We start from the raw sequence: 72089 nt of genomic DNA, 5'->3' as shown, positions 1-72089 counted from the left end.
TTGATAATTTCCTGGCGTCTATTCTTCCTGGGAGACTTTGCTTCTTCTTGTTCTAGAGCTTTCAGGTGTGCTGTTAAGTCACTAGTGTGGGATTTCTCCAACTTCTTTATGTGGGCATTTAGTGCTATGAATTTCCCTCTTAGCACTGCTTTCATAGTGTCCCATAAATTTGGGTATGTGGTGTCTTCATTTTCATTGATCTCTAGGAAGTCTTTAATTTCTTTCTTTATTTCTTCCTTAACCCATTGGTGATTCAGTTGAGCATTATTCAGTTTCCATGAGATTGTAGGTTTTCTGTAGTTTTTGCTGTTGTTGAAATCTAACTTTAAACCATGGTGGTCTGATAGAACACAGGAGGTTATTCTAATTGTTTTGTATCTGTTGAGATTTGCTTTGTGGCCAATTATGTGGTCGATTTTAGAGAAAGTTCCATGGGGTGCTGAGAAGAATGTATATTCTTTCTTGTTAGGATGGAATGTTCTGTAGATATCTATTAGGTCCAATTGGGTCATGACATCAGTTAAGTCCTTTATTTCTCTGTTAAGTTTCGATTTGGGAGATCTGTCCAGTGGTGAAAGTGGGGTGTTGAGATCTCCCACTATTAATGTGTGGGGTTTTATATGTGGTTTAAGCTTTAGTAATGTTTCTTTTACATATGTGGGTGCCCTTGTGTTTGGGGCATAAATGTTCAGAATTGAAACTTCATCTTGGTGGATCTTTCCTGTGATGAGTATGTAATGTCCTTCTTTATCTCTTTTGATTGATTTTAGTTTGAAGTCTATTTTGTTGGATATCAGGATGGCTACCCCTGCTTGTTTCTTAAGACCATTTGATTGGAAAGTCTTTTCCCAGCCTTTTATTCTTAGGTAGTGTCTGTCTTTGAATTTGAGATGTGTTTCTTGTATGCAGCAGAAAGTTGTGTCCTGCTTTCATATCCATTCTGTAAGTCTATGACTTTTTATAGGTGAATTAAGTCCGTTAATATTAAGGGATATTAATGACTAGTGATTGTTCATCCCTGTTATTTTTGGTGGTAGTGTGTGTGTACTTCCCTTCTTTGGGGTTTACTGTTGTGGCTTATATTGCCTGTGTTTTCGAGTGTGTATCTGACTTCCTTCGGTTGGAATTTTCCTTCTAGTGCTTTCTGTAGGGCTGGGTTTGTGGATAGGTATTGTTTAAATCTGGCTTTGTCTTCGAATGTCTTGTTCCTTCCGTCTATGATGATTGAAAGTTTTGCTGGGTATATTAGTCTGGGCTGACATCCATGGTCTCTTAGTGTCTGCATTATATCTGTCCAGGTCCTTCTGGCTTTCAAAGTCTCCATTGAGAAATCGGGTGTTATTCTGATGGGTTTACCTTTATAGGTCACTTGGCCTTTTTCCTTGGCTGCTCTTAATATTCTTTCTTTATTCTGTACATTTAGTTGTTTAATTATTATGTGTCGAGGGGACTTTTTTTGGGGGGGTCTAGTCTGTTTGGTGTTCTATAGGCTTCTTGTATCTTCATAGGCATTTCCTTCTTTAAGTTGGGAAAGTTTTCTTCTATAATTTTGTTGAATATATTTTCTGTGCCTTTGAGTTGGTATTCTTCACCTTCTTCTATCCCTATAATTTGTAGGTTTGACCTTTTCATGGTGTCCCATATTTCTTGGACATTTTGGTTCATGACTTTGGTGGCTTTAGTGTTTCCTTCGACTGATGAAACTATTTCTTCTACTGTATCTTCAATGCCAGAAATCCTCTCTTCCATCTCTTTCATTCTGTTGGTTATACTTGCATCTGAAGTTCCCGATCTTTTACTCAGGTTTTCTATTTCCAGCATTCCCTCTGTTTGTGTCTTCTTTATTTTTTCAATTTCCCTTTTCAGTTCTTGGACTGTTTCCTTTGTTTGTTTCATTGCTTTTTCATGATTTTCTTTCAGTGCTTTATTGTTTTCTTCCAGGACTTTATTGTTTTCTTAGAGGGCTTTATTGTTTTCTTCTAATTTGTTTGCCCTTTCCTCTAGTTGTTTACAGCGTTCTTCCAATTTTCTTGTCTTTTCCTCTACACAAGCCTCTACTTTCTTCATGAAGTTACTCATAAGGCTACTTTCTTCTGCTTCTTCCAATTTTTGGTGTTCAGGTCTAGATGTTGGAGGCAGGCTAGGTTCTGGTGATGCTGTATTGCTCTTCATTTTGTTGTATGTACTTCTGCCTTGATGTCTGCCCATCTCCTTGTGGTTCCTTCTTGGTCTTATCAGTGTACTTGTTTCAGAAAGAGCTGACAGATTCAGGAAGACTCTCTCTCTTGTACAAAAGGGAGTTCTCTTGTCCAACTCTCTGGTCCAGAAGGGAAGTCTGGCATTTGGGAATTCTTAAAGGGGGGAATTAGTTAAAAAAGAATTTTTTCCCACATTAAAAAATGGGAAACACTATTACAATGAAGAAGATTTAGGTGGCTGTATGATTATACAATAGATTGTTTAAAAATTGAACAATTAAATGAAAGGATAGCCAACTTAACTGGGATTGACATAATGTTAATATTCATTTTGATAATTCTTATTATTGGTTTGATAATTTTTGGTTCATCTCTAAAAAAGTGGATTGATATGAGTGCCAAGATACAGACCTTAGAAAAACTTATTAAAACAGATCATAGAGATATTCAGACCTAGACAGAGGAATTTAAAGGAGAACCAACTTCACCATTATGTTATTAAAACTAGAGAGTAACAGCCCATGGATTTCAAACAACTAACCTTAATTTATCTAGTCATGCTACAGGAACAACTACCAAATGACAGATATCCCCAAGGCTGTGTAAGAGCTGACTGGATCCTTTTGGAAATGTTAGATTTGAGGAGATTTAAGAAAGTGATAGTCACAAATGGTCTGCATTCACATTTGTAAAGCAGATGTTTAATTTATGTCAACTAGTAACAAAATTGTCCCACAAGACTGGAAACACTTAGTTATAGCTTGGTTCTCAATTACTGTGGAGGACCTGGTGGAAAGACGAGGCTAGGACCATTGAACAATGAAGTAGTGCTAGAGGTGTTAAAATCTCCCAAGAGTAACTTCTTGGAGAGGGTGATTATGCTGATATACAAAGACAGTCTATATATGATGACCAAATCCTGGATCTATGCTCCATGGCAGCTTTGAATGCTTGGGACACTATTGAAGAAATCAGAAAGAGAACTGAGTCATTTACTAAAATTATACAGGGCCCAGAAGAAACCTTCACTGATTATTCTAAAGATTGGCTTCAGCTGTAAGTAGAATGATATCAAATTCAGAAGACAAATAATAATTGAATGTTTGGCCTTTGAAAATGCTAAATCACAACACAAAAGGGTAATTTTGCCTTTAAAGGCAAGATCATCACCCATAGAGGAATGGATCTAAGATACAGTCAACATTTGAATATCATAATCATGACGACATTTGGATCAGAGAGTTGATTTCCAGAGGCTTGAGGAAAAAACCAGAATGTCAGGTGTTTTAATTGTGGCAAACAAGGTCACCTAAAAAGGTATTGTAGACAGGGCATTCCTAGAAACAATGTTTTTCCTAGGAATAATCAAAACAGAAGGCTCCTTCCTTCTGGAGTATGCAGAAGGTAATGGTCGACATTGTACCAATGAATGCAGATCAAGAAGGGAAAGACAGAGTAACCCTTTGCCATCAGCAAATGCCTTGGAGGGTCTCTCACAGGCCCCCAAATCAAATTTGGTTCAGTCATTCCCTGTCACTGTGGGGGAAACTCCTCCCCAGAGCAATTAAAGGACCTAATTTCTATTGTAAAAAAACCATACTGCTTTGTATGATAGAACAGCTTTAGAAGATAAAACAACAATTTCTGGAGAAACCATAAGGTGAATATTTTGGCAGACTTCCTTAAATGATCAAAGAACAAAGCTAAAAATATGAGTAAATGACATTGTGATTGAAGGTCTTATAGACATGGAGGCAGATGTAGCAATAATTGCACCTGAATCTTGATATCTAAATTCAGGAGGTAAATGTTTAGATTTTAGGGATTGGAAATTTATCTCAGGTAAAATAATGAGGTGGGTCAAATGAATAGGGACATAAGGACACAGAGGAAATCTAAAGCCATATGTGGCTAATATGGCAATGAATTTATGGGGATGTGATTTGTTACAGCAATGGAATATCAAGATTTAACATTCCTCCAGTCTCAGAAATAAACCACAAACTAACATGTATTTCTGGAAAAAATATTAAAAGGTATTATAAAGAACAGTCACTGACCATTCAGATTGTACAAAAATATGGCACAATAGCTGTTGATCTTTCAAAGGTACCAACAGCCCTTCCTTTAAAATGGTTGCTTGACAAACCTGTCTGGTAGAACAATGGCCTTTGACATGAAAAAATTACAGGCCTTAGGACAGTTGGTACAGAAGCAGTTAAATGCTCAATTGAACAATCCACCAGTCCTTGGAATTCTCCTGTATTTGTTTTTAAAACAAAGTCTGGAAAATGGAGAATGGTAACAGATCTAAGAACTGTTAATAATGTGATTCAGCTAATGGGCTTTTTACAGTCTGGAATTTCCCTGCCTTCTGTATTACCTAAAGGATGATCTATTATAGTTACTGATTTAAAAGCCTGTTATTTTTACAAGAAAAGGATAGAGAAATATTTGCCTTCACAGTGCCTACTTATAATAATTGTCATCCTGTTAAGAGATATCAATGGAAGATTCTTCTACAAGGGATGTTAAACAGCCCCCCACCCCCCGCCCTGTGCCAATATTTTGTACATCAGCTGTTAGAAATGATTCATATACAGTTTCATCAATCTATAAATTACCATTTTATGGTTGACATCTTATTAGCTGATTCAAATGTAGATATTTTAGAGAAAATTTTTGAAGAAGTAAAAATATTTGCCCTACTGTGGATCACAAATTGCTCTTAAAAAATACAAAAAGGAGATTCTATTAATTACTTAGGATATTAAAAAAGCCTTACAAAAATTCAACCCCAAAAGGTACAAATAAGGAGAGATCAAATTTGGACTCTAAATGACTTTCAAATTTGCTGGGAGACATTGCTCATCTATGGTCCACTATTGGAATAACAACTCAAGAAATGAGTAATTTGTTTCAAACTTTAAAAGGTGACAGAAACTTATATAGTCCCAGAAAATTATCAGGAGAAGCTGAGAGAGAATTGGTTTTAGTGGAAAGAAATTACAGAATGCACATGTGGATCATTTGGATTTGGAGCTTGATTGCATCCTGGTTATTTTCTCCTTTATGCATTTCCCTACAGGGATTTTAAGGCAGAGGGAAGATATTATCTTAGAAAATATATTTTTTACTATACAAACAGGGTAAAAAATTAAAGACATATGTAGAAAATGTTTCTGATTTGATTCTAAAAGGAAAATTAAGACTTTGTCATTTGATAGGAATGGACCCCACAGAAATTGTAGTACCCTTTAGTAATGCAGAAATTTCCTCTTTATCAGCAGAAAATGAAAATTGGCAACGTGCTTGAAATATTTTTTTTGGAGAGGTTAACAACAAATATACCAAAACCAAAATAATTCAGTTTATAAAGAGAACTAACTAGATCCTTCCTCACATTGTAAGGGGAACACCAATTTGTGGAGCCCCTCTATTCAATACTGCTGCAAATAAATCAGGAAAAGCAGGTTATAAATCAGGAAATTTAAGTAAAGTTCTTCAAAGCCCTTATGATTCTGTCCAAAAGTCAGAATTACATGCTTATTGTTATGGTATTAATATATTTTATAGAACCTCTTAATATAGTTACTGACTCTTAATATGCAGAAAGACTTGTTTTACACATTGAAATCACTGAACTTATTCCTGATGAATCACAATTAACTTTGTTAGTTATATGATTACAGGAACTAGTCAGGAATAGGAATCATTTCTCTCTCTCTCTCTCTCTCTCTCTCTCTCTCTCTCTCTCACAAACACACACACACACACACACACACACACACATCACATCACATATCAGATCCCATATGAGTCTGCCAATCCCTCTAGCACAAAGTAATAATGAAATTGATCAGTTATCAACAGGAAATGTACTGTAGGCCTCAGAATTTCATAAAAAACATCATGTCAATAGCAAAGGTCTGAAAAAGGATTTTTCCATCACTTGGCAACAAGGCAAGGAAATTGCAAAAAAATCCTACTTTTGTCTTGTATAACCAAACTCCACTACCTGCAGGAAATAACCCAAAGGGTACACAAATACATAAAATTTGGCAAATCGATGTGATTCATTTTGTAGAATTTTGGAAAATTAAAATATGTATACTATACCATAGATACATATTCAGGATTTCAATGGGAAACTCCTTTGAATTCTGAAAAGGCTGATTCTGTAATTACACATCTATTAGAAGTCAAGGCCATCATGGGGATATCCATAGAAATAAAGACTGACAATGCTCCAGCATATGTCTCTAGTAAAATGAGGCAGATTTTTTTTTTGAGACAGGGTTTCTCTGTGTAGCTTTGCGCCTTTCCTGGAACTTGCTCTGTAGCCCAGGCTGGCCTTAAACTCACAGAGATCCTCCTTCCTCTGCCTCCCAAGTGCTGGGCTTAAAGGCGTGCACCATCACTGCCTGGCTATGAAACAGTTTTTTGCTTCTTACAGCATAAATGATTTACAGGTTTACCACACAATCCTATAGGCCAAGCAGTGATAGGAAGATCTACTTGAGCTATGTTATGGAATATTATTTTATAGTGTGTTGCATTTTTCCTAGTGCTTTTGTTAACAATTCAAAAATGTGTTTAATTAAACAAAATTAGCCTGTGAGTAGGAGACTGAGTCAGCAAGTAGCTGGCAGGAAGTGATAGGGAAGAACCACGTGTAGCAAGGTTTTTTTTTTTTTTTTAAGTGGGGGCAGTGAGAAGGATGCTGGATTTTTTGAAGATGCCAGCAAAGGGAGAAGGTTAGCTACTTGCTATTCAGCATCTCTGACTGAGCAGAATTCCACCTAAAACCTTGATTGTGGGTTCTGTAGATTTAGATAAAGTTTCTCTTAGTAGCTTTGAAAGAGTTGGTGCCCCAGAGAACAGAATCCCCTCAGGCTGTGGCCCTTGTGACTCATAGCAGTGGAGTTGCCATCTCTTATTTGGAAAACCATTTCTTAAGGGGTGGCCACTGTAGATAATAAAAAACAGTTAACAACAGAACTCTAAAAGATATGCTTAATAAACAGAAAAGGGTAATAAAGACCCCTAGAGATAAATTGCATAATTTTTTATTCACTTTAAATTTTCTAAATGTTAATGAGAAAGGAACAACAGCTGCAGAGAGACATTGGATAATAGAAAAAAAAACCTACTGAATTAAATCAGTATGTATACTTTAGAGATATGTTGACTTCAGAATGGAAACCAGGATAGGTGTTACTTTGGGGAAGAGGTTTTGCTCTTGTTTCCATAGGAGAAGAAAAGCTATGGATAGCATCAAAGTTGGTAAAGATTAGATTTGAACAAGAGAGATCTCTTGATTAGAAGAGGTGGTAGTTTATCAACCAGCATGACCATTCAATCTAAACTAACTTATAAAGACTAACAAATACTTTTCATTTGATCAGATATAACTTGCCAAAAGGGACACTCCCCAAAAGTTAGGGTTGGGGCAGGGTTTTGTTTTTATCTTTCCAGGAGAATGAAGGCATCCATCTAAAGAATCTGAAGACCATTTGACAAATGAAGCATCTGAAAAAAAGGAGAATCATCCAGAGAAAATGTCCCAAGAAAAAGAGTAAATTGGCCTATTGATATATCATATTTCCAACAGGATAAAATTTCCTAAGTAATCCTAAATGTTTGCTTCTGCTGTTCTCTACAGACACATAATGCAAATGATCCTTTTGTAGTCCCAGTTCAATTAAAAATTAAAGTTTGCATTGGATTTGGAGCATGGTTCTCTCCTTCTCTAAACCCAATCATGTTGTTAAAGAAAATTCAGAGTCTTTCTTTGATATCAGAGGAGTCACCTGGTATGGGACAGAAGAAAACCAAAACTGAGAGTATTATTGTCATAAATCTCTTACCTTTCTAATTTCTTTTGACTCTTCAAAAATTTTCTTTAGGATTGGAGTTATCTTTAAATTTAAACTTTCTGTTTTGATATTAATGATGTTTAAGTCTTTTTATAGTGAACATTAAATTTTCCTAACAGTAATCTCTGAAGTCTCCAAAGATGATGGGGCACCAAAATGATGATTCCACCTGGACTATGGTAGTGTCACTAAACTGACAAATACCATCTAAAGATTGGCTATGGACAACAAACTGCTCAGGACAATTTCAAGGTGGCTGCATGAGATGATCCAGCTTTACAGACTACCCTAGCGAGGATTTGAACAAGCTCTACACTTTCCCATTACACAGAAACTGGACAAGAGATGATACAGTTAGCTCTCCCAGGACTTGACAATTATCCTAAAGGGTTCCCTAAAGATGCCCTAACCCCCAGACTGCAGAAAGAAAATTTAAGAACACAATGCCCACATTCCCAAGAGTTAGGGTAGATGTTTTTTGTTTGTTCAGTGGGTTATGAATATTTCTCATCATTTAGGGAGGTTGGTTACAAGTTGTTATTGGTAATGGCCAGGAAAAAAGCTGAACAAAGGAGATTAGGTTCAGGGTTCTTGTTCAAAAAAGAAAAAGGGGGATATAGACAGGGTAAAAAGGTAGATTATTACATCTACTTTTACACCAAAAGAGAACTACTAGTTTTAAATATTTTACACTGGCTTAGATTTTTGTATATTGATACAAATTTGAGTTTATTTTTGTTATACTATATATATGTTATAGAAGGGATAGGATAAAAAGGTAGATTATTGAATCTACTTTTAGACCAAAAAAGCCACTACTAGTATTAAATATTTTGCATTGATATGGATTTTTTATATTGATACAAATTTTAGGTTATTTTTGTTAGAACATACTGTACATACATTTATACTTTTGTTCAAGGTACTGTTCTTATACAGCTCATCAATCAATGTAATGTAAATTTATAGTCTTTCAAAGTTATTATTACAAACTATTTATGAAAATAAAGAAATGCAGAAATGTTAGTAGTGAGTCTCCAATTATAATCAAACTCGTAGTCATGTTATGTATGTTTTCAAGGTCAAATAGTGTTTTATTTTAGATAGTTGGTCTTCAAACACTTCTGAGATCTACAGAATATGGTATTTAAGATGTTTTAATAACATAAGGTTCTTTTTTTATGACAATGTGCCACATCTGCTCCTCCCAGCACCAATTACTTCAGAGAAGATAATGGGCATCAAAGAAACTCCATATAGAGTTTGTTTTCTTTGTGGCAAAAGTTAGTCACTGGGTAAGAAAGTGCCTTTGCCTTGACTGCTGACAGTATGCTGTCCAAATTGGACAAGCAGGACACAAAAGAAAGTGACTACTGAATCTTGCCAAGACAAGGCAAGACAGTCCTTCAAAAATCCTGCTTCACTGAAGAAATTGGTAGACATTCTGCAGGGCACTGAGGAAAGTGACTGACAAACTTTGCCAGTATAGGCAGACAGTCATTCAAATTTTCTGCTTCACTAAAAAGTCTGTCAGATATGCTAGGCCTGTAGGCCATAGTTGGATGCCACAATGTTACAGAGGAACTATGGGTGATTGTCCAGGTAGCCTGATATCTCTGTCATTAGGTTATATTTCACCCTTGTGGGGTCTTTGATGGAGTTGAAGACTAAATAGTTGTAATCACAGTTTTCCTTAGTTACAATAGAAAGTAAATTAGATGCAAAACTTTAGACTCACCAAACAAGATAGATAATTATTTTCTCTAATTTTACTAAATATAAATGGAATAGATAGTTTTACTGTAATTCTTACTTAATAACTTTTTTGTATATAATTTTACTTTATCAAATTAAAGCCTTCCTTTTTAATTAAAAGACAGGGAGAAATGCTGTGGAATAATCTTTTTGTACATTGTAAAAGTTTGTTGTTTTTAGTTTAATAAAACACTGATTGTTCAGGAGCTAAGCAGGAAGTATATGCAGAGTGACCAAACTAAGAATGCTGGGAAGAGGAAGGGTGGAGTCAGGAGTCACCAGCAAGATGAGCATGTTGTACTGAGAACAGATACCAAGCCATATGGCTAAACATATATAAGAATTATGGGTTAATTTAAGTGTAAGAGCTAGTTAGTAATAAGCCTGAGCTACTGGCCAAGCATTTATGATTAATATATGCCTCTGGGTGACTATTTGGAAGCAGCTACAGGACAGAATGTGACAGAGGAACTCTGTTTACAAGCTTTCTTGGGTCTGATATAGAAATATGTGACTCAACTCTGACACCATTATTTAAATGGATTTTTCTTAGGGGCCACCAGCTTACAAAATATGATGTAGAGACTTATTAATAATTATAAAAGCTTGGCCTTAACTTAGGCTTCTTCCTAACTAGTTTTTATAACTTGAAATAACACATTTCTATGAATCTATATGTTATTGTCTGGCTCATGGCTTTTCCTTCTTCTCCTTTATGTCTGCCTTCCTTTGTGTCAGGCTGGCAACTCTGCCTGTCTTCTTCCAAGAACTCTCTCTATCCAGAAGTCTCTGCTATATCTCCTGCCTAGCTATTGGACATTTAGCTTTTTTTAGGAGAGTTAAAAGCCCAAGAGGTCAGAGCAATAGCTAAAAGCTGAGACTAAAACTGCCTTCTGACTACCCGCTACCACTGCCGTCCTTCCCCTGAGAAAGAGACCTACTTCCTGTGTGTCTGTCTTTTTATTGACTTTATGTTCTGCCTTCTCATTGGTAGTAAACCCAACCACATGACATCCTTGTCACTGCCTGTCTATACAGACCTCCAGGTCTCTATGGTTGGTATTGAGACTAAAGGCGTGTGTCTCCATGCTGGCTGTATCCTTGAACACACAGGCTCTGCCTGTCATGTGATCAGATTAAGGGCGTGTGCTACCATTGCCAGACTTCTGCTATGGCTTGCTATTAGCTCTGACCCCCAGGCAACTTATTTATTATTATTATTATTATTATTATTATTATTATTATTATTTTGGTTTTTTGAGACAGGGTTTTTCTGTGTAGCTTTGCACCTTTCCTGGAACTCACTTGGTAGCCCAGGCTGGCCTCGAACTCACAGAGATCCGCCTGACTCTGCCTCCCTAGTGCTGGGATTAAAGGCGTGCGCCACTACTGCACAGCAAGACTTGTGATTTTGTTCCTTTTATTTTATTTTACAATACCATTCAGTTCTACATATCAGCCACGGGTTCCCCTGTTCTCCTCCTGCCCATCCCCTCCCCTTTCCCCAGCCCACCCCCCATTCCCACCTCCTCCAGGGCAAAGCCTCCCCTGAGGACTGCGATCAACCTGGTAGACTCAGTCCAGGCAGGTCCTGTCCCCTCCTCCAAGACTGAGCCAAGTGTCCCTGCATAAGCTCCAGGTTTCAAACAGCCAACTCATGCAATGAGCACAGGACTTGGTACCACTGCCTAGTTGCCTCCCAAACAGATCAAGCCAATCAACTGTCTCACCTATTCAGAGGGCCTGATCCAGCTGGGGGCCCCTCAGCCTTTGATTCATAGTTCATGTGTTTCCATTCGTTTGGCTATTTTTTTTTTCAATAATTGAGTAAAACCAAAATTTATTATAAGCCACAGTTGTCCTAGGGACCTCCATGCTATATATATAGTCTCCATGGTTCTATGGGTTATGGTCTGATTATTCTTTATTTTATATCTAGAATTCACTTATGAGTGAGTACTGTCTTTCTGGGTTTGGGTTACCTCACTCAGGATGATTTTTTCTAGTTCCATCCATTTGCCTGCAAATTTCATGCTTTCATTGTTTTTCTCTGCTGAGTAGTACTCCATTGTGTATATGTACCACATTTTTTTCATCCATTCTTCTGTTGATGGGCATCTAGGTTGTTTCCAGGTTCTGGCTATTAAAATAGTGCTGCTATGAACATAGCTGAGCATGTATCTTTATGGTATGAATCAGCATTCCTTGGGTATGTGCCCAAGAGTGGGATGGCTGGGTCTTGAGGTAGTTCGATTCCTAATTTTCTGAGAAACCACCATACTGATTTCCACAGTGGTTGTACAAGTTTACATTCCCACCAACAGTGGAGGAGTGTTCCCTTTGCTCCACATCCTCTCCAACATTGACTGTCATTGGTGTTTTTGATCGTAGCCATTCTGACAGGTGTAAGGTGGTATCTCAGAGTCGTTTTGATTTGCATTTCTCTGATCAGTTTGGGAGGCAACTAGGCAGTGTGACCAAGTCCTGTGCTCATTGCATGAGTTGGCTGTTTGAAACCTGGAGCTTATGCAGGGACACTTGGCTGAGTCTTGGAGGAAGGGACTGGACCTGCCTGGACTGAGTCTACCAGGTTGATCGCAGTCCTCGGGGGAGGATTTGCCCTGGAGGAGGTGGCAATGGGGTGTCGGCTGGAGGTAAGGGCAGGGGGTGGGAGGGGGAGAATAGGGGAACCCGTGGCTGATATGTAGAACTGAATGGTATTGTAAAATAAAATAAAATTAAAAAAATAAAAAAATTTAAAAAAAGAAATGGAAAAAATAAATAAAAAAAGTAGATTCACTAATCTACCCTTTTATCCAATCATATCTATACTATACATTTCTATATCATATACTCTGTTTCTTTTAGAAAGAGATTGCATTAATAATCAACCTCATTTAAATAAAAATAAACATGTATAAACCTTATTTTGGGAATTTGGGCATAGCTTCTCATACTACTTCCTGCTGGATGGAGGCACTGACAATCTTATGAGGATCCTGAGAAAATTAAGAATTATGGTCAAGTCACGACTAGAATAGTCTGTGAGGCTGCATTGTCTGAGCCAGTTGCCTTGAAGCTGTCCTGAATGTTGGATCATCTGGGACATGGCATCATTGTAGACCTTTCAGGGAGTCTTTGCTGATCAAATCTGGTGTCTCAACCTGGAACAAATCCATAGCCTTTTGGTTCCTGTGGAAACAAAAGCAGAGCCTCCTTTCAATAGCAACATATCCTTAGACCCAAATTTTGAAGTCAAGATACCTTAATATATATATATATATATATATATATATATATATATATATATATATATATATCTTAGTAGCCTTTACAATCAAATGTCTTTCTGCAGTTAAAAATCCCAAAGACAATATAATCCAGACTTTTTGTGTGATTTCCATCTTTACATGGCTTATTTTTTTATATTACTTTTACTGTCTCTTTAAAGACTTTATTTTTTAAATCACACAAAGGCTTTATATTATTTATAACTGTTTGGCCATTACCTCAGGCTTATTACTGACTAGCTTTTACACCTAAATTAACCCATAATTCTTATTTATGTTTAGCCACATGGCTTAGTACCTTTTCTCAGTTCTGCTTTGTCATCTTGCTTCCTATGTGTCTGGCTGGCAACTCCTGACTCTGCTCTTCCTCTTCTCAGCATTCTTTTAAACTGCTCACCCTGCCTATACTTCCTGCTTGGCTACTGGTCAGTCAGTGTTTTATTAAACTGGTGTACAAAAGCATTATCTCACATCAGTTGCCTGAAGTAAGTGCTGGTAACTGCACTTGGGTCCTCTGGAAAAAGCAAATCCTTGTAACTACCAAGCCATCTCTCAATTCCCCTTCCCTCCTTCTCCTCCTCCTCCTCTCCCTCCTCCTTCTTCTCCTCTTTCTCCTCCTTTTCTTTTTCCTCACCCCTTCCTTTATTCTTACAGAGTCTTATGTGTTCTAAGTTGATCTTAAACTGCTCTTACAGAAGACATAGGTTTGGTTATCAGCACCCTCATAGCTCACAACTGTCCCTGACTTCAGTTCCAGGGGATTTGATGCCCTCTTCTGGCCTCTTTGGATACTGCACACACACATGTACGTATACATGAAAGCAAAACAGTCATCCATTTAAAAAAGAATGTTGGGGCAGGGAAGAGTATTTGTCTTGTTTGAACTAGATTTCTTAGATTCCGAATGAGAAATTGCTTGTGATCTCTCTACTTTTCCTCCCTCCCATCTCCTTCTCTTTTCTTAATAACCTGGCTTTTGCTAGCTGTTTTCCCCCTGACTTTCTTCATCATTCTTCATCATTCTTCATTGTTCATCAAAGACATGAGACCAGCAAGCTGGCTTATCTGGTTGGAGTGCTTGCCAGTGAGCCCAGGGACTTGATTTTAATTCTCTTGATCCACATGGCAGAAGGAGAAAACTGAGCTGCCCAACCTCCATGGTATAATGGCTTGTATGACACACACACACACACACACACACACACACACACACACACACACAAGGGCACACACACATGCATAAATAAGTATAAAAAATTAAAAACTATGTAGATATCCTTGGTTTCTCATTATTCCCATACACCTTTCTTCCAATTAGAGAAAGCAATAGGAAACCTGAATGAAGTTTATCTGTTGGCAGCCCCCTGTGTGTGACCCAGTTCCCTTGTGCCAGGCACTGTTGATTGGGAGTGAGCAGACCAGTTGCAGAACACTTCTGTACTTCACATGTCCCCATCACTTAGTCCAGGACCTAGTTCAATAAGGACTGTGGAGCTATGAAAAAGCAGACAGATGAGCCATGTTCTAAACCTGCAGGCTTTTCAAGAGTAAAAGTGACAACTTCTAGGAAAGTGTGATTCATGGAGCTAGGGAATCACAGAGGGGAGCCTCTAATCCAGAGAAGGCTGCCAGGAGGACCTCACTGAGAAGGTGATTTGACTTAACTCCTCACCTACCCTAGAGGGTTGACTGGCATATGCCATTATTTTCATGGTGTCCTGCTTACTCCTTGACTTTCCCTGACCCTTGATAAGTTTTCATCTACCCAAGTCTCAGTTTCCTTATTTGTAAAATACTGATAACAGTTAAGTTCCCATGTGTTTTTCAAAAAAATTAAATGAAATAACATGTATACCACTAAAAAGCTACCTGGCTTAGAGTAACAACTTGTTGCATGCTTGTGAGTCAGTTTATATTGTATTCTTGAGTGTTTAATAAAATATATTTCCTTTTTCTAATTTTTTTTTCTAATTTATCCTCTGAGAGTGTAAGAGGGCACTGGATCCCCTGGAACTAGAGTTATAGATGGCGGTGAGCTGCCATGTGTATGTTGGGAATTGAACCCAGGTCCTCTGCAAGAGCAGCCTGTGCTCTTAACTGCTGAGCCATCTCTCCAGCCCCAGGAAAATATATTTTAATGTGATTTTTTTTGAGACATGTATGCCATGCTGGCCTCAAACTTCTGAACCTTCTGCCTCCACCTTCCAGGAGGTATGTACAACTATGTCCAGGTTATGTGTGCTAGGGTTAGGCCCTAGGACTTTATGTATACTAATGGAGTTACATCCATGGACCTCAATTTAACTGTACTCATTAAAGGGAAATTTGGGGCATTTTTGCTACAGAATGGCCTTGTTGTTGTAGTGTAACTCCAAGGCAGATGTAGATAAAATTAGCTCATGTTTCCAGACTCACAGGGGGCAATGTGTGAGAGCATACAACAGTCAGGCATGGCAGGGACAGACATAATGTAGACAAATTACCATTATTACAATTTTTTAATGAATTGAAAATGTGAATTTATAAAAATAATTCTATGGTTTGCACTCAAAACAAATTAATTAAATGAACCTATTCTCTAGTTTGTCTTGTTCTAGAACCAAAGAGTTAAAGACATCCTTTTTCTAGATTATATATTTTTTTGAAATTATAGAATGTATTTCACAGTACATATATAACTAGGTAATTTCTGTTACCACAGGTATGGAAATACTGTACAACCTAACCAAACTGCATATCTCTTTTTGCTATGTTCTTATCTTACCAACACTCTCCCTGCAGTTAGTGGAATGACTGGTACTGTTCAAATCAACTTATTAGCTCTGATTCACTTAATTTTTTTTTTTTTTTGGTTTTTTCAAGACAGGGTTTCTCTGTGTAGCTTTGCGCCTTTCCTGGGACTCACTTGGTAGTCCAGGCTGGCCTCGAACTCACAGAGATCCGCCTGGCTCTGCCTCCCGAGTGCTGGGATTAAAGGCGTGCGCCACCACCGCCCGGCTTTCACTTAATTTCTTTTATTTTACAATACTATTCAGTTCTACAAAACAGCCACAGACTCCCTTGTTCTCCCCCTTCCTGCCCCCTCCTCTTCCCCCCAGCCCACCTCCCATTCCCACCTTTTCCAGAGCAAGGCCTCCCCGGAGGACTGAGATCAACCTGGTAGACTCAGTCCAGGCAGGTCCAGTCCCCTCCTCCCAGATTGAGCCAAGCATCCCTGCATAAGTCCCAGATTTCAAACAGTTAACTCATGCAATGAGCCAGGACCTGGTACCACTGAGACCATGGTAAATGAAGACCACATGAGAAAAGGAAGAAACAAAGTGCTAAAGAAGGCCACAGAAATCCACAAAGATACCCCCACAAAAGAATGCTGGCAATGGCTGAGAGACGGCTGGGACTCACCTACTCTGATGATGGGATGGCCAAACACCCTAATAGTTGTGCCAGAAACCCCATCCAAGGACTGAGGAATCTGGATGCAGACATCCATGGCTAGGCCCTGGGTAGCGCACCGAGAGTCTAATTAGGGAGAAAGAGGAGGGTTTATATGAGCGAGAATTGTTGGAACCAAGGTTGGATAAAGCACAGGGACAAATAGCCAAACGAATGGAAACACATGAACTATGAACCAAAGGCTGAGGGGCCTCCAACTGGATCACGCCCTCTGAATAGGTGAGACAGTTGATTGGCTTGATCTGTTTGGGAGGCATCTAGGCAGTAGTACCAGGTTCTAGATTATATTTTATTCTTTCTTTTATCTCTCTATGATTCTTTTGTTAGATTGAAATCTTCTCCTTTCTCCTCCTCTTTCTCCTCCTCCTCTGCCTCCTCCTCCTCCTCCTCTTCTTCTTCTTCTTCATGGGAACTTACAATGAAACCCAGGGCCTCATTGTAAGGCAAGCACTCTCCCACTGAATGTATCCCAGACCTTTTTGTTAATTTATTTTTAGTAAAAAAATCATTTGTTGTAATGAACTCACAAGTAAAAACATCACTTAACCAGGTGAACCTAGCCATTCAATTGCTTGCCCAGACCCTAACTCTATACTTCTCAGTGAACTTCAGGATGGTTAGTGGCCTTTCTGGAGCTTTGCTTAGGGTTTTAAACTTTCATTGTCAATTACATTTTAGGGACTTATTCAACACACACACACTCACACACACACACACACACACACAAACCCTAAAGACTTGAAAGCAAAAAAACAATTGACTTTATATCCCTTTTCACAAGTCATGCGTTATTTACTGCATTCCATTCTTCTGTATCACCTGTTATCTTAGGGGTGCTATTGCTGTGACCAAAGACCATGACCAAAGCAAGGTGGAGAGGAAAGGATTTATCTGGCTTACACTTCCACATCGCTGTTCATATTGAAGGAAGTCAGGACAGGAACTCAAACAAGGCAGGATCCTGGAGGCAGAAGCTGATGCAGAGGCCACGGAGGGGTGCTGCTTATTGGCTTGTTTCCCATGGCTTGCTCAGGGAACCCAGGACTACCATCACAGAGATGGCACTACCTACAATGTACTCCCCCAATTGTCACTAATTGAGAAAATGCCTTACGTGTAAGCTGGATCTCAAGGAGGCATTTCCTCAACTGAGGCTTCTTCCTCTCTTATGATTCCAGCTTGTGTCAATTTGATACCCAAAACCAGCCAGTACACCTGAGATGAGCCTTTTTTGGTCTTTTTAAATTATTTTTAAATGTAATATACCCACCTTTTTTAAAAAATGTAATATATTCATACTAACAGCTACTTCCATGTAGTGGGAAGATTTCCTGTGTCCCACCTGGCCTGGGGTTGGAACAAATCTCTCTCACCTGCAGACCCACATTTACTTATAAAATAATCACTTAGAGGTTTAATTTAATATTAATCACAAACTGGCATATGGCAGTCTTCTTGCTAGCTAGTTCTTTCATCTTAAATTAACACTTTTCTATTGATCTATGTATTGCCACATGGCCATGGCATTACCAGTCTGCTGGCATGTTGCTCTTTGGTGCTGGCTCAGCATCTCCTACACCTCTGCCCTTCTCCTTCCTCTCTTCCTCTTGGATTTCCTGCTTGGCTATAACCTGACTCACCATAGGCCGGAGCAGCTTCTTTATTAATCAGTCATAGCAACACATATTCACAGAGTACAGAAAGACATCCCACAGCACTTACACATATACTTACATGTTTTATACACTAGGCTCCACATATGGGGGAGATTGGATCACCATATTTAACAGTATACATTCTAAGGCAATCTATTTTCTTGAAAATTTTGTGACTTCAATTTTTTTTTCTGATAAAAAAAATCTGGTACGCATAAAAAGTCAAATACTACTCATCTTCAAAGAAAAAAATTTATTATACCTCTTTATTCGTGTTGTACCCTCAAGTGTGCATGAGTTTATGTATTTGTGTGGTGGTACCATGGCACACGGGAAGAGGTTAGAGGATACCTCTCAGAACTAGACTCTCTCTCAACCACCTGGATTATGGGAATTGAACTCAGGCCATCAGGGTTGTTGGTAAGTACCATTACCCTGGAATAAATTCTCTGGCCCCTTAAGTAAATTGTTAAAATACTATGTTTTGTTTTTGTTTACCCAGGGCATTTGTTACATTGGGAGTTTATGACCAGCACAGAATGCACTAGACCCATCTTAAAAAACCAAATTAGCAAGGAACCCAAGTAAAATAAGGAAGTAGTGGAGTGGTGTGCCTCTTGTCTGCCCTGTATCTCTTGGGATGTTTGAGGGGCTACCTGAAAGAGTTTTGCTGTATCAGGATTTTCAGCCATGATGTCCCAAGAGAATCAAACAGGGCAGCAGAAACTCTTTTGAAATGTCCCACCCCTGTACCAAAATGATTCACGAAGACACCAAGCCTGCAATGAGCACAATTTATTTTTTCCTGTGTCATTAGCATTCTAGTTATTAGGTAAGTTTTTCTCCATGAATGTGAGTCCACAGACTGGAAGAGAAGTATGGGTCCTACACCACAAAGTTCTCAACGATAGAACAGAAGCACAGCTGCTTCAGTTATTTCCTTGCTACTGCTGGACTTCCTGTGAGTTCCATATCCATCCCAATCAAATGCAGAGAAGTCTCCACACTGCCGAGGGTTATCTTCTGGGAAGAATCCTCCTCCCCCAATGCAGTTCTGGAAAAGAAGAGAGAGGGGAAGAAGCAATGAGAGGTCAGCTGGTGATATGGTTTGGATATGAAGTGTCCTCCCCCAAGGTTTTATGCACTGAAGACCTGGTCCCCAGAGTAGGTAACTTCCAGAGGCAGGACTTTGGGGAAAGCTTGACTATAAGGACCCTGCCTTCATCAGTTGGCTAATCATGGATGTGTTCACAATTTTGAACTGACTATTGGAGCTGTGTAAGGTGGGGTCTGGTTAGAGGAAATAGATCACTCAAAGTGTGAGTGGCATGTTTTGAAGGGTATCTTGTCCTGGCCTTTTCTAGTCTTTCTTGGCTCCTTGCTGCTATGCAGTGAGGCATATTGCTCTGATATGTCTTTTCTGCATGATGTTTATCATGCTCCACTATGGATTTAAAAGCAATAGAGCCAAGTGACCATGCGTTAAAATATCAAATACAATGAAACTACAAAGCCCTTTGTCTTAGTCTGTGTTACTATTCCTGGTTTGAACCTTCCTGACTGTTGTAACCAGATTCTGCCAAAGACCACCAAAAGACCAAATCTAGTGCAAAAAGCAAAGAGTCTTTGTATTATTACAAGTTAACACAGGACTCTCAGCCTGTCTGATGGCAGCAGCAGAGCAGGAGAGACCCCGAGTAGCAATGGGGCATTTTTTCCAAGACAGGGTTTCTCTGTGTAGCTTTGTTAACTGTCCTGAATCTTGCTTTGTAGACCAGGCTAGCCTCGAACTCAGAGAGATCCATCTGGCTCTGCCTCCCTGGTGCTGGGTTTAAAGTTGTGTACCACCCACCGCCCAGCAGGGCTGGGTTTTTAAAGCAAGGGGGTTTGGGGTCTACAGACTACATAGGAACTGACTCAGGATTGATTTATGTGAGTGGCAATCATGTTAGAAACTTTTAATTGGCTAAGGGTTACAGTTATCCATTTTTGGGTAAGCCTGGACAAGTCCCAGGCTTTGTCTTTGAGCTGCTGTGGAGGCTGGCTGGTCTAGCACGTAGTGACTTTTGGGGACTGACTCAGTGGCTCAGGCTTTGTCCTTGACTTAGGCACATATCTCTAAGTTGATGAGGGGTCCCAAACAGTAAACAATTGGCTGAAACTTGAGTGGTCAGAGTACATGCAGAAAGGGAGCTACTGCAAGAATTTTTTTTTTCATGGCCCTCCCAGAAACTGCTTGCTCAAATCTTAGGAAACTGAAATTGAGGCCTGATGTCTGAGAGAAGACTGAGCAGCCTCTTATGGTATCTGCTTGGTCCTGTCAATGACCAAAGCAACTTGGGGAGAAAAGGGTTTTACTTGGCTTATACTTTCACATTACTGTTCATCATTGAAGGAAGTCAGGACAGCAATTCAACAGGGCAGGAAACTAGAGGCAGGAACTGATGCTGAGGTCATGAAGAATGCAGCTTTCTCGCTTGCTCCTCATGGCTTGTCCAGACTGTTTTCTTACAGAACTCAGGAGCCACAGCCTGGGGTGGCACCACTTACAATGGGCTGGGCCCTTCTTCATCAATCAGCAATTAAGAAAATGCTCAACAGGCTTGCCTGCAGCCTGATCTTACACAGGCATTTTCTCAATTGAGGTTTCCTCATCTCAGATGACCATAGCTTGTGTCAGGTTGTCATAAAACTAGCCAGCACATCCTTCTTTCCATATATTATTTCTCTCAGGTATTTATCACAGAGGCAAAAAACTGACTAATACAGCTGATGAATCCAGTGACACCTCAATAGCCAAGTTCAGTGGGCTCTTCATCCCTCATCAGACTCTCGTTGGCAGTATCACTCTATTCGATCCATAAAACCCCCTCCATTGGCTTTAGGGGCATCGCTGTCTCTTCCTACCTTTCCTTCAAGTGCTCTGAGTGTTTGTTCTCAGGTTCCCTGTCTAGACTTTTCCTTCATGAATTCCTTAAGTTCTACTTCCTAGAGGGGACACACTTACAATTCTCTTATATGTTGTATTACATCTTTAGCTTTAGTTATGTATAATTCACTGATGGCTTAAAAATTCCTATCTCTAATCTAGATATTTCTTAAGTTCAAGACTTAATGATTAGGTTGCCATTTAGAATCACTACTCAGGGTCTTTACACTCCACATGACAACAAACAAACAAATAATCAAACAAAATAAAACAAAACAACAACACAGTTACTTACAGCCACATATAACTTAAAAATGGGGATTTACTTGGGGAAGTTCATTGATAAGTTTGCCATTGGGAAAATCATAGGCTATCCTTATACAAGCTAGAATGTCTATGATGTTAGTAAGCAATACAAATCCCCTGAGACTGTCATCATATTCAAAGTCCATTACTGATCAAAGCATGTACATTGGGGCTAGAGAGGTAACTCTGTGGTTAAGAGTACTTGCTGCTCTTGCAGAGGACCAGGTTTGGGTCCCAGAACCTATATGGGGCTCACAACTGTTGTAACTCTAGTTCCAGGGCATAGAATGCCCTCTTCTGGCTCAAAGGCACCAGGAACTCAAGTAATATACAAACATTTGTGCAAGCAAAATACTCATATATATGAAATTAAATAAATACATCTGAAACAAGACAAAATAAAATCCCACTCAAACAAGCTAGTAGCATGGGGGCTGGAGAGATGGCCCCAAGGTTGAGACATCCTACTACTCTATCAAGAGAATCAAAGTCCCAGCATCCATATCAGATCCCAGTACCCAATCAAAAGACTTTAATGTCAATTCCCAGGGATCCAATGTCTCCTTTTTACCTCTGTGATCACTTGAATATACATGTGCACACATATAAATAAAATGAAAAATGTTTTAAAAATCCACCATCATATAACTGTATACCTCTTCTTGATCCCAAACATATTTAGCATCTAGAAATCTTGGCTTACTACTTGATATTCACCTACTCAATGAAAACCATGAAATTATTCAAAATGTTTGTTGTAGAATATTCCTTTACCCTCTGTGAAGATGTGTCACTGTGATTGGTTTAATAAAAAGCTGAATGGCCAATAGCTAGATAGAAGTTATAGGCAAGACTTGTGAACAGAGAGAGATCAGGGAAGAGGAAAGGCAGAGTTAGCTGGGCGGTGGTGGCACATGCCTTTATCCCCAGCACTCGGGAGACAGAGCCATGTAGATCTCTATGAGTTTGAGGCGAGCCTGGGCTACAAAGTGAGTTTCAGGAAAGGCACAAAGCTACACAGAGAAACCCTGTCTCAAAAAATCAAGGAAAAAAAAAGAAAAAGAAAAAGAAAAAGAAAAAGAAAAAGAAAAAGAAAAAGAAAAAGGCAGAGTTACCAGCCAAAGGCTGAAGAAGTAGGATGGGTTAGATGGAGATGAGGTAACAAGTATGTGGAAAAACATACATTAAAAAATATGAGTTAGTTTAATTTACAAGAACTAGTTAGAAACAAGGCTAAGCTAAGGCTGGGCTTTCTTAATTAATAAGTCTCTGTGTCATTATTTGAGAGCTGGTTGGTGTGACTAAAAAAAGACTCATTACAAATGTCTTCTCTTCCCATTCTCTGTATTCAACTATTAATAAATTTAAAATCTTTGGAATTCATTCGTCTCCCCCTGCATCAAATTTCGATCACACTATATCAGGCTCTCATTTGTGCCATAGAAGACATTTCAATATTTATTTCCTTATGATTAGTCTTTTCTCCATTAGAATATGTTACCTCTAGACTATCAGTGTCCTCTTTGGGAAAAAAGAATGCTCACATTTATCTTATTGCCTGTTCAAACATTGCAGGGGGTTCTCATCACTTATATAGTCCAAATATCATTGATGTGATGTAAAAGTTGTTTCCTGATTTAGTCCATGTTAAAATTTTCAAAAGGAGCACTTTCTGTATCTCACACCCATGTTGCATATCAAAATTGAAAACAGCTTTCTACTCGATCAATACCACAGGCTCTTCCCATTTCATTATTTACAACATAGTCCTCCTTGACAGCAAAGTTGCCTCATCTTGGCCAGGTGAAAGACAAGCTAACGACTGAGGAATGAATGGACACTGAGATCTTGATGATGACTTGCCAGGAAGTGATTACCCCTTTTTCAGACTGTTACTTTAGGGAGGTCTGGATCCCAAGAGAACATGTTAATTTTATTCAAGACCAGTTCTTACTATGTAGCTCTGGTTGACCTGGAACTCACTGTGTACACCAGGGTGGCCTGAAACTCACAGAGATCTGCCTGTCTTTACCATCCAAGTGCTGGGATTAAAGATGTGCATCACCATGCTCAGCCAGAATATGTTAAGTTGTTATAGCTTTCACTGTGGCAATAAAAGGACTTCATGCTCAGCCTGCTTTTGGCAAAAAATTATTAAGAAACAAAACAAACCATTATGAGTCTAATGATCTCAGGCTTAGGGGGGACATCAGGTTGCTGCAGTGGAGGTGAGTGCACCTGCCTTGTCAGTTAGTTGATATGCTAACATCCAACAAGAGAAATTCTTTGTGATAGGGAGGTGAATGTCCTGGGTGAGGTCTACCAGATATCCATGATTCTCCTAGTAACCCATTGACACAATGAAAATCTGTACAAGCCATGAAAAGGGATGGAAAGGATATGTTTCATACTAAAAGCTAAATCCCAGGTGGAGAATGTCAATACCTGGTGACTCTCTAACAATCTCAGCCCCCAAAGGCTTGCACAGGACTTCCTGAATACAAGTGTCACCCTAATTCCAGGTAACTGAGTGTTTAATTCTTAAATCTAAGCAAACAGCAACAGTATATCAGAAGTTTGTAATGTTGACTATGGTTTTCAAAGAGACAGGATTTCTGTATCTAGATGGAAGTTCTGATCCCTGAGACCAAGCAAGGTACAGGGAAAAGTCACACTCTCATCCATGTACACACACTAACACGGGATTCTCCCATACTCAATATATACAGATACACACTGGCAACCTCAGTCTTATTCATGGGCCTCTCTGGTCACTACACAGACTCACATGCTCAGTGTTACATCCAGTGACCATTATTCCAGCACACAAGGCGTTGGCTGCTCTCTCATTATTAAACACTCTGAATTGGATGTATCCTGCGGTGAATTCATCTGAAAACAAGAGACAGAAAACAGCATTCAAGAAAAATGCTAGAAATAGTTGTCAGCCCAGAGTTTGGTTCAGGATATACAGTCTAAAATAACAGACACATTGGGGAAGCCACAGCTATTCCTATCCACAGACCCCAAGAGTCAGTCCTTGGAAAAAGGTCCTCATCTGCCAGAGTTTGAATGGAGAAATTTATTATATAGGAAAGTCTCTACTGAATATCTCCAAGGCTTGTCACAGCAACAATCAAGTGCATTCATTTTGGTCCTGTTCATATTTATCTTGCTAATTTTTCTTTTAAAGCCTTCTATCTCAAGCATAAATAAGTAGAACTTTGAATTATACAGCATAGGCTCAGCATTCATGAAGAGTATGTGCCACTTCAATTTATATTAAATAATGTAATAGTCATCCCTTACAAGCAAAATAAAACTCCATTTTTTTCTGTTGTTCAGCCCTGTGCACATGGACCTGGCTTGTTCCTAAGAAACTTCTGACTGATAACAGGGTTGGAAAGAGTAGATTCCCAGACCATGAATCCCTAGAGCAAATGCTGACTCTCTTGTTTATGCTCTGTGATCTCAGGCAAGTTCCTGGACTTTCACTGCTTCAGTTTTCTAAGCTGTAAAATGTGTTAGTAATAGTTTAGAGCCCAAAGGCAAGCAATTGAATAAAGTGAAACAAAACACATTCATAGAAGAGAAGCAGACTGTCATGGATGGTAAATGACAGTTATCATAACTGAATTTATCATATGTCCTGTACAGTGTTCATAGAAGCATCAGAGACTCACCCCGGCCAAAGGGGGAGTAATAAGAGGCTGTCTTCTGAGCATCACCAAAGTCATAGACCACAGGTATTGCTGGGCCATTGTTAGTCCAACACTTCCCAGCTCCATATTTCACTGGGAACATCTACAAGGAACAAAAGAAGTCACTGGGTAAGGATGGCATCATTGGCACTCACAGGAACACTGTCCTGCATGGAGAAGCACAGCAAGTGTCCAGTGACTGAGATTGTTATTAGCCTCACTTTGCCTCCCCCCACCCCCCTCCACCCTGCCCGGCTCTGCCCCTCCTCTCTTCCACATACTGGTATCCCTTGCCTTCGTTGGCTTTTTACACTTTAGAATAAGGGAAATATGCAATACAACCTGCCTAGCCTTAAGCACCTGCCTCTCTCTCTACACCCTGGAAAAGCAGCCTCAGCCAGCAGTCTCCAGTACCTTGTACAGGCCAAACAGATTATGGCCCAGGTGATTCAGGAAGCCACTGAAGGTGCGGTACCTCAGCAGGGATCTCTCCTTCCACTTTTTCAGAGGGCTATTGTTGGGCACATGCCAGATACCCAGGTTCTCAGCCTGGATGTCGAAGTAGCCAGGGTTCTGAAAAGCAACCAACACTGAGCCTAATCAGACCAGATTTCAGTAAGTGAAAGACCCACATGCACAGTCCTCAGCACAGCTGGTATCTCAGGGCTTCACATGGACACCATCCATGCTCTCATACCCCCATATCTAAGGATAACTATCCCAACAACAACAACAAATAACTGAAAAGCCTACTTTGGAGTATGTAGAGATTCAAGATAAGTATTTTTCAGTTGTTCAGCCCTATGTTGAAGGGCAACCTTCCCACCCTCTCCCAGGCATGCTTGAGCTACACTCACATCCTCACGCTTTCCCAAGTGGCCACAGAGTGTACCAACCTTGTAGTCATCACTTGTGGCTCCCTCTACAGACCCAAAGGTGTTGTAGTTGGCCCAGTTGCCATCCCCCTCTGGGTAGTCATTTCTGTTGCCTTGCTGACTGGACCAGCGATCGCCCACTGTGCACTTCCCGCCCATGTTGTTCTCATGCACACTGGCCACCAGGGTCCAGCCACCACCTGCAGTGGTCATGTCACAGAAGGTCTGGTAGATGACACCATTCTCCGTGCGGAGGAAATAGAGGCCATCTGTAGAGAGAACCAGTCCACAGTCCTGTGTGCAGCCTCATTGTCCATCTCTGCTCCAGAGGCAGAATGACTCCAGGAAGTACAACTATGCCTAATGCCTCATATCCTGAGTGTCCTGCCACAGGTGTCCCTGGGAATCTTCCTGAGTGTAGAAAGTCATCCTTCTGTGATTGAGGCAGAACACAGAATTATCCAAACTGTCAGTGATTTATTTCTAAAGTTAAACATAGTATTATAAAGGACTTAGGAACTCTACTTGGTATGTATTCAAAGAACTGAGAATGGAGCTTCAGTTATCTACATTCTTGTTCATTCCAACTCTGGTCACAAAACCTGGATGGCAGAAACAATGCAAGTATTTCTCTTCAGAAAAAGGAATAAGCGATAATCTGTGCTGTTTGTTATGCAAAATATATATTGTGTACATTCCTTTATATCCAACAGGTGAATAAGAATGAAGTGAGCTGCAGAAATGGCTCTGTGGTTAAGACCAAGCACTGCTCTAGCAGAGGACTTGAGTTAGGTTTCCAGCACTCACACTTGTGAGTGTACAAGTGCCTGTCCCTCCAGCTCCAGAGGACTAGATGGTGTCTTCTGGACTCTGTATGTACATACATATATATGTACACATTCTCACACACAGCCATGCATATGTACACAGTAATAATAATAAATCTTTTTAAAATAAATTAACTGTCCTAAATCACATATGAGCCTTGAAGCATGCTAATGAAATAAGGCAGATTACTCATACAAGGTAACAAGAATTGACAGATTCATAGAAGTAGGAAACAGAACAGCAGCTCACAGGGAATACAGGAATTTATTACTTTGTGGTACAGAATTTCTTTTTAAGAAATGAAAACTTTCTGGAGATGGGTAGTATTGGTCCATACCATTGTGAAAGTTGTTCTTGACTGTGTAAACCCTTCAAATTGGTAAGTGGCAATTTTTATCCACTATGTACATTGTATCACATTTTCTATGTCAAAAAGCAAAGCTGTTCCAGAGGCCAAAAGCATGATTTCTTAAGTGGGTTATTTGTTTTGTATTTTTGAGACAGGGTCTTCCCTGGCTGCCTTGGAGCTTTCAATCCTCTGATTTGGGCTCCCAGTGTTAGGATTACTGTGTGCTCTTTAAATGCTTCATCACTCACCTTGTGCTCCAGTGATCTCCTGCTTGATTTCTTTGCAGCTTCTGAACAGAGAGGAAGACACAGGATTTGTCCATCTGTTGGTATCCAGTTTCTCTTTAATTAGAGAAGATGCAGAGTTTCACTCTCATGTGACACCCAGCTTCCCCTTGTTATTCATCCTAAACTCATCCCATGACTTCTCAAAGCCTCACTTGAGAATCAACAAGATTTGTAATTAGAAAGAAAGACAAGAGATTTAAAGGCTTGGAGAACTTTTTGTCCAAGTCCTGAAAAAGGAGAATAAAGTGAAGTCCACCTCTGCAGTAGAAGAAATGCAGGGAGCCTAATGTGCCTGAAGCATGGGTAGTGAGGTTTACAATGCAGAGGCTTGACCAAGAGACCCTGGAAAAAAACGCCTTGCAAAGTAGCATCAACCCTGCAATGTCCTCTGAGGATCTAGAAGAGTAGAAACAAATATTAACTCTGGGGCAGAGCTACTCAGATGTATATATGTCCATGTTTACAAGTCATATATTTTGGGATTGTACTTACGGAGGGAGACCAGCACCCACATCCCCTCCCCTAGGGTACTCTTGAGGAGGGAGAAGTGAGAAATATTTAGATAGAAATATAGGGGGAGAGAGATAGACAGAAACACAGGGTAGCCTCAGAAGGGCCTGGATCAATACCAACTGTCCCCTTCTGTCTCTTCCAAGGGTTTTAAAAGGAATGCCAAGGGGTGGTCCAGAGGGTGCCTGGACTGGTCTACCCTGGTGACCGACCTAGCGAATAACCATAGCTGTCATCATAAAGTCTTTGCCTGATGGAGGCAAATGCAGAGATCCATGGCCAGGCACCAGGCTGAGCTCTGGGAATCCAACTGATGAGAGAGAGGAGGGATTCTGCAGGTGAGGGATGTAGAGATCATGATGGGAGCACTGCAGAAATGACTGGCCACACTAGAGGAAGCCCATGAACTGTGGACTAGTGGCTGTGGAGCCCCCATTGGACTGGGCTTGAACTGTTTGTGGGGCACCCTGGCAGGGGTTCGGGATCTGTCCCTGGTCTATGGGCAGGCTTCGGGAATCCAGTGCCTATGGTGTGACACCTTGTACAGCCTTGATGCAGTGGGAGGGGGCTTGGATTTGCCTAGGCTCAGTGTGCTGGGCTCGGCTGATTCCCCATGGGAGACCCTGATTTGGGGGTTGTGTGGTGGCTTGGAAAGAGGGTGTGGAGGGTGGGAGGAGGAGAAGGTGGGAGCTGTGGATGGTATTTGGAGTGAGTAGAAAATTTCTTAATAAAGAAAAATGAAAAAAAAAAAAAAGGAATGCTAAGGGGTGGAGCAAAAGACCTTACCCCAGCACAGTGAACTGCAGACCACCCCAAATATCTGGTAACCATGCATATTGTCAAGCCATCCCTTAATGAAGGCCTGCTGTGTAAAGCAGGCTCAGATCTCACTAGGAAACCTTTGTGGGCTCCCACACATTCCTCCTCTTAATTTTTTAAAAGGTCTGTCTTAGGTCATTCTCCCTGATTATTACTTCTATTAGGTTGGAAGCCATCCGGAGAGAGTTGCCTGTCTCTGGCTTTCAGCCTCTGGCAGGAGGGGTTACTGAGTTTAACTTAGCTCTTGCTCAGGTTCCTATTGAGCTCACAACCATCCTCAGTGATCTCCATAGTTGCCACACCTCCCAGTATACGAGTGGAGGATGATAAAGATGGAATATCCTTTTTTTTAAAATGGATCTTAAGATGTCTTTTGTAACATGAATCTTAAAAGGCCTTATTAACAAAATCAAACCTGAAGCCAGGTATTTGGGTGAATGACTGAAGATCAGAGAAGCAGAACAAGCCACAGCTTCCTCACCTTGCCAATTCCTCAGCTGATCCTGTTTCCTCAGACTAGAAGCCTCTGAGTCCTCATCCAAATGGATCTTAGCTGAACTGCTGCTCAAGAGCCTAAAGGCTTAGCCAGGTAGTTCCTGGTCCTCATGCCTTATATACCTTTCTGCTTCCTGCCATCTCTTCTGGGATTAAAGGCATGTGTCAAATTGCCTGGCTGTTTCCTGTGTGGCTTTGAACTCACAGAGATCCCAATGGATCTCTGCCTTCAGATTAAAGGTGTACCACCATTTTTTGGCCTCTGTATCTAGTGACTATTCTGTTCTCTGAACCTAGATAAATTTATTAGAGTGCATAATATATTGGGGAACACAATATCACCATAGTCTATAGCAGCCTTATCTGTGCCAAGCCTCCTTTTTATTAAAACAATAAACTCTGGATACAAACCACATCAAATAAATTACACCAAACTTAAAGATTCCCTTAGAGTCAGCAAACTCTAGTTCATTAACATCAACACAATTCTCGTATAAACATGATATATTTATAACTGTCATGACCATTTACTGTAGGTATTTATACCTAACTTGGCTATTGGCTAAGTGTAAATATATGTATTTACACTTCTTACAAAATTACATCACTATTCATATTTACATTTTATAAACTTACATGAAACATTTAGATTTACACTAACATTTACATTTTACATAAAATCACATATAACATATACTTATTTATACTTCTTCTAAGCTTATATTCAAAAGGAAACTCTCTGTAGGGTTACCATTAGCAAATATCTAGAAGAGATTTATTAGCTATTTACCAAGCTTATAGAAGAAATTTCTTAACTAACATCTAGAAGAGATTTCCTAACATTTAGAAGAGATTTCTTAACTGAACTACTATCACTATACATATTTACTCTTTTGACAAGCTTACTTAATTATACTTCTTAGAAACTTACATTCAAGAGGAAACTCTATAGATCTATTTTACAAACATATTCATAAGGAAAATATGTTACAAACTTTATCACATATCTAGAAGAGATTTCTTGGAAGAACTATTTACCAAACTTATATTTAAGAGGAAACTCTATAGAACTATACAGACATCTGGAAAGAATCTCTTAACAGAACTAACTTACACAATCAAGCATCTAGAAGAGATTTCTTAACATTTGGAAGAGATTTCTTAGCTAAATTATTAACAAGACAAGAAGTTCACAAATCATTTCTAAAGTTCAGAGTTTATAGTCAGCTTTGATATTATTCTGAAAGTTTTCCTGACAGTTGAAAACAAGAGCCTAATTCATCAATGGCTCTCCGTCAACCCTGGGATTTAGTGAGTGCTGTCACTATGGAATTGTAACACTTGTTGCTACGGGGCTGTAACACTCTTGGGACAATGCCATTCCCCCAAAGTCACCTTTTCTGCTGAGCTCTCTAGGCCATTCTGGAACTGGTAGAGCTGCTCTCAGTAACAGACAGTTTTTCTTTCTTTCTTTCTTCTTTCTTTCTTTCTTTCTTTCCTTCCTTCCTTCCTTCCTTCCTTCCTTCCTTCTTTCTTTCTTTCTTTCTTTCTTTCTTTCTTTCTTTCTTTCTTTCTTTCTTTCTTTCTTTGTTTCTTTCTTTCTCTTTCTTCCTTCCTTCCTTCCTTCCTTCAACCCTTCCCTTCCTTCCTTCCTTCCTTCCTTCCTTCCTTCCTTCCTTCCTTCCTTTCCTTCCTTCCTTCCTTTCCTTCCTTCCTTCCTTCCTTCCTTCCTTCCTTCCTTCCTTCCTTCCTTCTTTCTTTCTTTCTTTCTTTCTTTCTTTCTTTTTTTTTGAGACAGGGTTTCTCTGTGTAGCTTTGCACCTTTCCTGGAACTCACTTTGGAGACCAGGCTGGCCTCGAACTCACAGAGATCCACCTGGCTCTGGCTCCTGAGTGTTGGGATTAAAGGCATGTGCCACCACCGCCCAGCAACAGACAGTTTCTAACTAGGGGCTGTCCCTTTACCCAAACTTATTACAGATCCCCTGAGTGCTTTACTCAGTTACAGCAGAAGCCTCACCTCAGGGTGAGGGTGAAATTACTATATTGAGCTGCCACAAAGCTCTTAGAAAAAACTCTCTGTGTCACTTTTAGGCACTATCTTTCTCTTAAAGGAGCCTCCATTGATTTGCTGTTGTCAGACAAAAGTGGTGTGGCTCTGAGCTTCATTTCTTTTCAGGTTTTACTAAATAGCAACAAAATCTTTGTCCTCAGCAGTCTGGGGGTCCCCTAAGTCTTCTATTTTCCCCAGACTGCAGGAAGGAACCTTAATATCAGGGACATTGGTTCAGCTGCTTTCACTCCAGTTCCTCTAGAGGAATGTCATTGGAACTGACCTTCCTCTGTTCCACACTCCTCACCAAATGCTCAGGCAGCCATTGAGCTTCATTTTCATCTTGTGAAAAAACACAAACATGTCCTCAACCCCATATTAAAACAGGGTGGAGACCCTTCCATAATCCTGTGCAAGGATCTTTCCATTTCACCTGAGCAAAAATCGCCAACATGTATCCACAGAAGATTGCTCACAGACACCCATATTCAAAAAATTCAGAACAAAAAGAACATGATTCAATGTATTATGTCGAGATTGAGGGTAAATTTCCCTTTTCCTTATTTTTTCAAGTTGTATTTTAAGACTGCCATGAGCTCTTTCCACTATGCCTTGTCCTTGGGGATTATAAGGAATGCCTGTTTTTTGTTCAATTTGCCATTGGATACAAAATTGCTTTAATGCTTTACTACTATATCCAGAACCATTATCAGATTTAATAATTTTTGGTATTCCCATATAGGAAAAACACTTCAAGCAATGCATAATTACATGTTTTGTAGCTTCCCCAGGTGGTATACTGGCCATTAAAAATCCTGAATAAGTGTCTATGGTCCCATGTACAAATTTTAATTTGCCAAATTCCACAATATGAGTGACATCCATTTTCCAGAAATGATTAGGAAGGAGATCTTGAGGGTTTATTCCTAAGTAAGGGACAGGGAAATATTTTGGATATACCCCCCACATTATTTATCTATTTGTCAAGCAACTTCCCTGGTAAGATTGAATTGCTTCCTGAGACTCTTGATATTTTGATGACGAAAAGCATGTAACTGTTGAGCCAGTTCTACTCGGAATAAGGCAACCATCCTTGTTAATTTGTCAGGTATTGTAATACCATCACCTAAAGGGCCAAGAATATTGGAATGAGCTCTAATATGACCCACAAAACATTGTAACTTTCTTTGGTGTCTTAAATTTGTTGGAACAGCATTTTAACTTGACTGTGGCTAGTCCCAATGCATGGAACAATTTTATAACTTAAAGAACTATGTGAATATATTGACTATCATATATAAATTAAATGAGCTGTTCACAAGAAACTGAAAAACCATGATCACTCACCATAATTTCACTATCTGTGCAGAAGCTGGGGTTGCTTGTACTATGTAGCTTTTTCCATTGATAACATAATCAGCCCTTCCATTAGAAGAACCATCAGTAAAACCTAGCACAGCATCTCCTACAGGATCTTTCATTACAATCTTAGGAAATACAAATGAATACATTTGAGCAAATTGTAACAATTGGTCACCTGGAAACTGATTATCAGTGTGACCTAGAACCTGTGAAAAGGCAATTGCCCAAGAATCACTATTTTGGAAAAGCCAATCAGTTTGCTGTTTTGCAAAAGGAACACTAATTACACTTGTTTCTTTAACAAAATAACATCTAGATTCAATTCTGCTTTTCTGTACTAAACAAGCTACCAATTTGTAGTATGGAATTAATGCCTTGGCTGGTGAAACAGAAAGATGCAACCATAAAAGAGAGTTGTTTTGCCATAATACTGCTGTAGGAGTATGTTTAGTGGGTAAAATATATGCATGTTAAGGTAGGGTATAGTTAATGTAATGTACTTGCTGATTTTGAATAGCCTTCTCAACTTGCAAAAAAACTTTTTTCAAATAACTGTCTGGGTGAATTAGGATCACCATCTCCTTTTAAAATACCACTGAAAGGTTTCAAATACTGGTAAACAATTTTAAATAGGGTCATAACCATTGAATGCCCACCAATAACTTTGAAAATCAGTTAAAGTTTTTAACCCATCTTTTCTTACTTCCAATTTTTGAGGCTTTATTTTCTTAGGGTATAATACATGTCCTAGATACTAAAAAGGTCTTTGTACTGTCTCTGGAGCAATAATTAACTCTGGGCAAGTAAGACAGCACTGAAGTTGTCCAAAGGTGTTAAGAAAAATTTCTTCATCTTTATGTGCAAGGAAAAAATCATCCATATAGTGAATAACATAAACCTGCTGAAATTGCTCTCTAACTTTTTTGAAAGCTTGAGCTACAAATTTCGGACACTGTGTTTGGCTATTGACCATTTTCTGGTGCAAAACCTGCCAATGGAACCTTTTTTTCTGGGGGCGGGGGTTGTTGTCTTTCTTTCTTTCTTTCTTTCTTTCTTTCTTTCTTTCTTTCTTTCTTTCTTTCTTTCTTTCTTTCTCTCTTTCTTTCTTCCTTCCTTCCTTCCTTCCTTCCTTCCTTTCTCTCTTTCTTTCTCTCTTAAAGTGTCTTAATTTATTTATTGAACAAATACAAGTGCCAGTGGAATCTTTTCACTGGTTCTTTAAAGTTAACTGAGGGAACACTAAATGCAAATCTTTGACAGTCTTGGAGAGCCAAAGAATGGTATAAAAACCATCCTTCGGGGGGCTGGAGTGATGGCTCAGAGGTTAAGAGCACTGGTTGCTCTTTCAGAGGTCCTGAGTTCAATTCCCAGCAACCACATGGTGGCTCACAACCATCTGTAATGAGATCTGGTGCCCTCTTCTGGCGTGCAGGCATACATGCAAGCAGAACATTGTATACATAATAAATAAATAAATTTAAAAAACAAACAAACAAAAAAACAAACCAACAAACAAAAAAAACCATCCTTCAAATTCAAAATGATTTTATAAGCATTTTCTGATATAGCATTAGGGATAAGCAATCCAGGTTATAAAGCTCCTATTGTGTGGTTGTATGTTCTCATTAATTTTCCTTAAATCCTGTAATAATCTCCTTTTCCCTGACTTATTTTGATCAGAAAAATAGGAGAATTTCAAGGAGAATTAAAAGGTTCAATATGACCACCATCCAACTGTTCCTGTACTAACTGTTGGATGGCTTGTATTTTTTCTTCTGTTAGGGGTCACTGATCTATCCACACAGGCTGGGCGGATTTCTAAGTCACAGGATCTGCATGAAGTACAGGCTGCTCAATGACCCTTCCTAAAAATATTCTGACCGCTCCCTATTAGCTTTACTTTAGGGGGTAAAGATGACCTTTCTATTAACTTTTGGTCAGGAACTTCTTGTTTAGAGATGGGTGCACTGGGACTACATAAATATACTCCCATATGGCTCACAACATCTGGACTCCACGAATTTACAGGCATGTGTGGGACAATGTATGGTCAAAATGTTCCTTCATGACCTGCTTAATCTCACTAGGAGAGTTCATTGCTGCTCTGCTCAGGACACTGAGTTTGACCAACCCCTTGCAAGTGTGTCATAATTTCCATTTTTGGCCACATAGAAAGCCATTGACTAGCAGATATAACAGATAAATCTGCACTTGTATCTAAAAGACCCAAGAAACTTTTCCCATTTATAATTAAAGTGAGTCCTGTACAGTGTGGAACTATGGCTTGTAGCCAATAGGCATCTGATGAACCAAATCAAGCTTCTCTTCCCTTATCTCTTTTGACTGGATTTTTTGTTTGTATCTGAAGAAGTAAAATTAACTGTGCAAGTCTCCAGCCAATCTTTGTTATTGAAATTCCTTTGGGTGAATGAGTCATCACCTTTATTTCTCTCACATAATCAGCATCAATTACTCCAGAAGCAACAAAGATTCCCTGCATGGTGGTACTACTTTTTCCTAGCAACAGCTCTACAGAGCCTTTTGGCAAAGGTCCACAAATGCCTGTAGGGAGGACCTGCATCCCCATTTCAGGGGTCAAAACTGCATAGATGGAAGAGCTGAGATCCAACAAACACTACCCAGGGCTGCTGTATAGAGATCATAGCTATATTTCTTTGATGGAAGATTGACAGCTGCGTTATCCCAAAGGTCTATTTTATTAGGGTCTGGGGCAGGCCCTCCATCCATTTCCATGCAACGGATTCTCCTGGGTATTCATCCTTGATAGACATTTATTAGTCCAATGTCTCCCTCTCTTGTATCTCAGGCATAGCTCATGTTCTCTATTTGCCTTTAAGCTATTTCTCCTGTCAGGACACCTCTTAATATGGTGTCTCATCTTTCCAGAACCAAAACAACTTCCCTGGGTCTGGCAGCTTTCCCTTTTCTGGAATCAGGATGGCTTTGCTGGTACAAAAACCCTTGACTCTTTTTCCTTGTAATGCTGCAGCCATAACTGTCCATTGATTGTACGGTGGCCCTATATCTGAACAAAGTCAGATATAGTCAGAGATGTTTCCTTTCTTTCTAAAAGGGCACATTGCAGCCTGGCATGGTGCATTGGTATTCTCATAAGTGAGATGTTTCACCAGCAAAAGTCCAGATTTTGAATCTCCAATTAACCTGCCTGCTGTTTGCATTCATCTGGAAACAAAATCCTGAAACAATTCATCAGGCCCCTGCCTTATCTTAGACAAATCCTCAGTCAGTCTTCCAGATGATGGAAGCTTATTCCAGGCTCTTTTGGTAGCTGCATTAACCCGAGCATACACTGCCACATCAAAATCTAACTGTGGACTTGTCTCCTGATATGGGCCTTCTCCAGCAAGCATATCAAAAGTGATGGGAATCTGCTGGACCCAATTTATCTTAGCTGTGGTCTGACATTGTTCCACAAACTTGATTATTTTTTCCACAGCAGATATTCTCCACCTGCCAGGCATGTTCTAGCCATTTGTTTCCAATCCCTGGGGGGGGGGGGAGAGAGCGTCCAGAGTAAAACTGTCTAATAATGCTGTTGTAAAAGTAGCATCAGGACATATTGATTACAGGCTGTTTTTAATTCCTTAAGCTGTTTAAAAGGAATTGGAACATGCACTCGAATGATATTACCCTGGCCACCCTGCTGGGATGGCAGGGATCATTTGGAAGCCTTGAATTTCCTCTCATTTGCTAGCAGTCTCCTGAATGCTGGCTTGAAGAGGACACTTAGTGCTAACAAAGAGAGTTCGCATTGCTCCAGGAGATCTTTGTGCTAGGGCAAGTCCAGGCTGCTTTTCCATTCTGATAGATGCCCCGCCCCAGGTGAGTCTAATTCTGCTCCTACAGAGGGAAGATGAGTACCTTTCTGAAAGGGATAGACCTGAAGGGCTTCCATTTTTTGAGTGAGAGAAATTACTAAATTTTTCAAGCCTTTCAATTTCTTCCTTGTCTCATCCCAAGATTTCTGTTCCTTCAACTCAGCTTCATGGTCAAGAGGAAACGGACCTTGTTTGAATGGTGTTGTACAGGTGTTCTCAGGCACTGCTGGTGGAGTAGAGGGTTTTGTCTCTTCTGAGTCTGCCTCAGGGAAGATTCCCTCCTGCTTCTCTGTGCTTAGATCTAAACTATCCTGAATCAATGCCCACAGGCCAAAGGCATCTATAGGAGTCATTTCTGGCCTGTATTCTCCATAAGATTTTTGCATTTCAACCGCAATTCTCTGCATTTAAAGTCCGATAATCAGAAAACCAAGGATACAGTTCCTCTACAGAACTCCAGGAACCTCTGTACTTGTAGTTCCACCTTACCCCTCTGTTTTTTAATCTTTCTACTGAAGAGCAAAAATCAGTATCCCTCTTGAGTATCTCCCCCTCCCATGTAAAGGTATCTGCTGATCTATAAGTGAACCCAGAGCTGACCAGAGATTGAATTTACATGATATATCCTGGACTCAGCAAAAGAGGATATGGGGAATAATGGACTCAACTGATCAGAGATTGAACTCATGGGAAAATAGGACTGGAACAATAAATCTGAATGTATATATTTTGGGCTCAGCAAAAACAGGATATAGGAAGTAAAAAAATGTATGTCTCTGTAGATACCCTGCATCCTTTTAGCCATTAGTAACTTCATGCGTATAGTTCAGCTAGTAACTTCAGAGAAGTACCTCAGCCCAACCCTCTCGTCCAGTGATATGTAACCCACTGCATGTTAACTTTTCCTGTATAACCCCCTTGTAATAAGTTCTCAGTTTTTCCTCATTCACTCCCTGTAACGGAGGAAGTCTCTGCCTGGGCTTGACTTGAATGAAGAAATCTTTTGTTTTTGCATGGGAAGTTGGCTCCTTGGTGGTCTGGTTGGGGGTCTCGCGGCACAGGCAAAACACTACAAGTGACTCTTTGAAGATTTGCTTACTATTTTTGTGCTTCATTTTAACTCTAAGGAAATTCTACTCTTACTCAAATTTTTTTTGTGACACTGTATTCCTATATTCTATCTTCCTTAATTTTCATAGATAGAAGTTAAGAGAGAGAGAAAGAAAAAAACCTAGAGAGAGAGAAATATATGCTGCAGCCTCACTAGGGCATCTTCCAGCCCCTTTCACTCCCCCAAATAGATTACCTCCACCTTAATTTCCATAATCAGACATGCCCTAATTCTCCTTAGTGCCCTCTGACTCCCCTTTTGAAGGTCCCTTTTGAAGGGCACCATTTGAGGGAGACCAGCTCCCATTTTTTTCCCCCAGAGTACTCTTGGGGAGGGAGAAGTGAGAAATATTTAGATAGAAATATAGAGGGAGAGAGACAGAGAGAAACCCAGGACAGCCTCTGGAGGACCTTGATCAAAACCCACCAGCCCCTTCTGTCTCTTCTAAAGGACTCCTTTAAAAGACTGCCAAAGGGTGGAGCAAATGACCTCCCCCACAGCACAGCCAAATGCAGACCATCCCAAACACCTGGTAACAACACAGGTGGTCAAGCCATCCCCTAATGCAGCCCTGCTGGGTAAAGCAAGCTCAGATCTCACTAGGAAACCTTTGTGGGCTCTCACAAATTACTGTGACTGAGCTTCAGTTCCCTAGTGCTTAATACCAAGCCTACAAAGATTTTCATGTGGAGATCAAGTAAGATGGCATTTAGAGACTTTTTCCTTAAAAATACTCAATAAGTAGTGAAGAGGTACTATACATTTTAAAATACTGTTGAGTTCTTGTAGAGAGCAGAATTGAAGACAACAGTCTCTGGGCACAAACCAGACCATTCCCTTGGCACTGAAACTCTAAGGTCAAGGTCTTAAGTATAAGGGGCGATTAGGATAGGACACATTTCTTGCAGAAGGTCCCCTAGAGCTACACACAAGTACAGAGTCTGGACCAGGACATACCTCAACAATCTCGTTGCCACAGGCCAATTCCTTCAAGAGCCAATCAGCACCCAGCCTACATCTCTTTGGGGGATGGCATAGGTTGTATTTACATGTCCAGGAATATATGTGTGTATATATGTATATATATGTATATATATACACATACACATACATATATGCATATATACATATATATGTGTGTCTGTGTGTCTGTATTTACATATATATATTTGTTTAATTGTGGAGATATATATATATATATGATTGAACAAAAAGAGACCTTTATTTTTGTAGAGAGTGGCGAGGGGGTTAATTTGAAAAGGCTACTGTAGCAGGAATCTTAAAAGTACTTATTAATAAAATCAAACTTGAGGCGAGTTATTGGGGTCCATGCTGGTAGATCAGAGAGACAGAACAAGCCACAGCTATCTCACCTCGCCGGATCCTCAGCTGGTCTTGTCTCCTCAGACTGGAGGCCTCTGAGTCCTCATCCGGAATGGGTCTCAGCTGAATTACTGCTCAAAAGCCTGAATGCTTAACCAGCCAAAATCTGAACCAGCCAAATGCTTAAACAGCCAAATGCCTCTAGTTTCTGGTCCTCACGCCTTATATATCTTCCTGCTTTCTACCACCACTCCCTGGGATTAAAGGCTGGCTTTCTGGGATTAAAGGCGTGTGTCACCATGCTTGGCTATTTCCAATGTGGCCTTGAACTCATAGAGATCCAGAGGGATTTCTATCTCTGGAATGCTAGGATTAAAGGTGTGAGTGCCACCATTTTCTAGCCTTTGTATTTAGTGGCTGTCTGTTCTCTAACCCCAGATAAATTTATTAGAGTACACAATATTTTGGGGAACACAATACCATCACATTTCCTCTCTTTTTGTCTAAAATTTAAAAAGCTTATAACTAATACAAGAAAAACTATCTTCAATAAGTATATGCAATATACAGTCAAGATTACATTAACAGTGTCTAGTCCATTAACATTTGACAGATTCAGATAAAAACTCCATTATATATATTAACAATATCCAGTCCAGTAACATCTGATAAACTCAGACCAAAAAATTTTCATTACTTAACTTATTTAAAACAAGTAGTTCCTTTTTAAAAGTGGATTCCATAATCTCCCTTTTTATCTTATATCCATATTCTTTTTTTTTCTTTTCATAATACATTCAGTAGTCTACCTTTTGTCATTTTTATATCTTCCCCTTTTTCTTCAGTGTAGATTCAGTGATCTACCTATTTATCCTATTATTTCTTTATCTTTTTTCTCAGAGTAGATTCGATGATCTATCTCATATCTATATTCTCTTTTTCTTTTTGCTTTCTAGGGGTGAAGATATCTTTAGGGAATCTTGAAAAGAAAATTTTGGGGTTAATCATCAAGTCCTGTATCATTTGTCCAGTCTCTGCATAATAGGAAAGTTCAGGGCTTGTTTCAAGTCCTTGCTCAAGTAGTCTGTCAGGCTGAATCATCTCAGCTAGTCATCTCGAAATTGTCCTGACCAGTTTGTAGTCCAAAGTCGATTTTTCCGTGGTGTTAATCAGCCTAGGCTTTATCTTAGTCCATTTGAAGATTTCAAAGTTGCTGTTAGGTGTGGTCATGGTTCCATGCAGACTTTTTTTTTTTTTTTTTTTTTTTGTGCCTCCTCTGTGGTTTGGAGCAATCACAGTCTGATAAATGTCTGTCTCTCGAAACCATGAACATTCTTCCCTAGTACAGGAAATCTTCACAGCATTTCTCCCCACCATTTGTCTTGCCAAACTTTTCCAAACTGACCTTTGCCGATGCTTTCTTGTAACACGATGGTCCTGGCAATTCTTCTCTGAACCAGCAGCAGTAAACCCTTCGTCCCAGGTAGCAGCATCACCACAGTCACCAACACGATGAGAAGGAGCTGGCAACGTGGAGCAGTAGCCACTGCTTCCATGGTCCCACCACTGTTTGTGGCTCAGTCCAGGCCAAAGCTTCTCCCAAGCCTCCTAGGCCGGCCTCAAACTCAGGATCCTACTGCCTCTGTCTCCTTCAGCAAATCCTACCGGCTGGGGCTCACAAGGCCACAGGCAAACAGCTTTTTCATGAATTCATAACACGAACGTTGGGCGCCAGATGTAGCATGAATCTTAAAAGTTCTTACTAATAAAATCAAACTTGAGGCGAGTTATTGGGGTCCATGCTGGTAGATCAGAGAGACAGAACAAGCCACAGCTATCTCACCTCGCCGGATCCTCAGCTGGTCTTGTCTCCTCAGACTGGAGGCCTCTGAGTCCTCATCCGGAATGGGTCTCAGCTGAATTACTGTTCAAAAGCCTGAATGCTTAACCAGCCAAAATCTGAACCAGCCAAATGCTTAAACAGCCAAATGCCTCTAGTTTCTGGTCCTCACGCCTTATATATCTTCCTGCTTTCTACCACCACTCCCTGGGATTAAAGGCTGGCTTTCTGGGATTAAAGGCGTGTGTCACCATGCTTGGTTATTTCCAATGTGGCCTTGAACTCACAGAGATCCAGAGGGATTTCTATCTCTGGAATGCTAGGATTAAAGGTGTGAGTGCCACCATTTTCTAGCCTTTGTATTTAGTGGCTGTCTGTTCTCTGACCCCAGATAAATTTATTAGAGTACACAATATTTTGGGGAACACAATACCACCACATTTCCTCTCTTTTTGTCTAAAATTTAAAAAGCTTATAACTAATACAAGAAAAACTATCTTCAATAAGTATATGCAATATACAGTCAAGATTACATTAACAGTGTCTAGTCCATTAACATTTGACAGATTCAGATAAAAACTCCATTATATATATTAACAATATCCAGTCCAGTAACATCTGATAAACTCAGACCAAAAAATTTTCATTACTTAACTTATTTAAAACAAGTAGTTCCTTTTTAAAAGTGGATTCCATAATCTCCCTTTTTATCTTATATCCATATTCTTTTTTTTTCTTTTCATAATACATTCAGTAGTCTACCTTTTGTCATTTTTATATCTTCCCCTTTTTCTTCAGTGTAGATTCAGTGATCTACCTATTTATCCTATTATTTCTTTATCTTTTTTCTCAGAGTAGATTCGATGATCTATCTCATATCTATATTCTCTTTTTCTTTTTGCTTTCTAGGGGTGAAGATATCTTTAGGGAATCTTGAAAAGAAAATTTTGGGGTTAATCATCAAGTCCTGTATCATTTGTCCAGTCTCTGCATAATAGGAAAGTTCAGGGCTTGTTTCAAGTCCTTGCTCAAGTAGTCTGTCAGGCTGAATCATCTCAGCTAGTCATCTCGAAATTGTCCTGACCAGTTTGTAGTCCAAAGTCGATTTTTCCGTGGTGTTAATCAGCCTAGGCTTTATCTTAGTCCATTTGAAGATTTCAAAGTTGCTGTTAGGTGTGGTCATGGTTCCATGCAGACTTTTTTTTTTTTTTTTGTGCCTCCTCTGTGGTTTGGAGCAATCACAGTCTGATAAATGTCTGTCTCTCGAAACCATGAACATTCTTCCCTAGTACAGGAAATCTTCACAGCATTTCTCCCCACCATTTGTCTTGCCAAACTTTTCCAAACTGACCTTTGCCGATGCTTTCTTGTAACACGATGGTCCTGGCAATTCTTCTCTGAACCAGCAGCAGTAAACCCTTCGTCCCAGGTAGCAGCATCACCACAGTCACCAACATGATGAGAAGGAGCTGGCAACGTGGAGCAGTAGCCACTGCTTCCATGGTCCCACCACTGTTTGTGGCTCAGTCCAGGCCAAAGCTTCTCCCAAGCCTCCTAGGCCGGCCTCAAACTCAGGATCCTACTGCCTCTGTCTCCTTCAGCAAATCCTACCGGCTGGGGCTCACAAGGCCACAGGCAAACAGCTTTTTCATGAATTCATAACACGAACGTTGGGCGCCAGATGTAGCATGAATCTTAAAAGTTCTTACTAATAAAATCAAACTTGAGGCGAGTTATTGGGGTCCATGCTGGTAGATCAGAGAGACAGAACAAGCCACAGCTATCTCACCTCGCCGGATCCTCAGCTGGTCTTGTCTCCTCAGACTGGAGGCCTCTGAGTCCTCATCCGGAATGGGTCTCAGCTGAATTACTGCTCAAAAGCCTGAATGCTTAACCAGCCAAAATCTGAACCAGCCAAATGCTTAAACAGCCAAATGCCTCTAGTTTCTGGTCCTCACGCCTTATATATCTTCCTGCTTTCTACCACCACCCCCTGGGATTAAAGGCTGGCTTTCTGGGATTAAAGGCGTGTGTCACCATGCTTGGCTATTTCCAATGTGGCCTTGAACTCATAGAGATCCAGAGGGATTTCTATCTCTGGAATGCTAGGATTAAAGGTGTGAGTGCCACCATTTTCTAGCCTTTGTATTTAGTGGCTGTCTGTTCTCTAACCCCAGATAAATTTATTAGAGTACACAATATTTTGGGGAACACAATACCACCACAGGCTACAAAGAGGAAAAGGAATGGGAAAAGAATAAAATTGTATTTAGTTTCAAGATTTTTAAAAAGGCATGATGGGTCAAGCTGTGGCATCCCACGTCTTTAATCCCAGCACTCAGGAGGCAGAGGCAGGCAGATCTCTGAGTCTGATGTCTGCCTGGTTTATAGACTGAGTTCCAGGACAGCCAGGGCTACAGAGAAAATCCCTGTGTCAAGAAACAAAAACAAACAACCACAACAAAAGTGTGATCTCTGTTCCTCAGAGATCCACATCCTGGAAGCAGCCGAGTCTAGTGCTGATTGCCTTAAAAGCTAGAGGTGACCTGGTAGCGAGACTCACCAGCACTGCAACTTCTGGTGGCCAGGATGATAAACAGCAGGAAGCCGAGTTGGGTCATGGTCATCTAGAGAAAAGCAAGATGAAGGTCAGTCTCTATCCAGAACACCTTTTCCCCTTATCCCTGTCTCAGCCCCTATCTAGTCCTTCCTTTCTTTTAAACTCCTCACTTCTCTGGGCTAAAGCAGTCCTGAGCCAGAGTCCACTTTCCTAATTTCATCCACAGCAACTACCTTCCCTTCCATACCTGTCCAGAAATGAAGAGTTGTCAGCTGAGTGGAGAGGATCCCCCTTCTCTCTGCAGAGTTTCTAGTGTAGTCCTGGTGAAGCTCTTATCTTTTTATGGGAAGAGCCTGGTGGGAATAGCCCAGACTTTGCCATGCTCCCCCTTTTCTGGCAGGATGCCACAAGAGAGGCAGCTTTCATTTATTGCGGGGAAAGTTATTTTTACGGTGTTGACTCATGGGGTTCAAAGGCTCAAAAAGATAAATATTAAATGTCATATCCTAGCACTATCACCAGGTTTGGGAATTCATTGATCTGTGTATATTTAAAAAGGAAATAAATGAGGTGACTTGCAACCTTTGACATCCATTTGGACATTTTAGTTTGTGTCTTTCTTGCAAGGTAATACTTAAAATCCCCAAATATTCATAGTTATTCCCATTTCATAGGAGAGAAAAACTTTCTTTTGGGTGGGACACAATGTATAACAGAGTACATTTCTTGTAGCCCAGGTTCTCCTCAAACTCACTGTTCAGGTGAAGATGTCATTGAACTCCCGACTCTCTTCCTCCCACTTCCCAAGTGCTGGGATTATAGGCAGACACCATCAAACTTGACTATAAAAAAGAAAAGTTTAACAACAAAATAGTAAGTAATTAATCATTTAAGAATAAATACATATCTTTAGTCTGCATAAATTGAATTCCATACAACCTTCACTATTTTGTATTTGATTTTCTCAGAGTTATCACAAACTAGTGAAATTTCACAATAGACTGCATTTTCGATTCAATCTCTTTAAATCCCCTCTGAAGATGCTCTGAACTTCCTCCATCCCCACCTTTTGTCTTTCTCCAGTTCTCAGACACCACTTAGGGCTATAATTGAATGAATTGCCTTTTCCTCAGCGATGAAACATCCTCAATACAAAGCTTTATTATAATACTAACAACATTGCAATCCTTTGGGAGTGAGCTTTTGGTTAAGCTTATATTTTATATCTTTTTATGTTCAGAGGACTGATATATACAATATAACTCAGGTAGGTTGATAGACTAGAACAAAACAGATGTATGTAACTCATAGCTGGTAGAATGTTTGCTTCGGATACATGAGCTATGGGTTCAATCCCTGGCATCATGTAAACTAGGTTTGGTGGGGAATGTCTGAAATTCCTGCACTTGAGAAGTGGAAATAGGAGGATCAGAAGTTCAAGCTTATCCCTTACTACATAGCCAGGTTGGAGGACAGTGTCTCCTACATAAGTGTCAAAAAAAAAAAAAAACTGCTCACACACAAAGATAATCTACACATCTTTAAGTGGATAAGTGCAAGGCCATCTTTGTCTACATAGTGAGTTAGATGCCACCATGTCTGTACTATTTATTTTGTTGGTTCCAAGACTGATGCTGTAAGGACCAGCCTTCAGTAGCTCAGGAATCAGAGAAGAGCCATGGAGTCTCCATCTAATCACCCAATTGATCTTTTTCTTTTGTTTTTGTTTTTTTTTTTAAAAGATATTTTTATTTTTTATTTATTTTGTGTACATGTTCTGCCTGCATATACCACTTGAGGCCTGAAGAGGGCCCCAGATCTCATTACAGATGGTTGTGAGCCACCATGTGGTTTCTGGAAATTGAACTCAGGACCTCTGAGTCATCTCTCCGGCCCTCAATTGACCTTTCTATCTGAGGGAGTAAAATGTAATTCTGGGGTTGTTGAAAAAGGGAAACACACACACACATACACCCACCCCTTCAGTGTCTTTCTATCTTTCTATATTCTTTTTCTTTTTTTTAAACACACTTCTTAATATTTCCCACAACAAATACATTACAAAGAGGATTTTCTTCATAACCAAAAGTTATGCAGTTACTATATAATCATCATAAAAGCATGTTTTTCTGGAACAAGTCAACCCAAATACATTTTTTTAATTTAAAATTTTTTTATTCATTTTACATACCAACCACAGATCACCCTCCTCTCCCTTTCATCCCTCTAATTGCTCTCCTGCAGCCTTCCTTCCCTTACCTATCCTACATCCCCTCCTCAAATGGGTAAGGCCTTCCATGGGGAGTCAGCAAAGCCTTGTACATTAAGTTGAGGCAGGACCAAACTCTTCTCCCCTGCATCAAGGCTGAGCAAGGCATCCCATCATAGGTAATGGGGTCCAGAAAGGCAGCTCATGCACCAGGAGTAGATCTTGATCCAACTGCCAGGGACTCCTCCAACAGAACTGTCTCCCATATGCAGAGGGCCTAGTCCAGTCCTATGCAGGTTCCACACAGTTGTTGACCTAAAGTTCATGAGTTCAGATGAGCTTGGTTCAGTTGTCTCTGGAGATTTCCCCATCATGATCTTGACCCCCTTTTGCTCATATAATCCCTCTTCCCTTTCTTCAACTGTACTCCCAGAGCTTGGCCTGGTGTTTGGTTGTGGGTCTCTGCATTTGCTTCTATCAGTTGCTGGATGAAGGCTCTATGATGACAATTAGGGTAGTTACCAATCTGATTATGGGGGAAGGACAGTTCAGCCACCCTGTCTGCTATTGCTAGTAATCTAAGCTGGGGCCATCCTTGTGGATTCCTGGAAAATTCTCCTTGCACCCCTTACCCCATAATGTCTCCCTCTATCAAGATAGCTCTTTCATTGCTCTCCCACTCTGTTCCTCCCCCAGTGTGACCATCCCCCATTTATTCCCCTCTGTTTTGTCCCCATCCCCAGGTTACACATTGAGATCTTATCTGTTTCCCCTTTCCAAGGCAATCCATGCATCCCTCTTAGGGTCCTCCTCATTTCTTAGTTTCTCTGGAGCTGTGAGTTGTAGGTCTGATTATCCTTTGTTTTACATCTAGTATCCACTATGAGTGAGTACCTACCATGTTTGTCTTTCTGAGTCTGGGTTACCTCACTCAGGATGATATTTTCTAGCTCCATCCATTTGCCTGCAAATTTCATGATGTCACCTTTTTTCCCCCCAGCTGAGTAATACTCCATCATATACATGTGCCACATTTTCTTTATCCATTCTTTGGTTTAGGGGCATCTAGGTTATTTCCAGGTTCTGGCTATTATTCTGGCTTTTTTCCATTGTACAGTTTTGTCTTCTTTGTCAAAAATCAGGTGTTCGTAGGTGTGTGGACTAATGGTATGGTCTTTGATTCAATCCCATTGTTCTACATGTCTGTTTTTATGCCAATACTAAGCTGTTTTTATTACTATAGCTGTATAGTAATAAAAATAAGTTGCTTTATTGTACAGCAGACATGTCTCAATGTCCAGAAAGTCAAAATTCTTAAAACATTTTAAATGCCATATTCTGTAGGTCTTTGAAGTGTTTGAAGATTATCTACTTAATTGAAATGTATCATTGTATTCCAGAAAACTTAACTAACATGACTGTAAGTTTGATTATCATAGATGACTAATTATTAATCTGTATTTCTTAATTATACATTACAATTTTAATTGAGGTGCATAAACATAATACCTTAAATAAGAATAGAAATATACATACATTATAACAAAATTAATTTTAAATTTGTATCACTAAACCAAAATCCATTGCAATGTGAAACATTTTAAGCAAGTTGTTCCTCTTTACAGTAGATTCAATAATCTACCCTTCCATCCTATTATATCTATATCATACATTTCTATATCACTTGTGGAAGGATTTTCCATTGATAAATCTTTTTTGTTTGTTTGTTTGTTTTTTGAGACGGGCTTTCTCTGTGTAGTTTTGATGCCTGTCCTGGATCTCGCTCTGTAGACCAGGCTGGCCTTGAACTCACAGAGATCCTCCTGGCTCTGCCTCCCGAGTGCTGGAATTAAAGGTGTGCACCACTAATGCCCAGCGCCGTTGATATCTCTTAACAGGGTAGGAATTATCATCAGTAGGCACTATGAAGGCAAATTTTTCTCTATCCTGTTTTTGCAAATGTTTAGTAAAAAGGCAATCTTTTAAATCAATCACTACAATAGGTCTTTAGGTAACAGAGAAGGCAAGAGAATTCTAGGTTGTAAAGAGACCATTGGCTGAATCACCTATTAATAACTCTTAGATATGTTAACATTCTCTATTTTCCAGATTTCTTTTTAATAACACATACAGAAGAATTCCATGGACTGGTCGATTGTTCAATATGTTGAGCATACCAACTGTACCAACTGTTCTAGACCTGAAATTATTCTGATATCAAAGGCCATTGTTCCTTCCAGACAGATTTGGCAGTTAACAATTTTAAAGGTAGGGCTGTTGGTACCTTTGAAAGATCAACAGTTGTTGTGCCTGTTTATGTACAATCTGAATGGCCTGTGACTGTTCTTTGTAATACTTATTAATAATCTTCTCAGGAACATGTATTAGTTAGTCTGCTGCTATTTCAGCCAGTAATTGTGACTCTGAAGTTACTGGCCTGCTTCTCTGGCAGTGACCTGGAGGGCCTTCTTTTCCTACAGGTACTGCCAATTCCACTAAAGGCAGCTTTTACTAAGTCTCTATCATTCTGTTTATAAATAAAATTTGAGAGTCAAAGGCTGAGAGGAAGCCTGCTAGCTCAGAGAGGTTGAGTAGCATCTAGCTAACTTCTCTCTTTGCTGGATTCTCCCCGCAAAAAGTCCATAATCTGTTCTATCCAAACAGAAAAAGCTGGAGCACTCAAAAGCCCTCCCTACTACTTTCTGTGCATCTCTTTATCTCTTCCAGATGCCCTCCAATGCTCTATGGTTACTTTGTGTCAATTAGTTGCTAACTCAGCCTCCTGACCCAAGGTCAATTTTATTTAAATAATGCAAATGCAAACTTGGAGTTCATAGTGGGATTGAATATCTCCCAACACCGCACGGCCGACAACAAGATTCCTTTTAAATCAAAAGCCTTAGCTAAGAATGATGGCCCATAACCATAATACTGACAGTTGGAAGGTGGAAACACAAGGATAAAGTATTCAAGGTCATCATTATCTACATGGTGACTTGAAAGCCAGCCTGAGCTAGAGGAGAATGACCTTGTCTGAAAAATCAAATCAACACAACATACAGACACACAAAGAAACAGACACAGACACATAGACACAGAGATGACACAGACACAGAGCCACAGACTGAGAAGCACAGACACACACACACACACACACACACACACACACACACACACACACAGCCACACACACCCCACTGCCATCACCACCATGACGATTCTTGTGATCCCATTAAAAATATTGTTGTCCCCCTGTATCAGCTGGGTTCAAAGCCCATGTCATAGCAATTGTGTCAGTTACTTCTCTCTGTGATTTAGTGACTTAAAACAGGACTCATTCCTTTTATCTATGAGGCTACAGTTTGATCAGCACGTAGAGGACTTGACTAGCTTCTGCTGTGTTTAACATCTGCTGGGCCATTCCCATGTTTTCCCTCCCTTTACTGTCAGGGTGGGATTTTAGGGCTGAATTGCTGACACATTTGAAAGCAAAGCAAGCCAATGGTTGGTGGTCAGTGTGTTGTATGACTGCATGGCAGCTGTCTTTCTTTGTCTCTCTTTGGAACTCATGTGCCATTTAGATCAACTTCCTTATGTAGCAGAATAGAATAATCAGAGATGTTAGTAGTATGTCTGTGAGTGTTTTATATCTACTGTTGGCAATGATTAACTGGGTAGTGGTTCTGAGAGCAAGGTCAGGGGACAGAAGTTGTCCCAGTTGACCTTTCTTCTTGTGCTATAGACTAAACTGGACAAAATTTGAGACAAGCTGGAAGTTTTGATGAAGTGTAAATATGATGACATGAATATGAAAAAATTAGAGCCTTGGGTTTGGTCCCCAACCTTGAGAATAAGAGGTGTGTTTGTAGAACAATATACTTACTTTAAGGTATGCTTCATCACACCTTACTTAAATTAAATAAAAAAAAATTTTTTTTTGAGACAGAGTTTCTCTGTGTAGCCCTGTCTGTCCTGGAACTTGCTCTGTAGATCATACTGGCCTTGAACTCAGAGATTCACCTGCTTCTGTCTCTGGAGTACTGGGATTAAAGGTGTGTGCCACTATGCCTGGCTTTAGGTAAACTAAAAAAACTTATATTTATTTATTTATTTTTTTGTGTGTGTATGTGTTATAATGTACATTTTTTAAATTAATTAATTTATTTTTTTCCCATCACAGGCAATTTATTTTGTTCTATTCATTCACAGTTAATACAGAAATACTTGGAAACATTTCCATATAATGTTTGACACAGAAATCATCAAATAGAAGTATACAATGTTGACAGGAGGCAGTACATTTATAATTTATAACCCCAAATGTATTTATAAATTAGAAATGGAAAGATCTACAAATGAAATTATGAAGGTTTACCAAAGTCATTTAATCTGTCAGTTTCTCATTCATTTTTATGTCTTATAATATTCTATTGCATGAAAAAGCCACATTTTATTTTTCTCCAGTATTTGATAGCTATTTGAGTTGTTTTAACTTTTTTACTATTAGCAACACACTGCTGTAAACCTTCATGTACATGTTTCATAGGTGCACATTTTCAGTAGTTTGAAGTAGTAAGGGTAGAATTGTTGAGTAACAGAGTAACAATGTTTTGCATTTTGACCAACCACCAAACTGTTTTGCCAAAGTGGCGCACCATTTTACAATCTCACCAAATCCTTGTTTTTAAGGCTCTGATTTTTGTACAAAAGCATTCAATCATTCTGTCAGACCAAACCAGGAAAAGTAAGCTATAGTTCAGAGCTGTTCTATTCCATTTACTATGCAAAGCCATTCTTGGCGTTTGCAACTCTCAGCCCTTTTGAGTATTCTTGCTGTGTTCACCTTTTCCTCCACCACTTTTTTCTTCTTTTTTTCTGATTTATTTCTATCTATTACAAATGAAAAAAAAAATCCTCCATCAACGCTGCTGATAGCAGCAGAACCTTGAGAAATATACCTTTGGTTTGCCTCAGAAAAGGAACACATATTGCACTGTAAAGTTTATAAAATTGGTGTAAAACATTGTGATAATGTTACAATACCAGTTTTAAGAGTTCAGTGACTAATGGGGAGCCGATGGGATACATGCAGAACTGTGAAAGCGATCTCACTTAGCCAGCTGTACACGTAGACTGTAAATCTACATTCAGATCATTTCTGAACTAAGACTATCATCTCAGTTTATCTGTTGAGGTCAACCAGGAAACCCTAGAATATACCTTGATTTTTGCAAAAAACAAAAAAGGGGGAGGGGTTTCTTCAGCTTTTCAGTCCACGAGTAACAGTATCCTAACAGGCGAAGTGTTCTCTCACTGTCAACATAGAATGAACTGCTGCTGGAGGTCAACTTGGGCTTTAATTTGCATTAGCACTTACATGCATAGTAGTCCAAGTTGTTGACCTCATGACTTTAAAAAGTAACTCTAAAAAAGTAAAATGGCCCTTCTTGGAAGACTAAAGAAAGACATCCAGCCACAGTTGTAAAAAGTCTCATCAAAACAATATACTCTTTTATGAATTACGCCTCAATTAAAAAAAAAAGTAGCCCCAAATAAGAAGCAGCTCTGAAAAAGAAAATATAACTTAAGATATTTGAAAAAAACAAGGTGAATACAAGTTCAAAAATAATTAAGATACATTTTCTTAAGGCTACCTAGAATTAGGCTTTAAAGAATTTTACCATTTCAAGTTTACCACTAGTTACTAGATACCTATTTACAAACAAGATGTTCACTTTTTTTGTTCCTTTATCAAGAGAAAAATCTATCTTCAGACTATGAGGGTGGTGATGGGGAGGGACTAGAAAACACGATTCAAACAATCCCATGCAAATATCACATTTTTCAAATGGAAGAACTCCAAACTGTACTAGAAGTTCCAATCACTAAGACACTTTCCATTGAAATGATTTAAGTACAGCTACATGGCACCAAGGTTTAGGCCTAATATAGGCCTGACAACCAAGTCCTTGTTTTCTGGAAGAAAGGCCTCAAAAGTCCCACTCAGTTCCACATAACAATACTTCAAAGCTCAATTAGGTTTTCCTTTCCTTAATATTTTTGTTTTTGACTTCTAATCTTAAAGACTAGATTAAAACTTAGCTCATTTCCCAGAAGGCATTGCTTCCCTTTGCTCTATGAAAGAGTCCACCAAGACCTCTTCCTCAAAACCATCTAGCCCCCAGCCTCCAGCCTGTGCTTGTGATGCATCTTTCTCACCATCCTGAAAAGGTAATGTAGGTAAAATATGCTCATAAACATTAAAACTAGTTGTTAGAAAGACGTAACTAGCTTTATAATTTAAGTTTTAAATCATAAATACTTGCAGCTTGAGCTCCCAGCCTGCCCCCGACTTCCCTTCTGGTCCAGAGGTGAGTACCCGGGTCCAACCCAGACCCCATCCCTGGGTACCAGCCACTCCGGGAAGACCTGCCCAACTTGGCACCAGGTTCTGGCCACCGGGCAGCTCCCCTTCTAGCCTCACCGGGAGGGATCCCCTTTTCCAAGCCCCCCGGCAGCCCCTGCAATCTCCGCACCCTGCCCCCACGCCCATCTGCCTGAGACCCCAGCCACTTCCTGAGACTTAGAGACCGGCCCCCAGCTCCCAGCCTGCCCCTGATTGCCATTCTGGACCAGAGCCTGCCCCCGACTTCCCTTCTGGACCAGAGAGTTGGACAAGAGAACTCCCTTTTGAACAAGAGAGAGAGTCTTCCTGAATCTGTCAGCTCTTTCTGAAACAAGTACACTGATAAGACCAAGAAGGAACCACAAGGAGATGGGCAGACGTCAAGGCAGAAGTACATACAACAAAATGAAGAGCAATACAGCATCACCAGAACCTAGCCTGCCTCCAACATCTAGACCTGAACACCAAAAATTGGAAGAAGCAGAAGAAAGTAGCCTTATGAGTAACTTCATGAAGAAGGTAGAGGCTTGTATAGAGGAAAAAACAAGAAAATTGGAAGAACGCTGTAAACAACTAGAGGAAAGGGCAAACAAATTAGAAGAAAACAATAAAGCCCTCCAAGAAAACAATAAAGTCCTGGAAGAAAACAATAAAGCACTGAAAGAAAATCATGAAAAAGCAATGAAACAAACAAAGGAAACAGTCCAAGAACTGAAAAGGGAAATTGAAAAAATAAAGAAGACACAAACAGAGGGAATGCTGGAAATAGAAATCCTGAGTAAAAGATCAGGAACTTCGGATGCAAGTATAACCAACAGAATGCAAGAGGTGGAAGAGAGGATTTCTGGCATTGAAGATACAGTAGAAGAAATAGTTTCATCAGTCGAAGGAAACACTAAAGCCAACAAAGTCATGAACCAAAATGTCCAAGAAATCTGGGACACCATGAAAAGACCAAACCTACGAATTATAGGGATAGAAGAAGGTGAAGAATACCAACTCAAAGGCACAGAAAATATATTCAACAAAATTATAGAAGAAAACTTTCCCAACTTAAAGAAGGAAATGCCTATGAAGATACAAGAAGCCTATAGAACACCAAACAGACTAGACCCCCCAAAAAGTCCCCTCAACACATAATAATTAAACAACTAAATGTACAGAATAAAGAAAGAATATTAAGAGCAGCCAAGGAAAAAGGCCAAGTGACCTATAAAGGTAAACCCATCAGAATAACACCCGATTTCTCAATGGAGACTTTGAAAGCCAGAAGGATCTGGACAGATGTAATGCAGACACTAAGAGACCATGGATGTCAGCCCAGACTAATATACCCAGCAAAACTTTCAATCATCATAGACGGAAGGAACAAGACATTCGAAGACAAAGCCAGATTTAAACAATACCTATCCACAAACCCAGCCCTACAGAAAGCACTAGAAGGAAAATTCCAACCGAAGGAAGTCAGATACACACTCGAAAACACAGGCAATAGATAAAGCCACAACAGTAAACCCCAAAGAAGGGAAGTACACACACACTACCACCAAAAATAACAGGGATGAACAATCACTGGTCATTAATATCCCTTAATATCAACGGACTTAATTCACCTATAAAAAGACATAGACTTACAGAATGGATACGAAAGCAGAACCCAACTTTCTGCTGCATACAAGAAACACATCTCAAATTCAAAGACAGACACTACCTAAGAATAAAAGGCTGGGAAAAGACTTTCCAATCAAATGGTCTTAAGAAACAAGCAGGGGTAGCCATCCTGATATCCAACAAAATAGACTTCAAACTAAAATCAATCAAAAGAGATAAAGAAGGACATTACATACTCATCACAGGAAAGATCCACCAAGATGAAGTTTCAATTCTGAACATTTATGCCCCAAACACAAGGGCACCCACATATGTAAAAGAAACATTACTAAAGCTTAAACCACATATAAAACCCCACACATTAATAGTGGGAGATCTCAACACCCCACTTTCACCACTGGACAGATCTCCCAAATCGAAACTTAACAGAGAAATAAAGGACTTAACTGATGTCATGACCCAATTGGACCTAATAGATATCTACAGAACATTCCATCCTAACAAGAAAGAATATACATTCTTCTCAGCACCCCATGGAACTTTCTCTAAAATCGACCACATACTTGGCCACAAAGCAAATCTCAACAGATACAAAACAATTAGAATAACCTCCTGTGTTCTATCAGACAACCATGGGTTAAAGTTAGATTTCAACAACAACAAAAACTACAGAAAACCTACAATCTCATGGAAACTGAATAATGCTCAACTAAATCACCAATGGGTTAAGGAAGAAATAAAGAAATTAAAGACTTCCTAGAGATCAATGAAAATGAAGACACCACATACCCAAACTTATGGGACACTATGAAAGCAGTGCTGAGGGAAATTCATAGCACTAAATGCCCACATAAAGAAGTTGGAGAAATCTCACACTAGTGACTTAACAGCACACCTGAAAGCTCTAGAACAAGAAGAAGCAAAGTCTCCCAGGAAGAATAGACGCCAGGAAATTATCAAAGTGAGAGGTGAAATTAATAAATTAGAAACTAAGAGAATAATACAAAAAATTAATGAAACAAAGAGTTGGTTCTTTGAGAAAATCAACAAGATAGACAAGCCCTTATCCAAACTAACCAAAAGACAGAGAGAGAGAATCCAAATCAACAAAATCAGAAATGAAAAGGGGGACATAGCAACAGACATTGAGGAAATCCAGAGAATTATAAGGTCATATTTCAAAAACCTCTACTCCACAAAACTGGAAAACCTAAAAGAAATGGACATTTTTCTGGATAAGTACCACATACCTAAGTTAAATCAAGACCAGATAAACTATTTAAATAGCCCAATAACCCCTAAGGAAATAGAAACAGTCATTAAAAGTCTCCCAACCAAAAAAAGCCCAGGACCAGATGGTTTCAGCGCAGAATCCTACCAGATCTTCAAAGAAGAGTTAATACCAATATTCTCTAAATTGTTCCACATAATAGAAACAGAAGGAACATTACCAAACTCCTTTTATGAGGCTACAATTACCCTGATTCCTAAACCAAACAAGGATACAACAAAGAAAGAGAACTACAGACCGATCTCCCTCATGAACATTGATGCAAAAATACTCAATAAAATATTGGCAAACAGACTCCAAGAACACATCAGAACAATTATCCACCATGATCAAGTAGGCTTCATCCCAGGGATGCAAGGGTGGTTCAACATACGAAAGTCCATCAACGTAATACACCATATAAACAAACTCAAAGAAAAAAACCACATGATCATCTCACTAGATGCAGAAAAGACATTTGACAAAATCCAGCACCCCTTCATGATAAAAGTCTTGGAGCGATCAGGAATACGGGGAACATACCTAAACATAATAAAGGCAATATATAGCAAACCAACAGCCAACATCAAATTAAATGGAGAGAAACTCAAAGCAATTCCACTAAAATCAGGAACGAGGCAAGGCTGTCCTCTCTCCCCATACTTATTCAATATAGTACTTGAAGTTCTAGCCAGAGCAATAAGACAACATAAGGAGATTAAGGGATACAAATTGGAAAGGAAGAAGTCAAGCTTTCCCTATTTGCAGATGACATGATAGTATACTTGAGTGACCCCAAAGATTCCACCCAGGAATTGATAAAGCTTATAAACACCTTCAGCAACATAGCAGGATACAAGATCAACTCAAAAAAATCAGTAGCCTTCCTATATACAATGGACAAAGAAGATGAGAAGACAATTAGAGATACATCACCCTTTACAATAGCCAAAAATGACATAAAATACCTTGGGGTAACACTAACCAAGCAAGTGAAGGACCTATATGACAAGAACTTTAAGTCCCTGAAAAAAGAAATTGAAGAAGATGTCAGAAAATGGAAAGATCTCCCATGCTCATGGATAGGCAGGGTTAACATAGTAAAAATGGCAATCTTACCAAAAGCAATCTACAGATTCAATGCAATCCCCATCAAAATACCAACACAATTCTTCACAGACCTGGAAAGAATAATACTCAACTTCATATGGAAAAACAAAAAACCCAGAATAGCTAAAAGAAACCTGTACAATAAAACAACTTCTGGAGGCATCACAATTCCTAACTTCAAGCTCTACTATAGAGCTACAGTAATAAAAACAGCTTGGTATTGGCATAAAAACCGACATGTGGACCAATGGAATCGAATTGAAGACCCTGACATTAACCCACACACCTATGGACATATAATTTTTGACAAAGAAGCCAAAAGTGTACAATGGAAAAAAGAAAGCATCTTCAACAAATGGTGCTGGCATAACTGGATATCAACGTGTAGAAGGCTGCAAATAGATCCATATCTGTCACCGTGCACAAAACTTAAGTCCAAGTGAATCAAAGACCTCAACATAAATCCAGCTACTCTAAACCTGCTAGAAGAGAAAGTAGGAAGTAGTCTTGAATGCATTGGCATAGGAGATCACTTCCTAAATATAACACCAGTAGCGCAGACACTGAGACAAACAATCAATCAATGGGACCTCTTGAAACTGAGAAGCTTTTGTAGAGCAAAGGATACGGTCAACAAGGCAAAGCGACAGCCTACAGAATGGGAAAAGATCTTCACCAACCACACAGGTGACAGAGGACTGATACCCAGAATGTATAAGGAACTCAAGAAATTAGACATCAAAACGACCAACAGTCCAATTGAGAAATGGGCTTTAGAATTAAACAGAGAATTCTCAACAGAGGAAACCCAAATGGCTGAAAGACATTTAAGGAATTGCTCAACATCCCTAATCATCAGGGAAATGCAAATCAAAACAACTCTGAGATACCACCTTACGCCTGTCAGAATGGCTAAGATCAAAAACACTGAAGACACTTTATGCTGGAGAGGTTGTGGAACTAGGGGAACTCTCCTCCACTGCTGGTGGGAATGCAAGCTTGTACAACCACTTTGGAAATCAATATGGCACTTTCTTAGAAAATTGGGAATCAATCTCCCCCAAGATCCAGCTATACCACTTTTGGGCATATACCCAAGAAATGCTCAATCATACCACAAGAGCACTTGCTCAGCTATGTTCATATCAGCATTGTTTGTAATAGCCAAATCCTGGAAACAACCTAGATGCCCTTCAACTGAAGAATGGATAAATAAATTGTGGCACATATACACAATGGAATACTACTCAGCAGAGAAAAACAATGACATCATGAGGTTTGCAGACAAATGGACCGATCTAGAAAAAATCATCCTGAGTGAGGTGACCCAGACTCAGAAAGACAAATATGGTATGTACTCACTCATAGGAAGATGCCAGATGTGGAACAAGGATGACTGGACTACTACTCACATCACCAGTGAGGCTACCTGGAAAACGGGACCCCAAAAAAGACATGGAGAAATGGATGAGATCTACATGAACAGCCTGTTCATGAGTGGGAACAATGAAGAGCGATGGTCGAGGGAAAGAGAGTGGGAGATCCTAGCTAGATCAAGAAAAGAGAGGGAGAACAACGAATAGGAGACCATGGTAAATGAAGACCACATGAGAAGGGGAGGAAGCAGAGAGCTAGGGAGGCCCACGGAGATCCACAAAGATACCCCCACAAAAGACTGCTGGCAATGGTCGAGAGACGGCAGGAACTGACCTACTCCGGTGATGGGATGGCCAGACACCCTGTTAGTTGTGCCATAAACCCCATCCAAGGAAGGTCTGAAGAATCTGGATGCAGACATCCACGGCTGGGCCCCTGGTGGAGCACTGGGAGTCTAATTAGTGAGAAAGAAGAGGGTTTATATGAGCGAGAATTGTTGAAGCCAGGGTTGGATAAAGCACAGGGACAAATAACCAAATGAATGGAAGCACAGGATCTATGAACCAAAGGCTGAGGGGCCCCCAACTAGATCAGGCCCCCTGAATGGGTGAGACAGTCATTTGGCTTGATCTGTTTGGGAGGCAGCTGTGTGTTGGTGCCGGGTCCTGGGCTTGTTGCATGAGTTGGCTGTTTGAATCCTGGGACCTATGCAGGGACGCTTGGCTCGGTCTGGGAGTGGGGGACTGGACCTGGCTGGACTGAGTCTACCAGGTCGATCCCGGTCCTCGGGGAGACCTTGATCTGGAGGAGGTGGGAATGGGGGGTGGGGTGGGGGAGGGGGAGGGGGGCGAGAGTGGGAGAACAGGGGAATCTGTGGCTATTATGTTGAACTAAATGATATTGTGAAATAAATTTACTTTAAAAAAAAATACTTGCAGCTTGATCTGCACTGACAATGATTGTCGAAGCCTAGAATTCAACATTTACAAATTCTCATTCACACACACAAAACACACTATTATCACACAACTTGTGTCTTGAGAGAATCTTCTGCTTTTTAAATCTTTGGCCTCCCAGTCAATCTCCAGTTCAACCAACTTTAACTAAAACTTCACTCAGAATTTCACCAAGCTTTTCACCCACACTTTAATGCTTGTCATATCTTTCATTAACTGTTGTCCTGTGGTGTATGTTGGTGTGGGATTATCTATTGCTTGATTTTTCATGGATGTGTTTAACTTCTTTGGGTTGAATTTTCCCTTCTAGTGCTTTCTGTAGGGCTGGGTTTGTAGACAGGTATTGATTAAATCTGGTTTTATCCTGGAATATTTTGTTTACTCCACCTATGGTGATTAAGAGTTTTGCTGGGTATAATAGTCTGGGTTGGCATCTGTGGTCTCTTAGTGTCTGCATGAGATTTGTCCATGATCTTCTAGCTTTCATAGCCTCTATTGAGTAGTCTGGTGTTATTCTGATGGGTTTGCCTTTATATGTTACTTGGTCTTTTTCCTTTGCGGCTCTTAATATTTTTTCTTTGTTCTGTGTGTTTAGTGTTTTGATTATGTGGCGAGGGGACTTTTTTTTTGGATCCAGCCTATTTGGTGTTCTGTAAGCTTCTTGTATCTTCATAGGTATTTCTTTCTTTAGGTTAGGAAAGTTTTCTTCTATGATTTTGTTGAATGTATTTTCTGTGCCTTTGAGTTGGTATTCTTCTCCTTCTTCTATCCCTATTATTCTTAGGTTTGGTCTTTTCATGGTGTCCCAAATTTCCTGGATGTTTTGTGTTACGACTTTTTTGTCTTTAGTGTTTTCTTTGACTGACGAATCTATTTTCTCTATTGTGTCTTCAGTGTCAGAGATTCTCTGTTCCATCTCTTACAATCGGTTGGTTATGCTTGTTTCTGTAGTTCCTGTTCGTTTAGTCAGGATTTCTATTTCCAGCATTCCCTCAGCATGTGTTTTCTTTATTGTCTCAAATTCATTTTTCAGATCTTGGAATGTTTCTTTCTTCTGTTTAATTGCTTTTTCTTGGCTTGATTTGATTTCTTCCCATTTTTTGTTCGTTTTTTCTTCCATTTCTTTAAGGGAGTTTTTTATTTCCTCTTTAATGGAGTTTTTCATTTCCTCTTTAAGGGAAGTTTTTATTTCCTTTTTAAGAGAGTTTTTCATTTCCTCTTTAAGGAAAGTTTTTATTTCCTCTTTAAGGTAGTTTTTCGTTTCCTCTTTAAGGAAAGTTTTTATTTCCTCATTGAGGGAATGTTTTATTTCTTCTTTAAGGGCCTCTATCATCTTCTTAAAGTCATTTTTAGGGTTGATTTCTTCTGTTTCTTCTGTCATGGTATGTTTAGGTCTTGCAGGTGTAGAATCACTAGGTTCTGATGTTGCCATATAGGTCTTTATGTTGTTGCCTGTATTTTTGCACTGGCGTCTACTCATCTTTTCCTCTGTGCGGTGCAGGTGGTGTCTGTGTCTTAGAGTGCCTCTCTTGTTCTAATTTTTAGTCTTGGTTTAGTAGGGGTTCCTGGTTAAATTGGTGCTATTGGGCTGTTTCTTCAGGGAAAGCTGATTTCAGTCGGTGAATTATATACTTATGATTCTGGTGATCTGGTTTAGTGGCTGGGTAGCGCCTTCTTCTGTGTTCCCAGGTCACGCTTTGTTCATTTGTCAACTCCTCAGCTGATCTTGTTTCTTCAGACTTTAAACTGTAGGCATCTGAATCCTCTCCCAGATGGGTTTCAGCTGAGCAGGGTAGTCTCACCAACACCTCTGCTTGTCACTGCTGCCGGGCCCATCCACCTCTGCGAACTGCCACAGGGCCTGAATGTCTCTGCAGGTTGCCACTGGGCCTGTATGTCCCTGTCAGCCGCTGCTACCGGGCCCGTCCATCTCCGTGGGTCGCCAACCTGCGTCTGCCTCTATAATGTACATTTATGGAAGTCAGGAGACAACTTGAAAAAGTCAGTACTGCAGAACCATCCTTCTGTACACTATGTAAATATATTTCACTATGATTGGTTTAATAAATAAGCTGACTGGCCAATAGCTGAACAGGATAAAGTTAGGTGGGAAAGCCAAACTGAGAAGGATGGGATGAGGAAAGGCAGAGTCAGAGGAGTCACCTGCCAGACAAAGAACGTGCCAGACACACAAACAGGATAGAGAATCATGAGCCTCGGGGCAACACGTAGGTTTATAGAAATGGGTTAAGTTGTAAGAGCTAGTTAGTAATAAACCTGAGCTATTGGCCAAGCATTTATAATTAATTTAACCCTAAGTGTGTTTATTTGAGAGTTGCTGAGGGACAGGAAAACTGCATGCAAGCCAGTTTTCTCCTTCCACCGTGTGGGGTCTGGGTATTAAACTAAGGTTTGAGTGTCTTTACCCAAAGAATTATCTTATTGGCTCTGTCCATCTTTTGAGACAGGGACTCTCCCAGAACCTGGACCTTGCCCATGCAGCTAGACTGGATGTCCCTCAAAGCCCAGAAACCCACCTGTCTCTGCTTCCTCAGAGATGTGAGTCAGGTGCATCTTGCTGTACCCAATTTTTATGTGTGTGCTGGGGATCCAAACTTATGCTTGAGCAGTGTAATGGATAATCTTGACTGTCACCTTTACTACATCTGGAATCAGCTAAAATTGAAAAAGCTGGGCATGCCTGTGATGGATTTTCTTGATTGGATGATTTGAGGTAAGAAGACGCACCCTAAGTCTAAACCAGACCTTTGCTGGTAGCCCACTAAAAGGATATGGAAGAAGGAAGCTTTTGCTTTTTGCTTGCTTGTCTTCACTCTTGCTTGTGAGTTTGCATATCCTGTTCCTGAGGCATTCCTTTGCTGGTATTATCACATGCTTCTTTGAGAGTCCCTCATAGACTGAAGATTGGCAGCTCTCTAGGCTTTCCCTGGGACTTCAGCACCAGACTGGGACTGATGAGACATCCAGTCTCATGCACTCAACAACCATGGAGTTCTTGGTTTTTCCTCTGGAGACTTGGAAAACATACATTGTTGGACTACTAGGACCACAGCCTCTAAGCTACACTAATAAATCCCCCTTTAACACATGTAGACAAAAGACTCTCTCTCTCTCTCTCTCTCTCTCTCTCTCTCTCTCTCTCTCTCTCTCTCAGTTCTTTTTTGTTAGAGAACCCTGACTAATATACCCAACAAGCCATGTACCAAATGAGTTAACTCTTCTGCCCATATGAATAGATGTTTTATTGTGAATGATGTCAGATTATACACACCACCCTTTCTACATCTATCAAGATGATCAGATTGTGTTTATCATCATTTTACCATAAGCTTATCTTTAATACCACATTTTCATGCCCAGACTTCAAACCCCAGTGATCCTGTAGCAGCTTGTGGACCAAGAACCCTCCAGTGAGGAGTCCCAGGTTGACCCATAGACCACCTTGGTCCTGGATGCCAAAAATCCTTTGCAAAAGCAATTTCTGTCCAAGCAGATCGTTGTCTATCCACTCAGCCTATATAATGATCACTCCTACTGCAGCCTTACCCCAAGGCTTCCCCACCTCCCAGCCCTGTCTCTACTTATGAGCCCTTACTCAGAGTAACTTCTGTGGTGCTACACAGGACACCTGATTCCTAGGCCACTGGATGCAGAGGCTGGGTAATTCTATCACCCACCAGCAACCACACCTTATTCCCCATACAGAGGAGACATGCAATGCCCCTAAAGGAATAATGTGCTTGTTCGTCCTTCTAACAGAGAAAGACAGTGAGCTCACTGGAGCCGTGTGTGTGTGTGTGTGTGTGTGTGTGTGTGTGTGTGTGTGTGTGTGTGACCTGTTTAGGATGAGAAGTACCACAAGTGAATAAAAAGTTCGGAGTGGTTTAACTAACTTATCCTCAAATAACAATGGTGTTTTGAGGTAACTCCTTCAGAGAACACACACTCTTAAAGCCAAAAGAAAGTCTTTCTTCACTGGCTGGCAGACTACACACTGAATCATGTATCTCTAATCATGTAGCTATAAGCCTTAGTGTTTTTGGCTTTTTTTTTTCTGCACAAAAATCATACCCTGGTTTATACACACTTCAGTTAACAGAAAGCAGTTAGAAATAAGCGGAGCTCAAAAAGCAAAAAGGCAAGGTTCACACATTTAGGGACTTTTCTAATGAATGATATTGATTTAGGTTTGTTCTCATTTTGGCCAGTGTAGAGGTCTATGTATTGGTCTCTTATGTTAGGATGGAGCCTTGATACATCTAACATGGCATCTGTTAAGCTAAGTTCTGAGAGCCTGTTACAATCATCCCCAGACCCCATGTTCAACGCATGATCAGTACACACTTCCTCTGGTGCTCCGTTACCGGCTCCATCTCTCCTGCCCCAATGTCATCCCTCCATTCTCTGAGTATCACTGCTATTTTCACTTTCCCTCAGGGGACTGGAGCCCTTCCTCCTAGGTGTTGCTTTATCCTGTGCACAGGGTTATCTTAGTGCAATAGTAGCAAGGCTGTTGCATTGTTTACATGGCTCCTTCGACAGTTCCTATGAAACTTTTCAGACTGTACTGTGAAGCCAATATTTTCTTTGTAAATTTACACAGTTCCATAATCTCCAACCAAAGAGAATAGGACTACATGTGGGTCTTAGACTAGTGTTCAAATAACATGTATACTTCCTGTAACACTAGAGTTAGGACTTTACTGTCTCTAATGATGGTTCATGTTTATTCAGTGACATGTTGTTGTTTGTGATTCATCCTGCATAGTACAGTTGTTCATCAACGTGTCTTAGATTCCATGAAAAATGCTCATTCTGACATGAGCAGAGGTTGCTATAATGTAAAAAAAAACTTCCTGCCAGTCTGAAGAGTTAGCTGAAGTCTAAGCTCTGGTCCTAATTAGATATAACTGATTTCTATGTTACCTTTGTAGCCAATAAAACGTTCCTTCCATTCATTCTGATAATCGATCTGCAGCTATAGTTTAGATTTTCTGTCTAACCATTCTATCACCTGGCAAAAATAGCTTACTCATTCTATTGTTTCATCTCTCTGAACCTCAATATTCACACCAAACATTTATAACAAACTCTACTTCACACGGGTGCTGTGAGGAGTGAATGGAAAAGACCAAAGAGAGAATGTATGCAAACAAGTGGAAAGTATTACACCTTTCTCCCTTTGAAGAAATCTCTCCCATGCTTCCTAGTCTTGGAGGGAGGCTGAGACTCAGATACGGGGAAATTGAAGGGATGGTTTTTCCTCATACTGTATGGCAATCCATAATACAGGCAGATGGCCTGGATCTGGCCAAATGGATGCTGTAGTCATGAGTTCTGACTCTTGAGTTGGAGAAACAAAATGTTATGCTTTGAATATGAATATCTACTACAGGTCTGTGTATTGAATTCTTGGTCCCCAGCTGGTGCCACAGAGGCCAGAGGCATTGAATTCCCTGGAACTAGAGTTACAGGCAGCAGTGAGTCACCTGACAAGAGTGCTGGGAATCAAACTTGAGTCCTCTGGAAGGGCAGTACATGCTCTTAAACACTAAGTCAATTCCCCAGGGGACACCATGAAAATAATGGCATGTCCTTGTCATCTCTCTAGGATAGGCAAGGAGTTAAGCCAAATCACCTTCACAGTGAGGTCCTCCTGGCAGCCTTCTCTGGATTAGAGGCTCCCCTCTGTGCTTCCCTAGCTTCATGAGTCACACTTTCCTAGAACATTTGCACTGGAATAGCCTGCAGCTTTAGCAGGTGGCTCTTCTGTCTGCTTTTTCACAGCTCCACAGTCCTTATTGGTCTAGTTCCTGGACTGCATGCTGTGGAGCATGTGAAAGTTGAAAGTATTCTGCAACTGGTCTGCACACACTGGGCTACACACAGGGGACTGTTGTTTTATCTTTGGCACAGTGTCTGTGACTTAATCTACTGCTATTTCTGCCAGCAACTGTGACTCTGAAGTTACTGACCTGCTTTACTGGCAATGGCCAGGCTGCTCAGGCTGCAGCCCAGTGGGATTCCTTTCCCACAGGCAAAGGCACTGTTGTTTTCATTAAAGGTAGCTTTAAGTAGCAACTATCTAACCTCCTCTCCTTGCTGGAGTCTCCCTCAAAATCATGTCCTTCTGTTCCCCAAAAGAGAAAAGCAGTGCCACTGAAAATCCCTTGCTACTACTCCTGGTGCCTCTCTATCCCTTCCAGGTGCCTTCTGATGCTCTATTATTACTTTCTTTCAGTTAGTTGCTAACTCAGCCTCTTGACTGAAGGGTTTATTTACCAGGCGGACACTTCCGCCTAGCCATTTCCGGATCAAGGTGTCTCTCGTAGCTAGGATACCCGGATGGGCCCGGATATCTCCGCCTAGCAAGTTCCGGGCCAAGGGGTCTCGCGTGATCAGGGTCCGTGATGTTACATGGTCACGTAGGCGTGCAACGTGACCATGTGATCTACGCACACACGTAGAGTAGTGACGTGACCTGGCCATGCCCCCAGCCGGTTTTAAAAGTCGAGCGCCATGTTTCCCACCCCTCTCTTCACGCACGTGTCTCTCCCACAGGCCTGCACTCTCTATCCCTGTATTTTCTAATAAACTCTTATAAGCGGATTCTGTCATGTTTCATGATGTTTCCTTGCAGGGTAAGAACACAGCGCAGCTAAATAACTAACATTGACATAAGGTTTATTTTTTTTATTTAAATTTTTTTCTTTTTACATACTAACCCCTGTTCTCCTTCCCTACCCTTCTCCTGCTCCCCCCCACCTATCCCCATCCTACGCCCATCCCCTCCTCATAGAGGGTAAGGCCTCCCTTGGTTAGTCAACACAGGCTGGCATTCCAAGGTTAATTTTACTTAAATAACACAAATGCTAACTTGGGGTTCACAGTGTGATTGAATATCCCTTGCAGGGTACTGCCAACAGATAAAACTCATTCAAGTTTCCTATTGCTTTCGGCAAGTGGAAGGGAGGCATGTGAGAATAACGAGGGACATATATTTGTTATGTTTATTTTTCCATGTGTGTTTGTTGCTGTGTGTGCACATTTGTGTGTGTGTGTGTGTGTGTGTGTTTGTGTGTGTGTGTGTATGTGTGTGTGTATGTGTGACACACACAAGCCATTATGCCATGGAGGTTAGAGGACAATTTTGCAACTCAGATTTCTTCTACCATGTGGATCCTGGGAATCAAACTCAAGTCATTGGGCTCTCCGGCAAACACACTTACCAGATGAGCTATGTTGCAGGCCCCACATCTTTAGGATGACAAATGAGGACAAGAGGTAAGAGAAAAGTCAGGAAAGAACAGCTAGCAAAAGCCAGGTTATTAAGGAAAGAGAAGGAGATGGGGAAAGAGTTGAGAGACCACAAGCAATTTCTCATTTAGGACCCCCAAAACCTAGTTCAAACAAGATAAATACTCTTCCCTACCCCAATATTCTTTTGATATGTAGACTGTGTTGCTTGCATGTATATATACAACATGTGTGTGCAGTGTCACTTAAGGCCAGAAAGAGGATTGGATACTCTTGAACTGGAGTTATAGACAGCTGTGAGCTATGAGGGTGCTGGGAACCAAACCTATGTCTTCTGCAAGTGCAGTTTAAGATCAATTTATGACACATGAGACTGTCAGAAAAAATAAGGAAGGGGGTGAGGAAAAATATAATTAGTAGTGGTAGGAGGAGGAGGAGGAGGAGGAGGGAAGGGGAATAGAGAGATGGCTCAGCAGTTACAAGGACATTGCTTTTTTCAGAGGACCCAAGTGCAGTTACCAGCACTTACTTCAGGCAACTCACAACCTCATACAACTCCAGTTCCAGGGAATCCAATCACCTCTTCTGGACTCAGCAGGTACCTGCACATAATGTGGTATGCATTACCACACACACACACACACACACACACACACACACACACACACACAATTATTTCATACATAAATCCTCATTTTAATAATTAAAAACAAAATAAGGAGATAGTGGGGTAAAGTACCTCCTCCTTGCCCTGCAAATCTCAGGGTGCTTGGGAGGCTCTATTTAAAGAAATATTGCTGTAGGCCAATACAATCAGAAGAACAAGCAAGAGACCCATCTGCCCTTGGAACACTCCCACACCCTCAGTTCAGATCAGTTTGATTATTATAGATGACTATCTAGTAACCTGTATTTCTTTATCATCCTAACCAGCTTTCAAGGACTAAATGCTTTACATTACATTTTAAAATGAGCTGCATAGGTACAACACCTTAAACAAGAATAGAAACTTATATAAAGTATAACAAAACCAACCTCAAATTTGTATCAATATACAAAAATCTATACCAATGTGAAATATTTGAGACTAGTAGTTGTTTTTTCAGTTTAAAAATAGATTCAATAATCTATAATTTTATCCTACCATTTCTATATCTCCACTTTTTCTTTTCAGAACAAGATCCCTGAATCTAATCATCTTTGTTCAGTGTTTTCCCTAACCATTACCAAGAACTACTTGGAACTAATCTCCCCTAAATGATGACAAATAAAATCTATAACCCACTGAATGACAAAAAATTACACATGCACCCTCTAGGGAATATGGGCATAGTGTTCTCTAGACTGCTTTCTGTTGTCTGGGGGCAATGGCATATGTAGGGGACCCTTAGAAAGTTGGAATGGTGGTCAAGTCCTGGGAGAGCTAGCTGTGGTCTAGTCTCGATGTGATGGGAAAATGTACGGCTTATGTAAAGTCTGGCTGTTGTAGTCTGTGAGGCTGGACCATCTCAGCCAGCAACTTGATGCTGTTCTGGGTATGGAACTCTGAAGAAACTGCAACAGCAGCACTCTGAGAGGCTGGATCACCTGGGCCAACCATTTTCATTGGTGTCTAGTCCTCTTGTTCTGAAAACACACCAACTTTTAAAGGTAACATACATATCTGTATTAACACAGTATGGAATGTTTGGTATGCACAAGTCTATTAAAGTTTTTTTTTCTGTGTTTGAGCAAGTAAAAGGCATCTGTCAACTTTATAAGTCTACTTGGACTGAATAACTAAATTGTAATATAAATCTCTATGCATGCCATATGATAGGATGACATGTAATAATAAATCATGAGAACCCTGTAGCCAACAAGATTTATCATGCCTCATCTTGTCTCCAAGATGTTCTCATGCAGAGGGATCAGCTTACTTGTCATCTGTCCTGTAGTCTTTCTTGACTTCCTCCCTTATGTCTGTAGTCAAGATACTCAGGAGTTTCTCCCTTGTCAAATCTGATCTCTATTAACCTGGAAGGAATCTACAGCCTTTCATATCCTGTGGAAACAAAAGCATAACCTCTTCCCCAACATAATACTTTTTTTTTTTTTTTTAGTTTTTTGAGGCAGGGTTTCTCTGTGTAGATTTAATGCCTTTCCTGGACCTCACTCTGTAGACCAGGCAGGCCTCAAACTCACAGAGATCTGCCTTCTTCTGCCTCCTGAGTGCTGGCATTAAAGGCATGCACCACCACTACAATACATTTTTCATATCCATTTAAAGTTAAGGCATTTCTAAAGTATATAGGTTGGTTTAATTTAGCAGTACCTTCCACTATCCAATGTCTCTCAGCAGTTGTTTTGGTTCATTAATATTCAAAAATAATCAAAATTAACAAAGCACCATATAAGGTCCAAACTCCCTGTGTTATAATACTTCTCATGCTTACATGGCTTATTTTTTTTATTACTTTACTTTTCTCTTTAAAGACTTTGTTATTTTTTTTTTTTTTTTTGGTTTTTCGAGACAGGGTTTCTCTGTGTAGCTTTGCGCCTTTCCTGGGACTCACTTGGTAGCCCAGGCTGGCCTCTAACTCACAGAGATCCTCCTGGCTCTGCCTCCCGAGTGCTGGGATTAAAGGCGTGAGCCACCACCGTCCGGCAAGACTTTGTTATTTTTAAACTATTGTTTTTTTCTATGACTGCCTATACATCCTTTTTCTGTCTGGATTTTGCTTTACTAGGCAAGTGCATAATTCTCTGACCACATGAGTCAAACCTTAATCCCACTGAATAGTTTATTTCATGGTGTGTGGCATAACTCATCCCCAACAAGCTTGAGGGTCAGCCAGCCCAAACCAGTAAAAAAGATACTTTCTGAGAACCAACCTGAGTCTGCCTAAGGGCCTTAGCAACAGCAGCTGAGACATGATCTGGAGATGACCTGGACCAATGAGAGGCAGCCATGTTACACCAGCAGATACATATTCATCAGACCTTCGTCCAGGGTGGGGTGGGGGGGTATATAACACTTGCCTCTTTCTAATAAACTGAACATGTTGCTTTGACATTCTCCTGGAGTCTGTGTCATTGACTCTGTGGCTACTTAGCCCCCTCCCCCAAAGGGAGCAACAGCACAGGACCCTGCCACATCTGGTGCTGAAACCCGGGGCATTTGGTACTTGAACAGGGACTGTTTGTCTCTGTTTCCTCAGGTGCTGTACTGGTTGAGCAGCCCCCTTAATTGGTGTATTTTAGTGAGTAGGTCCCTCTACATTGTGTGCTTTTGGTCCCTTCAGCAGGTAAATGCTGAGACCCCCACTTTCTTCATTTTTTGTCTTGTTTGTGTGTCTGTCTGTACAGTAGGGTGGCACATACTTTTGTTCAGATTAGCCAAGCATTTCATATAAGGGCCGGACCCTCAGGAAACAGAGCCACAGTCTTACTATTTTTAGGTGTGTGTGTGTGTGTGTGTGTGTGTGTGTGTGTGTGTTAATGCATGCATGTGCTTGTGGTTTGTGATGCCTGGAGAGATGATTCAGCAGTTAAGGGTGCTTGCTGCTCCTCCAGAGAACATGTGGGAACCACCTGATCACTGAATGAGAGTTCTGTTCCTGGCCAGAAAAAGGGAACTGGCCTCCAGAGTAACCCTCTAATTGTTTGTTATGCCCATTTTGTTGGCTATAATCACTGGCCTAAAGTCCTCCTCTACTGAGGGGTTCATGAAGGCCCACAATAAGCACTGCCAGGAACAATGTAACACCAAGTTATCTATCACCTTCATTCCATCCATGGCTGATATTTTCTCTGCCTCTGCTGACAAGGAGACAGATGAGAATAGGTTTAAAGTGAAGGAAGGGGGCAGAAAAAGAGACGAAATGGTTGCGTCAGCACCCAAGCCTACACCAGCATTCCTGCTCTCTGCTCCCTCCATGCATCAAGTGGCTGCCCCTCCAATGCATTCCACAGAGTGATTTGCCTGGATGTCTGCCTGCATAGACTGCTGCTTCACATACTTCCCTGCTTAATCCACCTAGGATGCTGCCTATGCCCACCATGGCATTTCCAGTTCACGTGGGTCCCAGTATAGCCAGCAAGTCATGGACACCTACCCCTCTTGCAGATCTGTCTTTCATCCATAAAGCTTCTAATGAATTGGGTCCTGACTTGCCGTATTTTGAGCAAGTCCTACAGCAATGGGCAATGTGTTATAGACTTATTATGACTGGTATCATTTGATGAAGGCCATGTTAGAGATTGTGATCTTCCTTAACTGGCGAGCTGCCTAGGATGACCAGGCCAAGGCTCTGTAATAGACAGTACAACATTGCTGTTTCTCTTACGATGCTCACGGGCCAAGAACCACATGGTAACCCTGTCACACAAGCCCAAATTGGACAACATACTTATTTACTTGCCTCTGGAGACACCACTGCCCTTGGTGCATTGGAGGGATCCCATCACCCTTCAATGGCAACCCCCGGCTCCCCTATTAACCCCGGGGTGAGAGTATGCTTGCATTTTTTCCCAGAATACCACCATGCTGATATGGATACCCTCCAGAGATGTGCATCTGACAACAGACCAAGAGACATTGGCCAAAGAAGAAGCTTCAGAGGGTTTCACCAACAGAAGGCAGCCAAAAAGGTGACCCTACAGGTTTTATTGGCTCTCAGACACCTACATCAAAGTCCTCCTAGAGAGGTAATGCATGCATGGCTCACTGAGATACAGAAGGTGGTGCCTAATGCCCACACTCAGACAGCTCTCCAGGATTGCTGTTCTTCGAGGGCTGGTAGTCAATGATGGGTACAAGCTTGTTTGGCAAACCAACCTAAGGCAGGAACATCCTCATCCATTATGCTGAGCTCTCTTGAGGTGGGGTCAACAAGATTAGGGCAATGCACCCTATCTCCCACTGAGCATGTTCTATAAAATAATAAAAAGGGACATGTGTGATGACTCATCTCTTACAGGCTTGAGAGCCAGTTGGCCCAAACCAGTAAAAAAGATACTTTCTGAGAACCAACCTAGGTCTGCCTAAGGGCCTTAGCAACAGTAGCTGAGACATGACCTGGACCAATGAGAGGCAGCCATGTCTGTGGGAGCCCACAACTGACTCAGTTTCCCAGTTTGAATCTGAAGTCTATTCTGAGTCAATAGAGTTCAAGCTTGTTTGTTCCAAGGCTGTGAGAAAGCTCTGATTAGCCCACAGAGTCTCCTTGAAGGGCTGTGAGAAAGCTCTGATTAGCCCACAGAGCCTCCTTGAAGGGCTATGAGAAAGTCCTAATTAGCCCACAAGAAGGAACACACTATCTAGCTAGATGTAGGCTGCTGATGTCAGCCACAGGTACATTGAGATAGAAAATGAAACTCCCTGCTCCTTGACGCAAGGCAGGATAGATAGTGGCTGAATGCCTGTGCTGTGCATTGTTCTACCTCTGTCCTTCAAGACTGTATATAAGCTGGCTGTGAAATAAACTCAGGGCTGTCCGGCATTGACCTGCAGACCTCTTGACTCTTTTCTGTCTTCTTCATTGTCTGTTCAATGTGCATGCCTCTACCCAGCTAACCAGCTGACTGTTGGCAGGCCCGACACATGTCACACCAGCAGATGCATATTCATCAGACCTTCCTCCAGGATGGGGTGGAGGGTATATAAGGCTTGCTTCTTCTGGAATAAACTGAGCTTGTTGTTTTGACATTCTCCCAGAGTCTGTGTGGTTTGACTCTGTGCCTACTTGGCCCCCTCTCCCAAAGAGAACAACAGCACAGGACCCTGCCACATTAGTGTGCTGGTGGCTCAGGCCTGCAGGCTGCTCCCATGACACATCTGTAATGCAGCCTGAATGAGAGACTGTGGGACTAGGGAGCCGTGTTTGCCTCTGTTTTTGTGTGTTTGGAAACTTTTTTTTAAAAAAAAAGCTTTTGAAATGTGATCCTAATTTGTCTTATTAATAAAAACTGAAGTCAACTATGAGGGTGAAAGCTGAAAGCAGAGCAGCAGCCACTAGAGACTTCTTACCTGTATGAATCCTCTGAATAGGGCAAGATTCTGACTCCACCTGCCTTATATTCCTGTCTCCACCTTCCTTGTGCATTAAAGGCATGGACCACCGCCACTGCCCAGCTTTCTTTCTCTTTTAGACTGATTCAATCTTGTGTAGCTCAGTTGGCTTTGATCTCCTGATCTTTCTGCTTTCTCCTCCCAAGTACTGGGATTAAAGGTGTGTGCCACCAGTGCCTGGCCTCTATGGTTAACTAGTGGCTATCTCTGCCCTCTGATCTCCAGGCAAGCTTTATTTGACAGAACATAAACAAAATATCATACACTTCCCCTTTTGTGTAGATAAAAAGCAAAGGTTTTAACTAACATAGAAAAGTATATACAGTAAGTACAATAACTATATACAAGTATATACAGGCAATAATTACATTGACAATATCTA

General features: G+C 40.4%; 1 protein-coding gene across 1 annotated transcript; it reads right to left on the bottom strand.

Moving 5' to 3' along the window:
* Positions 1-19131: 19131 nt before the first annotated feature.
* LOC114687759 (intelectin-1a-like) lies at positions 19132-43499 on the bottom strand. Its single transcript, XM_037211035.1, has 7 exons — positions 43442-43499; positions 27467-27559; positions 26063-26310; positions 25581-25739; positions 25149-25269; positions 24254-24357; positions 19132-19284 (listed from the first exon to the last, which is right to left on the bottom strand). The coding sequence occupies exons 1-7, from the start codon at positions 43497-43499 to the stop codon at positions 19132-19134; spliced, it is 936 nt and encodes a 311-aa protein (XP_037066930.1).
* Between the last annotated feature and the right edge of the window lie 28590 nt (positions 43500-72089).

This window comes from Peromyscus leucopus, chromosome 15 (genome assembly GCF_004664715.2).
Source record: "Peromyscus leucopus breed LL Stock chromosome 15, UCI_PerLeu_2.1, whole genome shotgun sequence".
Lineage (NCBI taxonomy): Eukaryota > Metazoa > Chordata > Mammalia > Rodentia > Cricetidae > Peromyscus > Peromyscus leucopus.
This window is presented reverse-complemented; position numbering and strand designations above follow the sequence as displayed.

What these genes read in the sequence shown, in the direction of transcription:
- LOC114687759 (XM_037211035.1), bottom strand. Translation starts at nt 43,499, where the DNA reads ATGACCCAACTCGGCTTCCTGCTGTTTATCATCCTGGCCACCAGAAGT. An exon ending in CACCAGAAGTTGCAGTGCTG is followed by an intron (nt 27,560 to 43,441) that starts GTGAGTCTCGCT and finishes CTCTAATTAAAG; the next exon opens with AGAAACTGGATACCAACAGA. An exon ending in CTGGATGTAACACTGAGCAT is followed by an intron (nt 19,285 to 24,253) that starts GTGAGTCTGTGT and finishes CTTCTTTTCCAG; the next exon opens with AACTGCATTGGGGGAGGAGG.